We start from the raw sequence: 59701 nt of genomic DNA, 5'->3' as shown, positions 1-59701 counted from the left end.
CACGGCACTTGCCAGGCCCTGGTGACCCCTTCCTGCCCCTGATGCACCAGCTGGGAGCTGCACAGCTTTGCCTGTGGACAGCAGGACGCACGGCCGGGGCTGGCCTGGCCTCTGACGCCGCTCACGACCCTGTGCCCACACGTTGTTTCCATCACATGGGTTTTATTACACAGTTTCTCCTAACACAGAGCCCCACTCCCCACCCTGAGTCCCCCCCTGCGCCTCAGAGCCCAGCAGAGCGGCTGGAGGTGGGGTGCAGAGCAACAGTTTGGGGGGGGGGGGGGCAGATAACTAAGGGCAAGGAAGGGGAGAGCACAGATTGGGTGGGGAATAAAGTCCTTCCTGATGCTAGGGGGGTGAGTGGGGGACACACAGTCTTTTTGTCCCTGCCAGACAGCACCCAGAGCCCCAGCCCTGGCTCCTGGGAGCACCCCAGCAGCCTCCCCAGAACCCTATCGGCACTCCCTATCCCCACCACAGCCTTCTGCTGCTCTGGGGGCCCCAGTTCTGCCCTTGCTCCCTCTGAACCCTCACCTCCAGCTCCCCAAATCTGCACGGAGCCACACAGCCGTCCCCGAAACGCAGGGGAGACACCCACACACAACACTACCCACACCAGCCCTCAGTCACACTACCCACACAGCGGCACATGCACGGCGCTGCCTGGGCGCAGGGAGGATGCCGCAGCTCTGCCAGGCTCCAGCCCCAGTAAGCACCCAAGAAATGGCACCAGCTCCACCCTAGAGGGGTGTGTGTGTGTGTGCGGTGGTTTTGGGGAGGGGGGATCCCCCCCCCTCAGTCTGGCAGCAGCTGTTCCAGCTCCTCCTCATTCAGCCCGTTGGTGGTGACGATGTGATCCAGCTGCTTCATGTAGCGCTCCAGGTCCTGCATGAAGTGGGGGATGCGGGTCTTCTCCAGCACCCCAAACTTCTTCAGCCGATTCACGTCTTCATAGGAGACCTGATGGGAAGCAGGGGGATGGGCTCAGCACCCTCCTCCCACCCACAGCCCACCCACCCCCTGCCCAAACACAGCGTCTCCCACGGTGGAGGATGGATGGTCCTGGCCCACCTTGCCCCGTGCCACTGGCACCTTCCTGAGCATGAGGAAACACAAAGGGGTGGGAGCCAAGGGCTTGTTTTTGGGAAGCTGTGAGCCTGAGGGAGCCTATGGGAGTGTTGGGATGGGAAGGGGGTCTCTGGGATCAGCTGTGCCCCCCCTTGCCCCCAGCCTTTACCTTTCCGAGCGCAGCCAGCAGCGGGAAGTCGATGGTCTGCCGATGGCGCAGGATGCGGAGAATCCCGTCCAGGTAGACCTGGTCCTTACTGAAACAGCCTGGAAGAGCAGGAGAGGTTGGGGAGCAGGAGTCTGGCTCCTGGCTGCCCTCTGCTCACCTGGATGCCTGCCCACTGTACTGGGCTGGTGCCAGGCCTCAGGCATTGCTGATGCCACGGCCAGGACACCACATCCCAAAGGATGCCAGGGACTGTGGAGGCAGCTGGTGTGGTGAGAGCCCAGGGAGGTTTTCACCCTCTTTCCCAATGGATGTTTTTAAAGGATGATTTTTTTCCTTCTGCTAGAAGCTTAATGCAGCCCCAGGAATGCTCAGTCTTCCCTCTGCTTTGGCTGCTGCCTCCCTCCCTCCCTCCACGCTTGGCCAAACTCCTTCCTTCGCACCACAAGCACCTCATGGTGCCCCCCCCAGGGTGCCCCATCCATCCCCACCTGACCCCGAGCAGCCAAGGAGCTGCTGTGCCCAGACTGCAGGCAAACAGAGCCCTAAGGACAAACCCCCAGGATAGCAGGGAAGGAACAGGACGTGGTGGTGAGACAGAGCCACCGGTTCCAAGGCTGCTGTGGCCACAGGACGAGTGATGCTCAACCCACCCAGTGGCAAAACAGACTTTCCTGGTTTATTTTCTTGAAAAAAAACAACCCTAAATCCTGCCTAAACCCCAAAGGCTTCCTAAATGTAGCCCCCTCAAAGAGGTACCTGGCTGTGAGGTGTCAGTCTGGCCCCGCTTTGCCCGCACACAGTATTCCCACCGGACACCAGCATCCTGGACGTACTGCTCCAGGTCCTGGAAGAGGGCGGAGAAGGAGAGGCGGCTGGCGCGCTCGATGGTGTAGTAGAGCAGGGCTGCCCGCCACAGGAAGGGCTGCTTGCGGAAGAGGACGCTGTGCAGGCTGGCCAAGCCTTCCTCCGTGGGGTTGGCTGGCTTCAGGCTGTACTGCTTGCGGCCCTCGGAGCTGTGCCAGGGCTGGCGGGTGTTGTTCACCCCCCGGATGTAGTGGGTGCCTGGGGAAGGGAGAAGGAAGCAGGCGCCGTCAGTCCTAGGCTCCAAAAAAAACCTGATATCTGCCCCCCACCTCCAGCCTCCCCAAGTTGCTGGGGTTTGAGCTCAGACCCAGCACCCATGGATGCCTGCTCCAGCCGTGGCTGAAGATGCTGCCATGGGACAGTGCCCAGGGTGGGCCGTGTGGGTACATGGTGGGGGTGTCCAACACCTCCCCACACCTGGAGAGGGACCCATGTGGCCTCAGCCCCCTCCAACACCAGCCCAGGACCACCCTCCAGTACCCTCCTCCTCGTGGGTATCACTGTGCCCCACAGCCCCCAGACAGTCATGCTGATAACAGCCAGAGGATGCTCACAGCACCCCTCCTGCTCTGCCCATCACCCACAGCCACCCCCCTGACCCCGACCTATCTCATGGCGCAGCATCCCCTCCAGCCAGTGCTGCCGGGCTCCGGCCAGGTTGATGGCCAGCGTCGGCCGGCTGTCCTCCACCATCATCACCGCCTGCGACAGGAGGTCATCGGTCAGCTGCACCACCACCTGTGGGGAAAGGGGGGGGGGGTCAACGGCATCAGCACCACCCCAGGGGGAGATGCTCAGCTCATCGGGTTCCTGGCTCTGAGCAGAGGCCCAGATGGTGACATCACTCAGAAAAAGCCACCAGCACCGTCCCCAGCTTGTGTGGCAGCTCCCCAAGGGAACGGCGGAGGATGGGAGCAGGCAGGGAGGGCACTGCTGGTGCTGAGGGGTGCAGAAAGGGGTGATCCCACAGCAGGGTGTGGGATCCTTCGGTCTCTTTACAGCCAGCAAACCTGGGCAGGCAGCAACAGGGAGTGGGAAGCTCCTGGCAGCCTGGCACCAGCACTCCCCTGGCTCCAGCACCCCTTCCCCAGCCCGTTCCCTTGGGATCCCTGTGATTTAGGGGCCGGTGGAGATGGGCATCCTCCAGAGGCTGCCCCTGCTCCCCAAGCAGTAAATTCAGTCATCAGATACCCCCCTCCCCAAAAAAATCAACCAGCCCCACTTTGTTATGGGTCCAACCTTTACACCCCCCTCCAGTGAACAGCCCCTTGTGGGAACCATGGCTCCAGCTCCGTTCCCAGGGACCCTCCTCTGGCTTCTGCTTTTGGAGGCTCCAAGACGGAAGCAGCGAGGAACAGCCCCATGCCATCCACCTGCCCTCAGCACAGGAACCTGCCACGATTTGCAGCAGGGCTGGGCAGCGTGTGGGGCTGGAGAGCATCTTTATAGAGGGGAAAACCCCATCTATTTTGGGAAATGTGGCTGTTGCAAGCACTGGAGCCAGGACATGTCAACACTAATGGGAGTGAATGTGATGGCCAAGGGGCATTCACTGACTGTCCAACTTTGAAGACCGCAGCATCGCCCGAGGACAGGCACCCAGGTGGCCTCAGCCCCCTCCAACACCTGCCCAGGACCACTCACCAGCACCCTCCTTAATGTAGCACCCTGTGGGGTATCACCTTGCCCCACAACACCTAGACAGTCACTCTGGTGACAGACAGAAGATGCTCGCAGCATCCCCCTGCTCTGCCCATCACCCACAGCCACTCCCTGAACCACAACCTATCCCATGGCAGAACCCTGACCCATCTCCTGGCAGACAGCAGCACCAGCAGCTCTCACACCCAGGTTCAGCTCAGGACCTTCAGGCACACACCAAGGTCATCCCAAAACCCTTCCCCTGAGTACGTATCAACCCCAAACTCCGTCTATTACTGCATGGTGGACGCTTCTCAGGCTGGACACACACACACACACACACACACACACACACACATCACCCTGCAATATTTTTCCCCCTCTTATTTACAAAACCAGGAGCGGAGGCCGAGTGGGTTTGCTTCAGCCCAGATTTATTGTTATGGCACAAAGCTGCCTGTTAAAGGCGTCAGCACAACAGGACAGAGCAAAGTCTGCCCCAGGCACACACACGGCGCAGCCACTTACCTGCATTAAATCCACCTGCAGGAAAGAGAGCGGCTCTGAGCACAGGGAGAGGGGGACGGTCTGTGTCTGCCCCGTGTCCGGCTCCGGCACGCGAGGCAAAACCAGGAAGGGTCGTTCAGCTGCTGCATCCAGCCACAGGCCTGGGACTAACTGTGATGGGGAGCTGAGCTGCACTAACGCTGGGTTTATGCTCTGGTTTCCAGTGAGATCGTCACTGCTGACCACAGGAGCTCATGGGGGTGGGGGTCTCGGTGGGGAGAAGACTTTCGGCAGCTTCCACAAGCAGCCTTGTCTGGGGCTGCGACAGGCAGGGAAGGTGACAGCTTTGCCACAAGCAGGGAGAAGGAGGCACGAACGAGCTGGGGTTTAAACCATTTCCATCTGTTGGGTCAGCTCCATGTGATGGGAATACAGCCCTGGCCGGGATGCAGCCCAGGGATGTGGGAGGGGCAGAGAGCCAGGGCACTGAGCTGAAACCAGAAGCAAAGGTGAGGAATCCTTTTCATCCTTGAGGCACTTCTCCTGCTCCCTCGAAGACACCCCAGCACGGAAGTGGGACCTGGGCACTGCAACAGTCCCTGGGTCTTTGCTGCCCAGCCCGTCTCTCTGGAGACGGTGCACTGGGCTGGATGGACCCCTTCTCCTGGGATGCAGGATGCTTGGCTGGCTGGGAGAGGTCCACAAGGCCAGGACTTGTCAGACCTCATTGCCCCTGTACGCAGGAAGATAAACCCCAAAGAGGGCTGGGATTTCGGAAACCAGGCGCAGGAAAGCCGTCTCCTTCCCGAGGACAAAAGCTGGAATTCTGAACCCTGCTTTCCCCCAGCCTATTAAAAATGAATCAATAAATACTCCCCTTCCCCCCCAGCATCCCATGTGAGACGGATGCGGCAGCTCCAGGTCCCCTGTACCGGCAGGACCAGCCCAGCCCGGCCGCTGGGTTTTGGGAGGCTGTCCTGCCTTGGCATGTCCCCCCCAGCCAGCTCCAAGTTTCCCTCAGGCGATTTCCAAATCCAGCTCTGAAAACAACACCCAGCGCAGCCGTTGTGTCTTGCAAACCCGGGAGCTTCACTGCAGTGGGTGTTAAATGCTCCACACACGCAGCTTGGCTTCCTCTCTCCTGGGGATCTCCAGCTCTCCCATCCCATCCACGCTGGCACCTGAATACCCAGCCCTGGGACACTTGGCACAGACAGGCAGCCTGGCAGCAAGCCCGCTTCAGGCTGTACATAACAGCACAGCCAAAATGCCAGGCATGGAAAAGAAATCCAGTCACAACAAGCTGGAAAGCCTCGCAGGGCTGGGAGGAAGGGGAGCGGAGGGCGTAGCTGTGCTCCCTCAGATCTGTGGCCTCAGGAATGAGAGAAAAGCCCAAGTGAAACCACTTCCTTTAGGGGAAAGAACCTGAGTCAGAAGAAGCACTGTTGATATTTTCCCCCTAAAGCTAAAGGCAACAGGACCAGCAGAGCTCTGCTCAGCTGTGTGCCTGGAAGCTGTTTCCCTGCACAAGAGCTTGGCAGCATCGAGCGAAGCGACCAGGGGCAGATTCAGGGTGAAGAAGCATCCAGACAGTGCAACCAGCTGTGAGAGGTTTGCGATGGGTCACGATGCCATAAGGCAAATCAGTGCCTGGAGGTCTGCAGGCAGAAGTACAACTGGACTCGGGAGGGTACCAGGCTGCGGTACCCCGGCTGGATGCTGGAGAGACCCTGGGACGGAGCAGGGCAGGAGAACAAGGAGGACGAGGGAAGGAAACAGACTGATCCAAGGGTCATGAAACGGGATCAGACACCACCAGGAGAGGCTGGGAGCGCCTGTGGCTTTGGGCACAGATGCGGGTTGCAGTGCCCCAGCGAAAGCCGATGCTACGGATGCGACCCAGGGCCACAGTGGTGAGGATGGACAAAGCCCCTCAGCGTCATTCTCAGTCGGGTCAGTCCTCAGCGTCACTCAGTGCCATTTTAGAGGCACCAGTGTGGGTGATTTCACTTTTCCCCACTTATTTGGTAACGTGGTGGGTGGGTGTCACGGCATCGGTTTGTCCTGTTAACCACAGGTGCCAGGAACCACCCTGTGCCAAGCCAGCCACGACAGGAAGGCACCTCTGGCATCAGGGCTGCACACACGCCCATCACACTGCCCGCATCCCTTCCACGGCACCAGCGGCCCATCCGCCCTCGGAGCAGCACCACTTGCCTTATTTCGGGCCCCTCCAGCTTTCCAGGTGCTGGTACCTTCCTAGTCCAACTCCAGCTCCCCCAGTCCGTGACATGTCTTGCTCTGAGCGGGATCCCCAGCACATCCTCATGGTCCCCAAAGCTCCTGCTCGGTTTGTGTGGGCGCAGCGATGGAGAAAGGGCTCGGCGAGAGGTATCAAAGGAACCCTGCTGATGGGTGCCTGCCTTTCCCTGGCACTGCCCATCTGCTCAGGACCCTGGCAGATGGGCACTGAGCAGCTCTGGAGCAGACACCCACCACCTCTTTTTTTCCCTTTTTTCTTTTCTTTTTTCCATTTTTTCCTTATTTTTCTTTTCCCCTTCCTCCCCCATTTTTCTTCCTTAATTTTTTCTCTTTTTCCATTTCTCCTTATTTTTCTTTTGCCCCCTTATCCCATTTTTTCTTTTTTCCTTATTTCCCCCCCCCCTTCTTTTATTTTTTTTTCCTTTTTGAGGAAACCCACCCTGACTGATGCAGAGCAGGGAAGCAAAACACATGGCAGAGCAGCCAGGGTGCCGCAAGCGAAAGCCAGGAATTCCATACAGGCCCAGGGATGGAAACACACATCTGGAACCTCCCAGTTCCCCATCAGGGCATTACATTCTCAGTGGTAAAGATGTTTCAGTAAGTTTTTGGCCTGGATAGGGAGGAAGATTTGCCAAGATCACCGAACCCGAGAGCAGATAAAACCCTCCCCTCTTCCTGCCCCAGGGGAACCCGGTGAAGTTTGTCATGGGTGGGGATGGACAAACCAGTGCTTTGATGGTGTTATAGGAAAGGTCTCATGTAAGTGGCTTTATGTAGGTGTCACGTCCCAGGGACACCCCAGGAGGGCTTGGGGCAAAGCTGGGGGGGCTGGAGGAGGGACCTTGGGGAAGCTTTAGTGGGTATGGAATGTGATGGGGAACAAGGAGCAAGTTGGTGCTTCGGGGAAATGGTGGTGGATAAACCTGTCTGGGGATGGGGATTGTTGGGGAGGGAGGGTGGGAAATCAGAGCAAGGGAATTGGGGAGAAGGAAAAGGAGGGGAATTGAGAGGGCGAATTGGAGGGGGGAAAGCTAGGGGAGGGAAGTTGGGGGGGGGAGTCAGGGGTGAAAAACCAGAGCAGGGAAGAATTGGGGAGGAAATTGGGGGGGGGGAATCAGAGTAGGGGAAAATCAAGGGCAGAAATCAAGGGGGAAAATCAGGGGGAGATCAGGTTAGGAAATCAGCATGGGGAAACCAGGGAGGGAAATTGGGGGGGGGGGGGAGGAAAATCAGGGGGAGGGAAATCAGTGGAGGGAAAAATAGTGGTGGTGGGAAGTCATGGGTGGAAAATTGGGAGGGGAGGAAGTAGTCCAGGCAAGAGGCAGCTGAAAGCCCACCACACCAAGTCTTCTGCCTATGGCCCAAACTGGCAAAGCTGTGCCCAGAAATCCTCCTTGGCGCTCGGCCCGGGGCGGTGGGAGCGTTTGCCCACACCTCAGGAAGGGGGAAAACAATTAAACCCACAGCTCCTTAAGGGAGGCTGTGGGACATCGCACCCTGGGGCACGGAGAAGCCGGGTGAAGAGTCTTTCAAAAGGGAGCTTTCAGCTGGAAAAATCAATCAGAGGGGAACCAGCACCCACGTCCTAACACTGGGGTACAGAGCACGCAGCCAAGGCGGAGACGAGAGGACACCGCAACTCCAGGGAGAGAAGTCGCCTCCCTGTTCCCAAACTGCTCCTTATCCCGAGCCCTGTTTTTATCAGGACGTCCCTAGGGCACTTTGTAAGCCACGGAGGGGGGGTGGTTACCTCTCCCACGCAGCCTTCCTTCTGCATGTACTTTCGGATCACGGACCAGATCTGGCACTTGCTCAGCAGCCTCCCGCCCGTAGCGACTTCGAAGCTCTCGTAGGTCCCGTACTTCTCCAGGACAGCACGAATGATCCTGAGAGCCTGGGGCAGGCAGAGACCAAACGTCAGTGCAGACACACCCCTGCCCCGCTTCAAAACACACCTTAAAATCCCACCATGTGCCATAAAACCCAGCAGGGATAATCCCCGATGAGCGCCTGGAAAGCCAGGTGCAGCTTTGCAAGACAATCAAGGAGGCTGGACAGACAGACACTACGCAATCAGGTCCTCAGGCAACCTTTGAGCTTGGCAGCGTGGGGGGAGCTGGATGTGCTGACCCCCAGGGAAGCTCCATGGGGGATGGAGCAGGGTGCAGACCCACACAGGAACCTGAGAAGCTGCGTTGTTGCTGCCCTGAGCCAGCAGTTCCCCATTTTCTGTCCAGATCCCAGCCTTTGGGTGAGCTTTACTCGTCACAGTTCCATGGTGATACCCACACACCCCTCCATCCCCAAAGCTCCCCGGCTCCAAGGTGCAACCGCCCCTCACCAAGCCTGCGCCCCGAATTCCTGTGCCCCTGTGCCTTGGGACACGAAGCACAGAGAACTGACACCGACCAAAGGTCCATGTGGGGAGCGTCACTCCGGCTCCTCCTGAGAGGTGAAACCAGCACGAAGTGGCCCGAGCCCGGCGGGACGGTAGGGAAGGCACCGCCGCAGCACGTGGGAAGATGCCATCACCAGGCACCACTGGCTTCTGGGACCAGTCGAGGGGCTGAATCCATGCTCTGTTGTCCCAGCAAACTGCCCCCTGCATTAACCCAGCAAGGAGAGTCCCTAAACGTGACCAAACCGCCCGAGCCTGCCCGTGCCAGTTGGTCAGACGCAAGCGGGCTGAGCGGAGCTTCGTGCCGTCTGCGTGTCCGCGAGCGTGACAGCTCTGTATTGACCGTGACCAGACTTCCAGGACCAGACTGGGCATCCCCACAAATCCCGGCTGCCCCAGCCCCTCGGATACCCTAGGGCAAGCAGGAACACAAGGAGGTTTATTCTCTGCCAAATTCTGTCCAACGTGACACTAATGAAGGCGGCAGCTTGATTAGCAGGAACATTGACGAGGCATCTTTCACATCCGAGTTCTCAAGATGGCATTTCCTGCCCCAGAAGTGACCCTTCCTCATAGGTACATTCAAGCAAGGCCTCCCTCCAGCCTGTTCATACATCCCCTGATGCACATGATGACTTTGAACCAGTTCTGGAGTTTTTCCAGTGGTTTTATTGTACCTGTAAACCTGGCTGAGCCCCCACCGAGCTTCCAAATCAGAGCACGTCACCCCCTCCTGCTGAGCAAACCCCCGTCTGCTCTCACACCCGTTCCCCTCCCTTGTCCCTGAGGTCACCCAGGCTCTGGGGATGGGTGCTCACCACCAGTACCAGAACCCAAACCACCCAACACCCCATAAGGAAGCAACCAGCATCCCCATCAACATCGGTTTCAGCATCCCCATCAACATCAGTTTCTCCATCCCTGAACATCCTTCACATGGTCTTCCTCAGCCACTTGTTCTCTCCTCCTGGGACACCTAAAGCACGGAGCCAAGACAAACCCAGGCCAGCTGGTGCCCAGGAGCGGGACAGCCAAAGGACACACTCACTCCCTTCTGACTCACGTCCTGCCAAGCAAAAATTCCTCAAATACCAAAGTTGAGTTTCCCAAGAAGCTGCAGAACATGCTGGGGCAGCCCGAAATCACACCCCCAGCACACGCAGAGGGGTAACGGAGCCTCAAGCCCCAGCTCCAGGCAGATGCTGCTCACGTTCCCGTGCCGCCATCGGTGTGATGAGCCCGCACGGGCTCAGAAGAATCCTTCTGGTTTATTTTAAATTTTCTATTAAAACAATGAAGTTCCCAAGGAGGAGGAGGAGGAGGTGGAGGTGCGAAGAGGCGCCCCTGGTGCACACCTCTGAGTTTACTTAAGAGAATTTGGTTGAAAAGGATTTTATCTGCCTCCTTTGGGGGGAGGGGGCTTGGTGTGGCATGAAGGATGCTCTTGTCAGAGGTGGGATGCCCAGCCCGAACCACAAACGGGTTTTGGGGCTCCACCAGACTCCTGGCTCCCACCCCGGAGCAAAGGGACTCCCACCTGCTCGTTAGGAAAGGCTCATTAGCGGGCAGAGCATCATCAAACAGGCTTCTGCCCATTTCCTCCTGCGAAACGAGCGCTGGTCGCTCACCACCATCCACACGTGGGTGTTATCGGTGGCAGAGAGCAAGGTGGGGAGATTTCAGTACCCTCCAAGTGACAGAAGCAGTGGAGCAAACACTGACCAGCTCCAGCAGGGCCCACACCAGCCCTTCCCCTCGCTCACCCGCTCCTGGGCCCTTGTGCAGGAAGGATGCTGACACCTCGTGACCTTCAGGCCTTCCAGAAGCCACACCAGGCTCAACCACCAGGACATTGGGCTGAGGACCACTGCCCACACCACCACCCCCACGCTCCAGCTCCTCCTCTGCTACTGCTGCCACGAAAACCCACCAGCCAGGGGGTCCAGGAGAAGCACCAGCTCCCGAGCCCCGCAAACAAGGACCAGCCCGAGGCTGGGAGCATCACCCAGCACCACAACAACATCACCCACAGGGCGCAGACCGGTCCCACAGGCACGCTGGGCAACCGCAGAAGGGTTTAAGCAACCCGTGGGTGAAGCACGCTGAGGATACCAGAGGTGATGGCACGGAAAGTGGGCCACGAGGTTTCACATGGAGCGTGGGCCAGCTCTTGGTCAGCCCAATCATGGAGCAGTCCCACCAGGATACACCCCACTGATGCCACGATACACCCCAGTGACACCACCCTACCCGAGGGCACCCAGCCTTCACACCCACCGGGTTACTGCCCTCAGGCGGGGAGACAGCTATGAGCCCCCGGTTCCTCCTCTTCCTCCTCCCTCTCCGCCCCCCCCCATCCTTCCCAAGCCGAGCATCCTCCCAGGAGCCGCCGCGCTGCGCATCCTCCACCTGAGCTCAGCCCGCAGCGGGACCGGCAGCGGTACCACGGCACCGGGGATGCCGGCGGCTGCCCGCGGCGATGCCGCCCCCCTGCCCAGGCGCCGGCAGCCCGTGACACCCCCCACCCCACCCCACCCCCCCACTCACCTGAGCGACGAAGCGATCGGAGGCTGCTCCGTATTTATCCAGCACGGCGGCGGGTACCGGCTCGGCGTACTCGAACTGCGGGTCGTAGGCGAAGCTGGCGCGGAAGAACCGCTCCCGTTCCGCCTCCATGTTGCGGGGCCGCAGAGCCACGAGCAGGCAGGGGCTCCGCCGCCCGCCGCCCTCCTCCCCGCCGCCGCCCCGGCCCCGGGCGATGTGCGGCAGGGAGGCGGCTGCCCGCATCCCCCCGCGCCCTCCCATCCCCCCCACGGCGCTTTCGCTCCGCCGCATCCCGGCGCCGGTTTCCGACAAACGGCGGGTTCCCCGAGGGGGGCAACAACGGGACGAGGGTCCCGGGGTTGGGGGGGACGGGTAGGAGCAGAGCGGTGGGCCATGGCGGGCGGGGAGGCGCGGGGAAGCGCCGGTCCCCAGCTCCCCCCCGTCGCCATCATCATCATCGCCGCCGCCGCCCCCCGCCGCCGCCGCTGCCCCCGCCGGGTCCAGCACCATGGCCTCCAGCGCGGCGGCGGCGGCACGTGGGCTGCGCCGCGCCGGCCTCGCGCTGCCGGTGCGGGCACGCGCCGCCACCCGCCGCCAATCGCGCCCGTGCCCGGAGTACCGGGACCAATGGGAACGGGGATTTAGAGACAAGCTCCGCCCCGCCCCCCCCCGTTCCCCGTCCCACTCCCCCCCCGCCCCCTCTCCGGGCCCGCCGGAGCGGAGGGGAGGGGAAGGGCGGGGGGCGCGGGGGCCGGGGGACCCCAGGCTGCGCTGTGCCGCCGGACCTTCCTGCACGCCCAGCATCGGTTGAACGCCCGGCCACAGCTACACGCCCAGCCCCGCGCTGGGATGCTCGGCCCTGGATGCGCACCCAGGCCCCCGGCTGCACACCCAGCACTGGTTGCATGCCCTGTGCCGGTTGTACCCCCAGCCCCAGCTGCACACCCAGCCCTGGATGCGTGCTCGGCCCCGGATGCACCCCCAGCCTCCGTTGCATGCTTGGCCCTGGCTGTACCCCCAGCCTAAAGTGCACACTCAGTCACAACTACAGCCCCAGCCCTGGCTGCATGCTGAACCCCACTTGCATCCCCAACCCCGGCTGCACCCCCAGCCTTGGTTGCACACTCAGCCCCAGTTGCACACCCAGCCCCAGTTGCACACTCAGTCACAGCTACACCCACCAGCACTGGTTGTATACTTGGCCCCAGTTGCATCCCCAGCCCTGGCTGCACACCCAGTCCTGGTTGCATCACCAGCCCCAATCACATCGCCAGCCCCGGTTGCACACCCAGCATCAGCTGCACATTTGCCCCCAGTTGCATGCCCAGCCCCAATCACATCACCAGCCCCATCTGTGACACTGGCCCTGGTTGCATCACCAGTCCCACCCAGTTGCATTACCAGTCTCAGCTGCGTTGCCAGTCCCAGTTGCATCGCCAAGCCTGGTTGCATCGCCAACCTGGGCGCTTTGCAAGTCCCAGTTGCACCACTACAGCAGCTGAGCTGCACCGGCCAAGGTGCACAAGCTGAGCTGCATCACCAGCCCTGGTCACACCTCCAACCCCGGCTGTGTCTCCAACCCCACATCCATTGTCACCCCTGTCACGTTGCCAGTCCCCATCATGCTGTCACCCTGGTCGCATCCTCAGCCCCAACCACATCCCCAGCCCCGACCACATCCCCAGCCCCAGCTGTGCCACCAGCCCCACGTGCATTGTCACCCCAGCCACGTCGCCAGCCGCATTCTTGCCAAGCTGGGTTGCATCACCAAACCCGTTTCCACGTGGCTTCTCCTGGAGCCCCAGCTGCTGGGGTGCCGCTGGGCAGCGAGGACCCCCGTCTGCGGTCACAGCCAGCCCCCCCTGACCCGCCACGCAAGGAGGAGGCCGGCTCAGTGCCCAGAAGCAAAGTGTGTTTATTTATTATCCTGTAAATCTGCTGATTTCGGGTCGGTCTTGCCCGGGGAGCCTCGCCCGCTGCCTGCACGCTGGTGGCAGACCGAGGTGCTCTGGCAGGCTGTCCCTGCCACGCAGCCCCCCCCGTGCCGCCCCCCGTGCCACCCTCCTGACCGCCCTGGTTGCTCTTTCTGCGAGCTGCTCCTTCCCAAATGAGCCAAGAGTTCGGCACCGCGGGTGCCACAGCCTCTGAAAACATGGTTTGCTAGCGAGAGGGCTGGTGCGTACGCCGTGATTCGCAAGTGGGATGTTAATGAGCTGGCAGTGCGGTTAATTATCCACCCGCTAAGTGGGAAGTGACAAGCCTCTGAAGTATAATTAATCGCCGTTCCCGAAAGAAGAGCTGATCAGTGTGGAAGTGGGTGCCAGCCCATCCACCTGAGCTGCTGGTCTCGTTCCCTTTTCCTTCCCAACTCAGCTCCAGAGTCCTTTGCTCCCCTGCGTGGCAGCTGGTGGTGGCTACCAGCACGGAGGGAAGCTGGCCCTCGGTCCCTTCAGTTCTTTCTGGGCTCTTTAAGGACCTTCCATCCAAGTAGGATCTCATCCTCCTTCTCCACCCCTGGGCTGGCTCCCACCCGCCCCGGCTCCCCCTGCTCCCTTGGGCTTCCCAGCAGGATTTCGTTGATGGAACTGAGCGTCAGGTTGCTGAAGACCATGTTGAGGTGGTCGACGCCTCGCAGCTCCTGGACGTGGACCTTCTGCTTCTGCTGGCGGCGCCATCGCTTGCACAGCTCCGAGCTGCGTGTGTTGACGGTGTCATCCCCGTCGCCGTAGAGCATGTCCACGGGGTCCTCGTAAGGGAAGTGCTCGTCGTATATGTAAGTCTCCACGGTGGGGAAGCCGGTGCCGTAGAGGCAATACGTGTCCACCCCGGGAGGAGGCAAGCCCTTCAGCAGGTCCTTCATGTCCTCCCACATGTACCAGCCGTCCTCCAAGTTGACGTCGGTGAAGAAGCGTCGGTAGTCTCGGTAGGTGTAGTTGTAAGAGGGTGTGGAGATGAAAACGTGGCTCTCGGGCCAGGCCAGGCTCGTTGGGAACATCCAGGGGCTGGTGGTGGTCATGCGCTGCTCTTCGCGCAGCTTGATGTTGGACATGAGCGGGATGCCTTGATTGTCTCCTGCAGGACACACAGGGACTCATCAGGAATGTACCCTTGGAAACATCCCTGGGGTGGCTGTGCTGGGATCAGCCCACCCATCAGTGCCTCAGAGCTCCCTCCAGCCTGTGGTTCCACCACAGACCTTCTCCCGCTCACCCCTGCCCATGACCATAGGCCCCTCCTCACCCCTCTGGCTGCAGATATCCAGAGCAACCTCCCAAACCCTTCTCTCTGGCATGACATCTCTGGCAGCTGGGAGAGCGAAGTCAAACCTGGACGTGTGATGGCCCTGGCTGACCAGCCCCAGACTCACCCTGCAACACCAACACCTCCATGCCTGCCCGCAGGGATGGGAGGGAGCTGTGGGTGCTGGTAATACGTGGCCAACCTGCTTGCATCCTTCAAGCCTTCAGCATTTTTGGTGTGCCTGCAGCCCCAAGACCGTACAATGACCTCAGGTTACCTTAAAAACATCTCTGGCCCTTGTGGCAGCAGAGAAAGACATGAGGAGATGACTTAGGGGTGATGCAAGGGGCCAGATGTTCAGCATCTTCAAGCACATGATTTTAATTTCATGCATTTTCAGAGGCTCAGCTTGTGACCTGTAGATATTCTGGGCTGTCAGCATTAGGCAAGTGATTGTGGCTTTCTGGGCTAAGAGACCAAAGAGGAACTGGATGAGGGGAGGTTAAAGCCTGAAGACAGCCAAGCTCGTGGGGGATGGGCTTTGAGACGTGAGATGGAGACGGTGAGTGTCCCCTGGGTGCCCTCCCTGTCCTCTGCTGCAGAAGGGCTGTATGGTTTGGAGTGAAGGTCCAGCCACCTGCATGGATGGAGGCGGTGGGAAGGGGGTGAGCATGCCCCCAGCTGCTGCCCCAGCCCCAGGGTTTTTGGCTGAGCCCTTTTATTGCCCAGGATGGGTGTTTTGGCTTGCAAGGAGCACCCATAGGCCAGGAGCTGACCCTGGGCATGGGGCACAGCTTGCTGCAGGATGTCTGGTGAGAGCTGGTGTGGAGGCAGGGGGGTGGCCAAGCTGCAGGTGGACCCTTCTGACGGCAGTTACCCACCACACAAACCCACCAGCCCCAGGCTCAGAAACCTGTGTGTGCTCCCTGCACCCTGGGATGAGGAACCTCCGTGATGCTCTCTGCACGCTGGGATGCGGTGGCACCAGCACCCCAGCACGAGTGCTGCCTCCACAGACCCCTCGGTCCTCCCCGCCCCACCTCTTCCACCACCACATCCTGTCCCTGCCCATCACCCCCTCCCATTCCCGCTGGAGGGAAAGAGGTGGCTGCGCACAGGGAGTCACCCACCAGATGCCAGGACACGCAGGGGCTTGACGGATCCTCCCCAGGGGGCACCCAAGGAGATGAAGCCCCCGATGTACTGATCTTTCCAGGCCTGTGTCTGCTGTAGCAAGAAGTAGAGGATGTTCAGGTTGCCCAGGCTGTGCCCGATGAGGAAGACGCGCCGCTGGTACTCGTCGTGCATCTCCTCGATCAGTGCCTTCAGCTTCTGGAAGTATTCAGGCTGCTCCTCTGTGGACAAGAGGGGCATCAGCTCTTGGCCACCTCACTCGTGGTCACAGGGCTCCAGGGATGACCCTAGGAGCCCTGGACAGGGAGAGGTGTGGGCGCAGAGGCCACAAGTGTCACCATGCATTCACATGAGAGCACCAGAAATGGCTGAGCCATCACCACCGTGGGCAGACGTTTGTCTCCAGGGGTTCCTCTGCCCCAGCTGGCTCCCCCAGCCCGTGAGAGCCACCCTGCTCCTCTCCCCACATGGGTAGCCCAGCCACAAACCCCAAACTTACGGGGCCCAACCCTCCAGTCGTAGGGGGCTGCCCGAACCGTCTGGTCCCTCACGTAGCCATTGTTCACCAGGTTCTGCACCAGCGTGTGCAGGTAACCTACAGGGAGAGAGAAGAGGTGGAAGATAGGTCTGTGGTCTTCTCCTGTCAACCTTTTCCTACCCTGGTCCTGGCCATGGCCACCACGTCCTCTGGTGACCCCTGTAGCTCCACGGCTCCAGCCAGAGATGACGGGTCCGTGTGTCTCATTGTGCTGGGCCAAAGGACGGGGTGGTCCCCCCCCAGTACCCCAAATCCCCATGTCCCTCACTCCTAGAGGACCATTTTCCCCCTGGAGACATGGAGACCTCCCTCTCCACCTTCAGGGAACTTGTGGGAGCCTCGGACACCTTGCACCTCTCCTCCTACCTGCCAGCTTGCTCTGGTCCAGGTATTCCACAGAGTAGGTCTTGCCAAATCCCGGCACGCGGATGTGCACCCCGGGGGCGTTGGACATTTTCCGGGAGGTTCGGTTGTACACCACCCTGCAGGGACAGGACAGGGAGTAGCAGAAGAACCCATCCCCAAGGATGGGATGGACACCACGTGGTGGCAGGTTGGCTGCTTCCCAGACTCGTGTGGGTAGGGAGGTGGACTGGTGCCCAGCCAGCGTCTGTGCCGCCCGCCTGGCATTTTGGGGCAGGGGGCTCTGACAGAGGGGGCTGGGGTGGCCTCTCTGCCCTACAAGGTGGTAGGATCTCCAGTGGGTGCTGAGGACGGTCCAGCTGGCATATGGCAATGACATGGAAAAGGGACAGGCGCTCAGAGCAGGACCTGGCCAGCTGTGTTCCCAAACAGTCCCGTGATTATCCCGTGGTTTTCCATGTGTGCTAGGTCATGGCCGGGGAGAGGAGGAAAGGGGAGGGAGATCCCTGGTAGGTCATTTCCCCGGGGAGCTCCCGGGACAGGGGTGAGTGGTACCTGGTGTTATCGATCCAGCAGTCGACTCCCACTGGCAGGAAGGTGTTGAGGTTGAGCCAGATGGTGAAATAGTCCTCTGTTTTGCGGTAGCACATCCAGTTCACCACATCTGGCTTGTCCAGCTTTGCTTCCAGCTGGTTCCCGAGACACCCGGGCACTGGTGGCACCGCAGAGGGAGATCAGAGCCAGCTACAGACCCTGTCCCATTGGCCCAGGGCTTCCCATAGCCCCTCAAGCTGGGGTCCCCTGGGGCTGCCCAGCCGGGGACACTTGGGGACCCTCTGGAGCAGCATCCCTGGAGAACAGCCTGCTCCACACAGGGAGGCTTGGAGTTGAGATGCAGTGATGGGGCGAGCATGGAAATGGGACTAAAAACAACCTGAGGGACACCCCCCACAGCTGCCTTTCCCACGAGGTGACCCCCAGTGCTGCTACCCTCATCCCAAACCTGCCCGATCCCCACCAGCATGGAGCATCCCAGACTATCCCCCCCAGCCCACCTGGGTTTCCATCCTCTCCTCGCTGCAGCCTGGGGGACAGAGTCAGTGCTGCTCTGGGCAGCACGGTCCTGGGAGCAGCAGGACAGCTCAGGGGGTGCACAGAGCCCCTGGGGAGGTGAAAGTCACCCTGGTGCTGGCTCCCGAGGCCCAGGCACTGTTTTCCTGAACTTTAACCCCTCTGTGCAGGCTGAACAAGGTCTCCAAAGCAGTTTGGCGCCGAGCGGAACCAAACCCTGCGGGAATTCAGCACAAACGGCGTGTGTGGCAAACACAGGGAGGTTTTAAGCAAGTTCACGGTCTGACAGCTGTGACCTGGGGTTCCTGGACCGTCATTGGGGCGTTTGGTCTGTTTCTGGAAGCTTCTGTGTGGTTCCTGGCAGGGAGGGGACACGCGTGGCGGTGCCACCCCGATATACGTGCTCGTGCTGGGGGCAGGTGCCACGGGGAGCACTCCCAGCCCGGGTGCAGGAGCCAAGAGCCGGCTCCTGGTGTCAGTGCTGACCCCGAGGGAGAGGACAGGAGGTGAAGGGACTGCAGGGGACGAGGGCACTGGGACGAGAGGTGAAGGGACTGCAGCAGGGGACAGTGGCTGTGAGCCTGGTGGGATGGTGGCTCTGGGTGATGAACCCCGTGGCTGCACGGGTCTGAGGACTGTCCCAAAACGCCTGTCCGGGGCTGGTATGGCCCTGCAGGCACGGTCTGTTCTGTGGCTTACCCCGTGTCCCACATCAGGTGCTTTCCTCAAGGACACCACGAGCTCCTTTGGGGCCTAAAGTCCCTCTAGCTGCCAGCCCTGTGCAGGTCCAGCACCCAGACCTAGGCTCTGGCATGGCTGGGGACCCCATGAGCACTGTGAGGCAGGAGCCACGCTGCCTGGCGTGGGTGCTGAAGAGTGCAGACAAGAAGCATCTCTGACCCAGGGGAAGGATGTGCCCCATTTCCCCTGGTCCCCACCAGCCTTAAGTGTCCCTAGGGTCCAGAGACGTTTGGGGGAGCCACAGCACCATCCCCATCACAGGGTGCGAGGGGGCTTTATCCCTGTCCCGCCCGCCACAGCTCCCACAGCACAGCAGGGACATGGCTGCAGCACCCCAACACCTCATTCCACGTGAGAGGAGAAGGAGCTGCAGCAGCTGCCTCCCTCAACCTCCCTCAGCTCCAAGGCATCTCTCCAGGGAGGGTCTAATCCTGCCTTCAATGAGCCTGGTTGGGGATCAGGCCATCCAGCAGACCCTGGCACAGGACAGCCCAGGCAGGGACCTCCCTGGGCAGCAAGAAGAGCTGGACCTCCATCTGCTCTGATGGCTCCTGGGGTGCCCTTTTCAAGCACTGCCTGGCCGGACCCCACGTCACAGCCAGCAGCCCCGCTCCCGAAACACAGCCCTGAGCTCTGCCTCCCCTTCCAGAGGACATTAGGTAATTATTAAGGGAGTTCCTGTGGGGGCAGAGGGGTTATCGACAGTCCCAAGGGCACTGGGGGCTTCTTGGACACCCAGCCCAGGGGGATGGGCTGTGCGCAGGGCTGCGGTGGGCAGCTGGACCCCGCCGGGGGCTGAGGCTGGTACAGGGGGCACAGGGTGTGATGCTCCAGCCATCACAGACCATCCTGAGAAGAGCCGCCTGGTGACGGCCACCTGGCCACCAGCAGAGGCTCCAGACACCATCCCCTGCTCCCTGGGCAGGGAGCTGGAGGGAGGGGGCTCAGCAGCCCTCAGCATTGCAGACGGGATGTTCTGCTTTTTCTCTTCTCTTTTCGAAGGGGAAGCTCGGCCCCATGCAAGAAAAAGGAGGGAATAAAAAAAACCCCACCCCAGCTCTGCTCAGCAGAGGTTTCACTGCAAAACCCCAGCCCCAGGGATGGCACGGGGCAAGGGCAGGCAGAGCCCTGAGGGGCAGAGGTACCTGCTGGTGGCTGCTGCTCCCCCCACCCCGTCCCAGCCTCTTCTTTCACCCCCCTGAGCACCTCTGATACGGGCTGGCTCCTCTCTTTGCCACCCCAAGCTGGGTGGGTGTTGGATGGGATGCGAGGCAGCTGCAGAGGATGGCTTAACCATCACCAGGGAGAGGAAGACAGCACGGGGCAGGGTGGGCTTTGGGGGAGCGAGGGGTGGTGGGTGCTGGTCCTGTAGAGCTGCGGTGGGAAACGGCAGCGAGGACATGCTGCAGCCCCTGTCCCTCTACCAGCAGAGCCCCCCCCCCCCCCAACCAAGGAAACCCTGAACCCCCCTCTGAGCCAGCTGCAAGATTTTGAGGCCCCATTTGCTGTCCTGCCCCCCTAGCTCCATGGCCATCCCTACATCCCCCGGTTGGTGGGAGGGGACCTGGGAGCCATGAGCCCCCTGTACCCCCGACTCCAGCCAAGAGACAGCAGGCTGTGAGCAGCACAGCACCCCAACCTCACCGCCAGCTCTAGCGGGGCTGCGTGGCACTCGGGGTGCCCCCCTGTGCCCCGCGTGGTGCCCGCGCCGGTGTGACCTTACCGAGTACCACGGGCGGTGTGCTGTTGGTCGGGGGAGCTTCTGGGGTGCTGGTGGGTGGAAAGAGGACATTGAAGAGCCAAAACTGGGCGCTGGGCTGCAGGAGCAGTGACAGTGCGAGCAGGGCGAGCCCGGCGCGGCCGCTCCCCATGGCAAGCTCCGCCGGGGTCCTCCGACCTCTCCGGGCAAACAGCCTCTTATATTCTGGACGCAGGTCCCGGCGAGAGGCGCCCGGGCTGCAGGGGAGGGGAGAGCTGCAAGGGGCCGGCCAGGGTGGGGAGGAGGGACGGGGAGGGACAAACCGCCGGCCGTCTGGACGTGCCGTGCCCTGCCGAGACAGGCCAGCGGTGCGCAGGGGCTCTCCGCACCCCAAGGGTGCCGGCACGGAGTTTCAGGAGGTCCCCAGTGCTCCAGTGCCCCTGTGTCGTGGCAGCCATGCGCTCCTCCCTGCCCTGCGTCCCGGGGCTGCCCAGCGCTCCCTGCCCACTGGGTCCATGCAGCATCTCCCTGCTTGGCAGAGATCTCTTGGCAGCATCTCTCGCCCTTGGCGAGGGGCAGGGGAGGCACTCCAGTGTGGCCAGGTGGACCCCAAACCTCTGGGAGATACCAGAGCCGGACGGGTGAGGACATGTCTGGGCAGACCCTCGTGCCCCCTGCCCCATCCCGCATCGCCCCTGTCAGGTCCTCAGACCCAGGGGGCGGTGCAGAGCCCACCCTGCGCTGCCCTGGCAGGCACTCAGCCCCAGGACCCTGCTGCGGGCTGCAGGTGCCCCCGGGCGCCCCCTTGACACCAGCCCACTCTGGGGGAACCCCCTCAGACCCCATCCTGCGCAAGCAGGGCTCCAGGTCACCCTGCACCGGGGACCACAGACCCCTGGGGAGGGCGCCCAGAGGACGGCAGGGTGACCCAGGCCTGGCAGTGCTGGGAGGGGGTGGGATGGAAGGGCCTGGGAGGTAAGTGGTGGTGAGCTGCGATGGCAGAGCAGAACCCAGCTGCTCGCTCCAGCCTTCCCAGTATGTTCCAGTGGGGCAGTGGTCCAGTGCAGCCGTGCCAAGCAGAGGATGCTCTTGGGGAAGATCAAGCTCACCTGGAATGGCCTTTGATGCTCTGGGCACAAATCTTTTCTACTCAGCACCTTCACTGGAGCTGAACTGGGCAGAAAGCTGCCAACTCTGACCTCAACGTGCTCCAAGGGGAAGGGAGAAAGGTGCACAGCTGGGCCAGGGGCCTGTGTGTGGCCAGGATGGGAGTAAAGACCTTGAGCAGGGTGCGGGGCTGCAGGAAAGTCATTGTCTCCAGCTGGAGGATGCCTTTGTCTTTTCTTCTTCCTCCTGAGGAAGACAGAGTTGGTTTGGGTCTGCGTGGGGCTGGAGGGCACTGGTGGGTGGGCTGGGACGCAGGGTGGGCTCCCCGAAAGCAGCGGGGAGGCGGCGGCCACGACGCGGCTACCGGCTGCTCTGCGGCCTCGGCTGCTGCTGCCCGAGGGGGCTGGGGGAGGGAGCGGGGTGGGGGCGGCGGGGGTGTGACCGCCGCCCCGCAGCCCCCCGCTCGCCCTCCGTGCCGGCAGCGCCGGTGCTGGGGTCGGTGTCCCGGTGCGGGGCCGGACGCTGGGTGCCAGGCGGCCTCCTCAGGGCCAGGTGCAGGGCCAGAGGCCAAAGTGAGTCCCCACGTTGTCCCTCGGGGAACCGGGGTCCCCGGTGCCCGTCTTGGGTGGCCCCCAACCCCCCAACCAGGAGCCTGGATAGCTCAGCTGGGAGAGCATCAGACTTTTAATCTGAGGGTCCAGGGTTCAAGCCCCTGTTCAGGCGAGGGAGTTATCCTTTATCCTTTAGAAACCCAGGGGCAGGAGCTGCACCGGGGACAGCTGGCATGGGGAAGAGGCAGGACAATGTCTGCCTCCTCACCCAGGGGTGGTCAGGTGTTGAAATTTGACCATCTTCAAGCAGATTCCTCAAAGGCTGTTTTCCTGGCACCTGCTTTTTTCTCTGGGGTGACCTCCACAAAGATGCTGCAGGGACTGGAGCCACCATGAAGATGCTGAAGGGACTGGAGCATCTCTCCTGGGATGGCAGCCAGGCTCTTCCCAGTGCCACCCAGTGTCAGGGCCAGAGGCAATGGGCACAAGCTGGAACACAGGACGCTCCATTTGAACATCAGGAGGCATGTGGGTGCCCAAGCCCTGGCACAGGTTGCACGGGAAGGTTGTGGAGTCTCTGTCTCTGCAGGTGTTCAGAAGCCACCTGGGCTCAGACGTGGGCAGCTGGCTCTGGGTTGCCCTGTTTGAGCAAGGGGTTGGAACAGATGAGCTTCAGGGGTCCCTTCCAACCTCAGGCACCCTGTGATTCTGTTCCCTCTCACCCCCAAACCCACTCCAACCAGAGCAGAGCCCTGCAGCAATTTTAAGGGAAGGTGGCTCAGGGGAAAGCAGAGGCTGCAGTGGCTCATGGGGTGACCCCCCTGCTATGGCCAGCCCTGAATCGCACTGTGTATTTGTCCCCACGCTTTGGGTCAGTTTTTTTGCAGAATAGAAACTATTTTAACAGAAAATTGGGTAATTTGGGGTGAAAAATCTCTCCTTTGGGATGCCGACATTCCCCAGCCTGCCCATGCAGTGGTTCCTTGGTGCTGTTGAGGTGTTTGGCTGCTCCTCTTTCTGTATTTCCTTCAGAAGGGAGGGTGTTTTGGGGAGAGAACATGAAGGGACACCTGCCTTTGGTAAGGGCAAACAATGGTGGGGGGAGTGTGAGGTGGCACCACCAGGACCCTGGCAGCTGCAAATCCCAAAGGAAAAGGCAAAGTTAATTTCTCTCTCAGTTCCTTCACGGGGATGAGGCGTGAAAGGAAAATCACTGGTTTACAGAAAGCCTCTCCCTGCCCTTCCCAAGCACAACCCTGCTGGGACCAGAGCCCACCCAGGGCTGGCAGCCCTCTGCCCCTTCCCGTTACCCCCATGGTGGGTGAGACATGCGGCTTGGGCAGTGTCTTCTTCGCCAGCTGGGCCCTGCACAACACACCTCAGACTGAGTTTCTTTTCCCAAAAGCTGCCGCCCAGAGTGAGCTCTGCTGGGCTGTCAGGAGAGGGCACCAGGACCGAGCGAACGGGGTGTCTGGCGGTGCCTCCAGAGCAAAGGCAAAGGCTCGGAAAGGCTTCCTGCGAGCTGAAGCATCTCCCGCTGCGCCCCGGAGAGCTCCACCTGGCTCTCGGTGCCCAGGAGACCTCTGGATCCCAGACCCACAAGCGTGTCATCCCCCAGCGCTGAATGGGGTTTGGCTCTGCCGTGAGAGCATCCCCGGGGGTGCTGCAGCTCAAGTGCTGCTCCCCGGGAGCCGGGGGAGCCAGCAGCGAGGTTTCATGGGATCGATCTTCCTTTGCCATCCGGTGGTCGCTGTGGAGAGGGGACCTGGGCCCCGGGGACAGCGAGGTGCTGCCTCCCACCCCTTCTCCCTCTCCAGGCTGCCCACAGCATCTTCCACCCCCCCCTTTTTGCAGGGCCAGGAGGAAAGGTGAGGGAAAGGTGGGAAGCTGTGTGATTTCCTTTAAATCCTCCAGCTTTGCCTGGAAGACGGAGCAAAACAACCTCCCCCGCAGCCCCCCCCACCCACCCCCCCCCCCCACCCCACCTCCCGCCCCTCCTCTCTCCTCCCTCCCATCCCCAGCCCGGCCTTTCCCTGCTGGCAAAAGCGCTGCTGTGACTCGGATTCGAACCGAGGTTGCTGCGGCCACAACGCAGAGTACTGACCACTATACGATCACAGCTGAAGGGGCCCTGCCACGGCCGGGACCGCGGGGAGGAGGGTGCCGGCACCCTCCCCTGCCCTGGCGCCGGGCACCCAGGGCAGCCGGGTGACTGGAACCCCATCCCCCCTCCCCGCCCCTTATCTCTCCACGCACTGCAGTAGATGCTGTGGGTAATCCCCGGTGCCCCCATGTGCCCACTGGGTCCCTCACCCCAATCCACAGTGAGTCCCGGAGCCCCCAGGGGCACCTCTGCTCAGCCTGGAGACCCCAGTGCCCTGAGTGCCCCATGGATACATACACAGCACCAAGAGCCCAGCCCAGCCCCCCCCCCAGCAGCAATGAAGAGGGAACACAGCCACCCAGAAGAGGGATGGAGACAGGGTTTAATAGAAATAGAAAGGTGATGGAGATGGGGTGGCCTCCCACCCCTGGGAGGGCTCAGAACCTCGTCTGCAGGCTTCCCCATCACAGCCATGTGTCCTCTGCTTCGCCAGGTGTCTTTCCCTTGGATCCCAGAGAGTCATCTGCCGCCCAGTGCTGCGGTGTCAGGGAAGAACAGCCTGGTTGGATTGCACAGGGAGGAGGGTGTGGAAATCACAGGGGCTTAGTTCAGGATGGATGGCATGGGATCTGCTGCCTCTGGCATCTCCGTGCTTCCTATGATGGGACGCGGGACCTGGCGTCTGAGGCAACAAGGTCCCACGTGCAGGTGGTCAACTTGGTGATAGGTCAGGCAAAGGAGGAGACTTTGGACCAACCAGGCCCTGTCCTGGAGGTCAAGGCGTCTCGGTGTCTGGTTCGAAAGCACCAGAGGGACCCACCACCCCTTGTCCACCCACAAGTTTCCAGTGCCACTTATAAATCCCACTGAAGTGCCCAACAGCTGGCCCTTGGGTGGCACGGTGCCTCATCCCAGTGCTGGCCTCCCAAGCCTGCTGTCTTCCCACGAGGGGCATCACTGGGAGACCCCCTTCCCCTGAGGAGCCCTGGTTGTGGAGGGAAGGGCACTGTGAGGGGTGGGGAGACACCACAGGTAGCTGGAGACACCAGTACAACCCATTGTCCTTGCAATTCCTCTGCCGATTCAGCTCTACCCTTCTGCTCCACTCTGCCTGGCGTGCGTGGAAGGGCTCCAAGAGCTGCAGGGTGTAGTACGCTCGCACGGAGAGCTGGCTGCAGCAGCAAGGGAAAAGTCTCTCTCACCTTCCAGCTGAGAGCCTCCTGACTGGCCCTGCCTGCAGCTCGGGGCTGCCTGCGCCAGGGTCTAAGCCCAGACATGGGAAAGCAGAGGATGCCATACCCAGCCCCAGAGCTCAGTAGTCCTTTTTGCCTTGGAGAGCTGTTGCCACTCGAGGGTCTCCAGCTTAGGTTGGTGGACACTTTGCATAGCCAGTATGGACTCTCCGGCTTCTCCAGCACATCTCTGTGCAGGGAGGGAGCAGTCCTCTCCCCTTTCCCAAGTGGTGGCAGTGGCAAATGTGGCCAAACCTCTGCCCATGTTTCCTGAGACCACCTAGGCTGCACTGGCACCAGGGGATGATTTTTAGGAGGCTGCTCTGCATGTCCAGCGGTGGGGATGCCAGCGAGGTGAAACCCTTTCGTGGTGTTCAGCAGCTCAGGGCACATCACCTAGAAACAAAGATGGCTTGGTTGGAGGAGTTGGAGGTCCTAAGGGAGCAAGCATCCCTCAGTGACCCTGTCCACCCACATCCCATCTCAGCCCCAGCCCGAGCCGATCCAGGCCCTGACCTGCAGACGGGTGTCCTGCTGCGCTGGGGGGGGTCCTCTTCTCCCTTCTGAAAACGGGAGGTGTGGTTTGAGGTCTGGCTCTGGGCTTTTGTGTGTCCTTCGCCACCAAACAGGAGCTCTCTGGAATTCTTGGCAGGAGGCTGAAAACAGCCAAGAGGATGAGCTGACACGGGTACAGCACGGGGCTGTTCTCCACCTCAGGCTCCGTGCCAGGCTCCGCAGCAGACGGCTGGAGGGGGAGATGTGTTTGGCCAAGGTGGAAGAAGGCCCCGAGTCCTCACACTGACATGAGCTGGAAGACCCGTGTGTGGTCACTGTCTTGAGGGAACAAAGGCAAGAGCAGCGACTTTTGCAACAGCCACAGTCTGGAGGGGTCATGAGCCGCCTCCTGCAATCTGCGCCGTGGCGGATGCGGTGCAGGGGAAGGGGGAAGTGTCTGAGGGAGGAGAGCAACGCTGACAGCTCTCTCTGCCACTATGGCCGAGCTCCAGGCAGCTGCTCGCTCCCTCCTCTCCCTCCTGGTGGGACTGGGAGGAAAATGAGAAGGAAAGGGCAGAACTGCAGGGTAAGGGCAGCAAAGGAAGAGGTGGAATAGCAGCGATACTGACACAGGACTATACTGGGTGGGTGATACACAGTGCAACTTCTTCACTGCCCAGACCCAATCCCCAGCCCATCCCCAGGCAGGGATCCCTGCTCCCACCCAGCACCCCCACTCCTTATATACTGCTCATGATGCCAACCCCTACAATTCTATGATTCTATGTGGTATGGAATATCCCCTTGGCCACTCTGGGGCAGCTGTCCTGGCTGTGTCCCTTCCCAGCTTCTTGGGAACATTAACTCCATCCCCACCAAAAGCCAGGGCCACATCCATCCCTTACTTTGTACCACCTGTGTCCTGCCCAGATCCTGCCCTTTCTGATTCACCACCACCGCTTTCCCTGCCTCTGAGGTACCTCTCTGTACCTGCACACATCGATCTGTGCACACAGACAGAATCCCCTCTCAGGACATCCCTCTCAAACGCCCATGGAGTTCCTTTAGCCCAACACTCAAAGGAGGAAGGCTCAAACCGTGCTGCTTTCCGTTTGCAGACACACATTTATTAAGACAGAGGCACAACTTGGTGCAGCAGCAAGGGACCCGCTGTCAGGGTCCTGGGCGGGCATCTCACCAGGGCACAACCTTCCCCTCCCAGTTCAGGAAGCTTCCAGTCTCCTTCTCAGAGAGGGAGGAGAGCACCTTCAGCATCCCTTGCACGCTGTCATCCACAGTCAGAGGGGGCTGCAGAGGCAGAAGGACAGACACAGCCATGTGTCAGAGGCCTGGCTAAGGTCTGTCCTGGAGCAGATCATTGCTCTGGGCTTGGGGAAAGAAGAGTCTCTAATCCCCTTCCCCAAGCTCAGGGTATCTGCCAAAGAGCTCCTCCAGAACCCAGCACATCTGAGGCAGATAAATCCACAGCAAGACCCAATTTCCAGAATAAAAAGGTTCTTCCAGACCTTGGCCAGATGATTTTTTACCTTTGATGATCCTGCACCCCCCATGTCGGTCTGCACCCAGCCGGGATGGAGAGCCAGGCAGAGCACGCCGTGCTCCCGGTACCCCTGGGACTGGCACCTGGTCAGCATGTTGAGAGCAGCCTGCGGGGAGACGGGGCAGGGATGGTGTGGGAGGCTGGGGGGCTGCAAGGGGACACGCGCAGACCCCGCAGCCGGGGCCAGGCACCAGACCGTGCCGTGAGAGGCACTCAGGGACTAATGGGGCTCAGTCAGAGAGGTGTGGGAACTGCGGTGGGTGTGGGAAGGGGTGGGAGATCACTGGGAGAGGGTAATGATGGGGCTCAGGCCCAGCACAGTGTGGCTGTACCTTGCTGCAGCGGTAGGAAACAACATGTCCTAATGACCATAAATAAAGTTCCTCAATGGAGCCCGCAGAGCTGGACATGTTGATGATGGCTGCCTTGCTGCAGCTCAGGGCTGAGCCCGGGCTCCTCTCGGCAGCCTTCTTCAGCAAGGGCAGGAACGCCTGTGCGGAGAGGAGAGGGGACATCAGGGCACATGGAGAAGTGGCTCGGGGGGAGGACCAGCTCCTCGCACAGCACTGGAGCATCCTCCTCTTCCCACTGCCCCACCCAGCCAGGCTCCAACCCCTGAGCTCCATGAGCCCACAGCTCCATGAGCTTCTCATCAAGTTAGAGCCCATCAGGCACCAGAGGGGCGGCAGGACCATCTCCCACCAGCCCTCTGCACCCTGGGACAGCCCGTCTGGGGGGAGGGGCTCACCTGGCCCAGCAGCAGGGGTGCGACTGTGTTGGTGGTGTAAACCTGGATCATGTCCTCCAGTGTCTCAGTAGTAATTGAGTTTGCCTTTGCAACTCCAGCGTTGTTGATGAGGAGGGTCAGCCCTGCGTCCCCCAGCTGCTCCCCGACTCTGGCTGCAGCTGCCTTGATGCTGGCGGGGTCAGTGACTTCTGCAGAGCCAACACAGGGCAGAGCAGTGTCCCCATGGTGCCTCCCACCCCACACGGTGCCAGGGAACAGGAGCCCCCCTGGTGTCATCCCAGGGATGTGCCATGGACAGGAGGGACAGCAGCGCCCAATGTCCCCACAGGTACCAGCCATGGTCTCGGCTCCCTCCCAGCACGGAGCTCCTGGGGTGTGCGAACCCCCCAGGCACGCGCCAGGGGAAGCAGGGTGAGGGACCCCCACCTCGGGCACCTACCGAGCGGGATGATGACCAGGTTGGGGTGCTTGGAGGCCAAATTCTGTAACTCCTGTGAGAGAGGGCACCGCGTGGGCACGGCGAGCTGGAGGGGCTGCGCAGGGGCTCAGCCGTTCCCAGGCAAAGCCCACATCGCTCCAGCCCCAGCCCTGCACCACCTCGTGCTCAGCACCCTGACCCCTGCCCTGCTCCCACGGGACCGGGCTCCGTGCCTCCCGCACGGGCCAGCGTCCCCTCCACACATCCCCTGCGCAGCCGGTCGCGGTGCCGCGGGTACCCGAGCGCAGCTCGAGCCCTTTGCCACCCCTCCCGCTCCATCCCGCTGCCCCGGCACCCAGCGCTCCCGGCACCCAGCACCCCCCAGCAACTCCCAGCCCAGCCCCACCTGCGCTCGCTGCCCCGTGGGGTCCCGGCAAGTGGCAAAGACCCACTCGGGTGGGTTTGGCATCCCCAGGAAATGCCGCACGAGCCCCAGGCCAATTCCCCGGTTGGCGCCGGTCACCAGAACGGAGCGGACGTGAAGCTCTCCCATATTGCTTCTCCTCCCTCTGCTCCAACTTGCATTGTTTGTTCAGCTCCCCGATACGTCTTTATAGCATGTTCCACGGCCACCCCACCCACTCGGGGCTTGCACAAACCTCTCCAGCTCTTTGAACTCTAGGACACAGATCCTGGCTGGGAGCCAGCCCCTGTTACCAAAGGGCAAAAATAACTCCAATCTTCAGGCAAACTCAGATGCCCTCGGGAAACCTGGAATCACTGTCCAGGAGCCACCGGCTGGTCTGGCCTGGAGAGGCTGTGGTGGGTGAGGAGCAGGATGCCCCACGGCTCCGGTGGGCGTTGCGGCTTCCCAAGCATCCTGTGGGCTGTAGCTGGGTTTTCCTCACCGTACCGGGCTGGGCCTCGGATGGCTGTGAGCAGAGGGTCTGTGTTGCTTCCAAGCCACTGCCCGTTTGCTGACTGTCCCCCTACAGACCTGTGTGGTGGAGCAAACCCAGCATGGTCTACCAGCTGGACATCTACCTGCACTGCTTGGGCATCATCACGGTGCTGGTCGTGCCCTCGACCCCTCTGGGTGCTGTCCCACTGCCTTGTGACTCACTGGGCCTGTCACCCCTCACCAGACCCCCACACTCTGCCTTCCCGTTCGGCAAATTAACTCCTATTATTCCCCCTCCCTTTTTTGGCTCTTCCAATGCTTGTTTGGGGAAGGATAAAGTCCAGAGGCTTGTCCCAAAGCTTGTGTGCGCTCACCCAGCCTTGGGTGGCTCTGAAGGCTGAAGTCACCGCTGAAAGGGGCAAGGCCCAAGGCTTCTCATCGGCCACGCAGGCGTCACTTCACGTGGCACACTGCCGTTCGTGACGTGCAGTATCCCCACAGCTGGGTGGGCTCTTGCTCTCTTGAACGTGACAGAGTGATTGGGGCAAGACCTGGGCCAGGGGTCTCCTCCATCTGTCCAGAGGAGCAGAAACACCCAGAGGCAGCCCGTACCCAGCACCTCCCATGCTTCACTGCTGCCCAGCCAGAGCTTCTGTGCATGCCTGGGAATCATAGAATCATAGAATCATAGAATCATAGAATCATAGGGGTTGGAAGGGACCTCGAGAGATCATCGGGGAAGGGGAAGGCTGGATGGAGCCTGGCCTTGGGGCCTCCTCCCCATCATGTCTCTAGCCACACTGCCCAAGTCACAGAAGGCAAAGGCAGGGACTGGGAGTACGAGGAACTGCCCACGGTAAGAGAAAATTGGGTTCCAGAACACCTGAGGAACCTGAAGGTGCACAGGTCCATGGGACCTGATGAGGTGCATCCGCCTGTCCTGAAGGAACTGGGGGATGAAGTGGCCACGCCAGTCTCCGCCGTATTTGAGAGGTCCTGGCAGCCTGGTGAAGTGGCCACTGGATAGAAAAGGGGAAACATACCCCCCATTTTTATAAAGGGAAAAGGGGAAGACTCAGGGAACCACAGGTCCGGCAGTCTCACCTCTGGGCCTGGCAAGGTCATGGAGCAGATCCTCCTGGAGACTGCTCAGGCACAAGGAGAATAAGGAGGTGACTGGTGAAAGCAACAAGGCTTCACTGAGGGCAAATCAGGTGTGGCAAATCTGGTGGCCTACTATGAGGGAGCAATGGAGATGGTGGACAAGGGAAGGATGGCAGACATCATCTCCCCTGGACTTGTGCAAGGCATTTGACATGGTCCTGCATTACATCCTTATCTCTAAATTAGAGCGATATGGATTTGATGGGTGGACCATTCAGTGGATAAGGAACTGGCTGGATGGTGCCAGAGTTATTGTCAACAGCTCAACGTCCACATGGAAGTCCATGACAACTGGTGTTCCTCAGGGGTCAGTACTGGTACCAGTACTGCTCAACACCTTTGTCGGTGACATGGACATTGGGATCAAGGGCACCCTCAGCAAGTTTGCCAATGACATGAAGCTGCGTGGTGAGGTTGGCACGCTGGAGGGAAGGGATGGCATGCAGAGGGACCTGGACAGGCTGGAGAGGTGGGACTGTGTGAACGGCATGAAGTTCAAGGCCAAGGGCAGGGTCCTGAATGTGGGTCGGTGCAGTCCCAAGCACAATGATGGGCTGGGCAGAGAATGGCTGGAGAGCAGCCCTGAGGAGAAGGACTTGGGGATGCTGAGTGATGACAAGCTCAGAGTGAGCTGGCAGTGAGCTCAGAAGGCCACCATGTCCTGGGCTGCATCAAGAGCAGTGTGGCCAGCAGGTTGAGGGAGGGGATTCTGCCCCTCTGCTCTGTCCCCATGAGACCCCCCTGCAGTGCTGCGTCCAGCTCTGGGGTCCCCAGGACAGGAAAGACATGGAGCTGTTGGAGCAAGGCCAGAGAAGGCCACAGAGGTGATCGGGGGCTGGAGCAGCTCTCCTACAAAGGCAGGCTGGGAGAGTTGGGCTTGTTCAGCCTGGAGAAGAGAAGGCTCTGGGGGACCTAATCGCGGTGTACCAAATAAAGGGAGCCCCCAGGAGAGCGGGAGAGGGGCTGTTCCCCAGGGAGTGCGGTGACAGGCCACGGGGTGATGGTTCCAGGCTGACAGAGAGCAGGGTCAGGTTAGATGTGAGGAAGGAATTGTTTACTCTGAGGGTGGGGAGGCCCTGGCACAGGGTGCCCAGAGAGGCTGTGGGAGCCCCTGGATCCCTGGCAGGGTTCAAGGCTGGGTTGGATGGAGCTTTGGGCACCCTGGGCTAGTGAGGGGTGGACAGGGGTTGGAACTGGATGATCTTTGAGGTCCCTTCCAACCCAAACCACTTTATGATTCCATGTCCTCCTGCCCGGGGTGCTTGTCCAGCTGCTTGTCTGGGACAGAGACCTCCAGGGCAGTGCCCAGGCTGGGGGCTTGTCACGCCTGAGCAGAGCGTGGGGGTCTTTGCCCAGGAGTTTCTGCCACTGCTGTTGAAGGCGGCGAAGGGCGCGGGCAAGGAGGGGCTGAGCTGCAGCAGGGCCGCCGTCATCAACGTCTCCACCAAGCTGGGCTCCATCGGGCTGTGCCTCGGGGTGCCGCAGGCCCCCATGTACCCGTACCGTGCCAGCAAGGTGAGGTGAGGGGGAGGCGCTGGGGACACTGCTGTGCTCTGCACAGAGCTGGTGCAGGGGAGCCCGTGGGGACACCCGCCCGCCCCCGGCCACCCACCCCCTGCCCGGCTCTCCTGAGACCAGCAGCACCCGGGACTGAGCCCTTCAGGTGGGTAGTGCCCGTGCTTTACCCAGGGCAGGGCCCCATGTCCCACCTCCAGGGCCGCTTGCTGAGGGGGGAGTGTGACCCCCTCCTGCCCACCCCTGCCCCGGGTCGGGCTGGCACGGCCGTGCCTCTTCCAGGCTGCCCAGAACATGGTGACGAGGTGCATGGCTGTAGAGCTCCAAGACCAGGGCATCTTGTGCGTGGCCATCCATCCCGGCTGGGTGAAGACCGACATGGGGACGGAGAAGGTACCAGGCTGGGCAGGGGAGGGGGAGCAGGGTGGGGGGTCCCTGCCATCCCGTGTGCCACTGTATCTTCTTGGCTCTGGGCCATCATCATGGGAGCCTGGTCACCCATGCCAGCATCATGGCCCCACACATCCATAGCCTCAATGGTCAGTGGACCCTCAGCCCAGGGCCATGCCAGGACCACTTCCCTTCCCACCTCACCAGCAGTGCCAGCCACACTGGGACAGTGACCAGCCCTTCTGCAGAGGCAGTTACCTTCTCCCTCCTTCCCGCCCTGCCTGGGGGACCAGCACCACCCCAAAACCCCCAGGGCTCCTCCAGGTCTTGACCATCACTCTCCACAGACCCAGCACCCTGGGTGAGGTTGGCCGTGGAGAGAGCTGGAGGGATCAAGAGAGGGAAGCCCAGGCTACCCGACACGATGGGCAGCCCCCAGCCAAGCCTGGAGCCCACTCCCTGTGTGCAGCATGTGTTCCTCTCACCTGCGAGTGAGCCTCCCCCGTCTGAGGGTCCCTGCGACCCCCAGCACCTCAGGTCTCCCCATCTGGATCAGTGTCCACAGAGCCCCAGGAGTACCCAACATCTGGGCTGCCCCAGAGACTTGGGGGGACCCCATGGATCCCAGCGACAGCTGTAGGGCAGGCACTGCTGCGCCCCAGCATAAGGATCAGGGCCACACAGTGCAGCCGGTGGCTCTGGCACAGGGTTTATTGAGCACATGGGGCAGGAGGCCGGGCTGGTGTCTCACCAGGGCACGACCTTCCCTTCCCAGTCCAGGAAGGTACCGGTGTCCTTCTCAGAGAGGGAGGAGAGCACCTTCAGGATCCCTCGCACGCTGGCGTCCACCGTCAAGGGGGGCTGTGGGCAGGGAGGAGACGCATCAGAGCCCGAGGGCTGCCCTGGAGCCTGGGCTGGGGTAGGGGGGGCAAGGAGCCTCCCAGGACAGGGGAAAGCTGCCAGCCCCGGGCAGAGGGGGGAGCTGAGGGGGGAGCTGAAGGGACGGGGGTACCAGGCAGGGATGGGGCAGGCAGGGGGGTCGTGCTCAGGGGCTCAGCACGGCAGCTCCCTCTCCGGAAAACCCACACGGGGTGAAACTCCTACCGTGTTTCCAACTGAGGTGCCCATGTCGGTCTGAACCCAGCCAGGATGGAGAGCCAGGCAGAGCACACCGTGCTGCCGGTACCCCAGGGACTGGCACCTGGTCAGCATGTTGAGAGCAGCCTGCGGGGAGACGGGGCACTCAGGGACGGATGGAGCTCAGTCAGAGAGGTGCGGGAACTGAGGGATGAGGTGTTGGGCAGTGGTTTACTGAGGAAGCTGGGTTGGACCATTATTGGGCACGCACGTACCTTGCTGCAGCGGTAGGAAACAGCATTTGTCATATCCCATAAATAAATTTCCTCAATGGAGCCTGCAGAGCTGGACATGTTGATGATGGCTGCCTTGCTGCAGCTCAGGGCTGAGCCCGGGCTCCTCTCGGCAGCCTTCTTCAGCAAGGGCAGGAACGCCTGTGCGGAGAGGAGAGGGGACATCAGGGCACATGAAGAAGTGGCTCGGGGGGAGGACCAGCTCCTTGCACAGCACTGGAGCTTCCTCCTCTTCCCACTGTTCCAGCCAGCCAGGCTCCAACCCCTGAGCTCCAGCACGCAGCTCCACGAGCTTCTCATCAAGCGAGAGCCTGTCGGGAACCAGAGGGGCGGCAGGATCATCTCCCACCAGCCCTCTGCACCCTGGGACAGCCCGTCTGGGGTGAGGGGCTCACCTGGCCCAGCAGCAGGGGTGCGACTGTGTTGGTGGTGTAAACCTGGATCATGTCCTCTGGCATCTCAGTAGCAATTGAGTTTGCCTTTAGAACTCCAGCGTTGCTGATGAGGAGGTTCAGCCCTGCGTCCCCCAGCTGCTCCCCAACTCTGGCTGCAGCTGCCTTGATGCTGGCGGGGTCAGTGACTTCTGCAGAGCCAACACAGGGCAGAGCAGTGTCCCCATGGTGCCTCCCACCCCACACAGTGCCAGGGAACAGGAGCCCCCCTGGTGTCATCCCAGGGATGTGCCATGGACAGGAGGGACAGCAGCGCCCAATGTCCCCACAGGTACCAGCCATGGTCTCGGCTCCCTCCCAGCACAGAGCTCCTGGGGTGTGCGAACCCCCCAGGCACACGCCAGGGGAAGCGGGGTGAGGGACCCCCACCTTGGGCACCTACCGAGCGGGATGATGACCAGGTTGGGGTGCTTGGAGGCCAAATTCTGTAGCTCCTGTGAGAGAGGGCACCGCGTGGGCACGGCGAGCTGGAGGGGCTGTGCAGGGGCTCAGCCGTTCCCAGCCAAAGCCCACATCGCTCCAGCCCTGCACCACCTCGTGCTCAGCACCCTGACCCCTGCCCTGCTCCCACGGGACCGGGCTCCGTGCCTCCCGCACGGGCCAGCGTCCCCTCCACACATCCCCTGCGCAGCCGGTCGCGGTGCCGCGGGTACCTGAGCGCAGCTCGAGCCCTTTGCCACCCCTCCCGCTCCATCCTGCTGCCCCGGCACCCAGCACCCCCAGCCCCCAGCACCCCCCAGCAACTCCCAGCCCAGCCCCACCTGCGCTCGCTGCCCCGTGGGGTCCCGGCAAGTGGCAAAGACCCACTCGGGTGGGTTTGGCATCCCCAGGAAACGCCGCACGAGCCCCAGGCCGATTCCCCGGTTGGCGCCGGTCACCAGAACGGAGCGGACGTGAAGCTCTCCCATATTGCTTCTCCTCCCTCTGCTCCAACTTGCATTGTTTGTTCAGCTCCCCGATGCGTCTTTATAGCATGTTCCACGGCCACCCCACCTACTCGGGGCTTGCACAAACCTCTCCAGCTCTTTGAACTCTCGGACACAGACACCGGCTGTGAGCCAGCCCTCTTTTCCACAGGGCAAAAATCACTTGGATTTTGAGGCAAACTCAGATGCCCTTGGAAAACCTGGAATCGCTGTCCAGGAGCCACCGGCTGGTCTGGCCTGGAGAGGCTGTGGTGGGTGAGGAGCAGGATGCCCCACAGCTCCGGTGGGTGTTGCGGCTTCCCAAGCATCCTGTGGGCTGTAGCTGGGTTTTCCTCACCGTACCGGGCTGGGCCTTGGATGGCTGTGAGCAGAGGGTCTGTGTTGCTTCCAAGCCACTGCCCGTTCGCTGAGTGTTCCACAGAAGACCTGTGAGTGGAGCAAACTGCGGCTGGGTTCTGATGGAGGAGGGGGGCTGCAGTGGTGGCTCCTGCAAGAAGCAGCCAGAAGCTCTCTGCAGACCCTCCCTGTCCTTACCTCAACTCCTCAGGCTCTAAATACCTATTTTTTCTCCCTGTGCAGTCGAAAAGGACAGTGATAGAGCGGCTTTGGTGGGTGCCTGGCCTCCAGACAGGGCCACGCCACCACATATATAAAATCATAGAATCACAGAAGGCTTTGGGTTGGAAGGGAGCTCAAAAATCATCCAGTTGCAACCCCTGGCCATGGGCAGGGACACTCTCACTAGCTCAGGGTGCCCAAAGTCCCATCCAACCCGGCCTTGAACACCTCTGGGAATGGGGCTCCCATCCCCTTTCTGGGCACCCTGTGCCAGGGCCTCCCCACCCTCAGAGTAAACAATTCCATCTTTACATTTAACCTGACCTTGCCCTCTGTCAGCTTGGAGCCATCACCCCGTGTCCTGTCACTGCACTCCCTGGGGACCAGTCTCTCTCCCACTCTCCTGGGGGACCCCTTTGAGTATTGACAGGATCATGTCTGGATCTGTGCATCGTGCCTTTTGGAAACATTCTCACCAGTTCTTTCCCAGACACGTTAAAAATTAATTTGGCATATAAAAAGCACATTCCCCAAAGTCATATTTATCCAATAGCCGTGTTTGAAGGACATTTTTTGCAAGCAGAGACATGCCACAAACCACAGGGCACCACTTCTCGGGTTGGTTTTGCTGGGTTCCTGGTGCTGCAGTATCACCCTGTATGTGTTTGAGAGAGAACTGAGGGTTGCACATTCCATCACACGAGATATGAAATCCCTTTGACACATCTGCTCCCCCAGCCAGACGTGGCACACATGTCTCTCTCCAGTTTTAAGGGGCCTTTGTAATCCCCCCCTACCCTGCAATGCACCGGTTGGCATCAGCCTTAGCCTTTCCCCTTCTCCCACAGCCAGCTCTGCCAGCCCATGTCCATGTGCCCTCACATCCTCTGAGTAAAATTTACCATTGTGTTTGCTCAGGTAAGTGGGAGATAAAGCCCAGAGCACGTGGCAGAAGTGCAAACAGGCCGTGCTCTGCGCCTCAGCAAAGGGAGAGCAGCCCTCGCTGCCCGGCCGTACCCAGCGCTTCCCCCTCTGGGCCCTGTGGAGGATGCTGCCTGCTCAGGCATCGGTTCAGCTCCTCTGGCATCGTTCAGAACACGCAGGTACCACACCGGCGCCTGAGGCAGGGGCATGTTTCATCCACGTCGTAAGGCACCCGAGAACGGAGCTTCACCCCTCTCACTCTGCGCCACGGAATCGCAGGCTGGTGGGGTTGGCAGGAGCCTCTGGAGATCCAAGCAGACTTCCATGGTTTTCTTCTCCTGGGAGGAGGATGAGGCCATCACCCACCGTCTGTCAGAACCCTCTGCGGTGCCACAGAACCAGGCAGCTTCGGAAACAGAAAATCCCCCTTTAAAATCTCCTGCTTCTGCTGCCTCCTCACGTTTCTGTAGCTTTCCACTGTTTTGGAACAGTGACCTGACAGTGTTGACTTTGCTCTGGGGTCCCATGCTGAGTCGCTGAGCACTCAGGTTTAAAGCACCACTGCTCCTCCGGGAGTCAGAGTCCAAGCTGGCGTGAAGAGGCAGAGGGAAAAGCAGCCAGCCTTGCCTGGCTCTTCACAGGCACTGCTGCTGTCCCCAGACCTCTGGAGGAGACCTCAGGCCACCTCCTAAGAACAGATTCAGCTGGTTCCCAGATGGCCAAAACCTTGAGCCGAGCATCAGGGCCCTTCCATACGCTCCTCTCCTGCAAGCCCTCAGCCAGATGTGTTCCACGCACGGACACTCTCTGTCTCAGCACCCTGGGAAGGCTCTGAGCCAGCTCTCCAGGACACGGTCACACCTCCTCCCTACCAGTAGCTGAGAGCTGGGGCAGGCTCCTGCTCAGCTCCCTGTTTGCACAAAGGGCAAAGCCGGTGCCGCTCGCAGGAGCCTTGGGAAACACACGTACCTCCGCTCGCCAGCCCAGTGGGCGTGTGGCACAATTATCTTTAGTACATTTAATCTAAGTAATAATAAACTCACAACTTTTTATCAAGCCCATTTCCCTACAAGGCCAGGTCATCACGTATCAGTCACCTCCAGAAGAATCATCGGGCAGGGATGAATGAGCGGCTTATCGAGGGGCAGGGCCAGACCTACCCAGCCTGTCATTGTTGGAAGCTGGGGAGCTGTGTCCTCATGCTCCCTCATGCTGCCTGACTCATTTTCTTTGTGGCTGAAGAGGACGAGTGACAGCCCGTTACAAAGGGATGTGTAGGGACCAAGGGTGAGAGCCTGAGCTTAAAGGCAGCTCCCAGGCAAAGCAAGGAGGTCCTGAGAAGGCTTCTCATGGCCCTTTTCCACAGCTTTGTGGTTTTCCCAGCAGACCAACGTGTGTCACACCTGCAGTGTTACACCTGCATTGTATCAGGGCTGGCCTTGAGCCCAGGAACATGAACTGCTGGCAGCAGGGAAGGGAGATGCAAAGTGCTCAAGTCCCTGGCAAATGGGGTCTTAACACGAGAAGAAACCAAGGCAAGTTCCAAGAAGCCTCTGCCCTTTTCAGAGGACAGCTGCAGGACCTGATGGGTTTCTTGAGATGGATCTGTGGGGAACCACGTGCCACTTGTGACTACCCCAAGCAGGGATTAAAGACACCCATCCTTTTCCGAGCTTAAGGTGGGTTCTCTGGTCCAGAGTCCAGAGGATCCCAGCAGAGCCCTGAGTCAGGGATTTCCTCTGAAGGATGGTTTGTGCCTGTGGAATTGAAACACAACTTCAAGAGATGCCCAAAGTGCAGAAAACACCTTCACTCCCTGCATCATGTACCAAGCCCAGGGACAAGTGGGTAGAGCTGGGGGACAGACAGATGACACTCTGCTTGTGCAAAAGAGGACAAAGGAGCCAGTTTTGCTTCAGTGCTGCTGTACTTGCACAGAGTGGAGGGGCACAGCTGCCTCCTGGAGCAGCCATCCCATCACAGCTGAGCTGGAGGCTGAAGTCCACCCAAGCCCCAGTGCAGTGCTGATCAGGTACTGGAATAGGAGGGGAAGGACACACAACCAAGGTGTCTGCTCCCTCTTCCAACCTGACAGTTTAAGAAGTGTCAATCGATACACACTTTGAGGTCCAAGTATAGACAGTGTGACTGGCTTGGATGAGGCTTTCCTAGCCCAGGGACAATGCCAATAGTTCCCTATGTCATTGCTTGGCTCTACCTGCATTCACATTGAACCACGCTAAACATCCAGCAGCAGCTCCCAAACCCAAGGAGCCAGGACTGAAAGACATACCCGGCCTGAAACCTCCCCATGGAGCCCACAAGCAGCCCCCCTGACCCTGGGCCTCAGGGCTTTCCTTGTCCAGGGAAGAGTCCTTCTGGTCCCAGAAGCCAGTGGTGGCTGGTGATGGCATCTTCCCACGTGCTGCGGCGGTGCCTTCCCTACCGTCCCGCCGGGCTCGGGCCACTTCGTGCTGGTTTCACCTCTCAGGAGGAGCCGGAGTGACGCTCCCCACACGGACCTTTGGTCGGTGTCAGTTCTCTGTGCTTCGTGTCCCAAGGCACAGGGGCACAGGAATTCGGGGCGCAGGCTTGGTGAGGGGCGGTCGCACCGTGGAGCCGGGGAGCTTTGGGGATGGAGGGGTGTGTGGGTATCACCATGGGACTGTGACGAGTACAGCTCACCCAAAGGCTGGGATCTGGACAGAAAATGGGGAACTGCTGGCTCAGGCCTGGCTCAGGGCAGCAACAACGCAGCTTCTCAGGTTCCTGTGTGGGTCTGCACCCTGCTCCATCCCCCATGGAGCTTCCCTGGGGGTCAGCACATCCAGCTCTCCCCACGCTGCCAAGCTCAAAGGTTGCCTGAGGACCTTAGCACCTCCCAGCAGGACAGATTCCTTTCCCAGGGGTGCCTGAGAATGACCTCTCATAGGTCACATTTTATGACATCTGACAGCCACAGGAACAATTCTTAAGCCTGCAACAGAACTTGTTCCTCCCTGGGGAACATCTCAGCGTTGTGTCCTGTTTCTGAGGGACCCAGCAGGACGGGACATTATTTGGGGGGGTAGGGTGGACCACGCCATGTTCTGCACGCAGAGGTGGCTCTCACATGGGCAGGGAAGGGTTTTTAGAGACAGCAAGGCTGTACCTGCAGGACACCAGTGCCAGTGAAGGCTGGGTGGGGGCTGAGGGCAGTGAACAGCTCGAACATGCTGGTGTCTATGTGCTCAAGCACTCTGGAGTTCAGTAATACCAGGATGGGGCTTTCCCAGGCAGCAGGATATTACCAGGGCTGTTGTAGAGAACACAGAGCACACTGCTGAGGTTTGTTGAGGGTTTTTATTTTTCCTTGTGTTTCTCTTTATCACCCCCTGTGAGCCACACAGCATTCAGCTAGCAAAGCTTTCCAAAAGGGGCTGTAATCCCTTCCTCAGGAGGTGGGGAGCCGAAGCACAGAAGTGGGTCAAGCAGTGGCTGCACTGGGAAGTATCCAAGGCGGCTGCCTGGAGCCTGCCTTTCCACAGCTCACATCCATATTCAGAGCAGGCTCCTGCTGAGCTCGGCTGTGGCAGTGCATTAACTGTTTCTGCACAGGGCATCCCTGTATCCCTGGGGTTTTCTGAAGTGCTGGTATCCTGCAGCAGGCAGGATCTGTGTGGAAAAGGTGGCCAAACCCCCGCTCCCAGGCATGGGTCACTGTGACTTTCTGTCCCCCTCCGTCCTCATTTGCTATGTCACTGCCAATCTGTGCAAGGGATGGAGCAGCACTTCTGGGGACAAGTCAGCTCCTTGATGGCTCGTGCATGGAATGGGGCAGGGAAAGGAGAATGGGACCTTGGGGGGGAGGGTGGAGGGGGTGGAGGTGGAAATTCTGCATCTTCGTATTTATTGGTATAATCAAAGTACCAATCAAAGTTTCTGTAGCATTGTTCAAAATGAAAAGGCTCAGGGCAGCCTGAGCATTCAGGCTTTCAAAGTATTTTTATATCCCTAGGCAAACTGGGAGCAGAGGCACAGCCAGGCAGGGCAGCAGAGCTGTGCTGGGGCAGGACACAGTTGTCACAAAGCACCTGATGTTACCCCCGGGTTGTTGGGCTGGCATTATTTATTTCCCATATCAGAGGGGTTTCATCCAGGGCTTGTTGAACAAGGATGACAACCAGCCTCAGAAGCAATGATGCCTGTATAAATCAGAGCCGTTACTTCACTGCTGAGCTCCTGGCTGTGTGCTCACCCTCAAGGAGCTCTTGTGTTCTTTATGCACCCTGTTTTCCACATAAAAATTGAAAGTAAAACATCATTCCCCACCTCTGGGCTGGCAGCAGAGCTGGTAGAGGCAGATCACCTCTAAATACAGCCCCCAGGGCTCTCTTCTGTTTTCTCTTCTCCCTTGCACCCCCTTTATTCCCTCCCCAGCCACCCCCCATCCTTGATTCAGTTCCACCCTGTTGGTCCAGCTGTTAGCCAGGTACCAGAGACTCATCAACCAAACAACCACACAGAAAAATCCACCCCCCAACATCCCCCCCCCGCCACCCTCGCCTCCCATTTACGCAGTTCATCAGGTCTGACCATGCCAGGGAGAGCCAAACCGTTTTTGGGGAGCCCTCCGAGAGCAGCTGGGAGGGATCTGGTACCTCCCCCGGCAAATCGGCTTGACGCCAGGTTTCATTTCCTCTTTTCCAAACCAGGGGAAACCTCACTTTTCTGTGCCCATGACACGACCCTAAAAATGCTGCAGAGCTTTTCCCCTGCCTCAGGAACATGGGGTGGGGGGTCCCCCCCTGCCCCCCAACCCCGAGCATCACTCCGTGAGCCGCTCTCCCCTCCGCGGGGATGCCGGGGCGGGTGCGGGAGCCGGGTGTCGGGATGCGCTTGGTGCGTTTGAACTTAATATTTAGACAGGGAAGAGCAAACACCCGCCCTCCCGGTCATTCCGGGGCCGGGGAGGCGGTGCGGGGCCGGACCCGCCCCACAGGGACGGCGGCCATGGCGGCGGTACGGGCGCGATCGGTGCTGGTGACCGGTTCCAACCGCGGCATCGGGCTGGAGCTGGTGAAGCAGCTGCTGGGGGCACCACGACCCCCCGCCTGGATCTTCGCCACGTGTCGGGACCCCGAGGGACCGCGGGCCCAGGTGGGCGGGGGGCTCGGGGCAGGCACGGAGGGGGTGTCGGCAGCACCTTTGGTGGGGGCAGAGGGGATTCGTTATGGGCTCTGTTGGCTTCACCAGCGGGAGAAGCAGCGCGGAAAGGCCCTTCAGGGGTCACTGTGGAACGGCCACTCGGGTCACCATGAAAGGCCTCTCGGGTCACCGTGGAAAGGCCACTCAGGGGTCGCTGTGGAAAGGCCTCTCGGGTCACCATGGAGAGGCCTCTCGGGTCACCATGAAAGGCCACTCGGGTCACCATGGAACGGCCTCTCGGGTCACCATGGAAAGGCCACTCAGGGGTCGCTGTGGAAAGGCCCCTCAGGGCTCACCGTGCAGCGGGAGGAGCAGCCGCGCTGGGCTGTTTGAGGCAGCATTGGCCGCGTCCCAGCCGGCGCCCCCGTGACCAGCCTTCACCCACGAGCCCCCGGCCCGGCGCCGGCCCGCGCCAGACTGGCGTTGGGCTCGGCGGCTGGGGCTGGCTGAGCTGGTGGGAATCACGGCAACGCGGCTCCAGCACGTTACCAGCCCGTGGGAAATCTGGGGGTTGGGGACTGGTGGAGCCTGGAGGCTGCTGTGGGGTGTCCTCCCCCTGCTCCCCGCTCTGCCACAGGCTCCCAGCTCCCCCCAGGTCCAGTTTTGTTTTCTCTCTGCAGTGACCACCTGAAATGCGGGGAGGTCCCGGCTCCGGCACCTTTGTTTGCTGCATCTTTCTCACAGCGGGGAAGTGTGCAGGGGCCAGGCCTTGGGAAGTCCTTGGGATACTCTTAGCACTCTTGGTGGCTCAGGTGGGGTCCCAGCGGAGTGAGTTGCTCAGGGGTAGTTGTAGGGCTGGACTGGCAGCAGTCCCCCATCTCCCCCTCCCACACACAGTGGCCCACGTGCATGGCTCTCAACTGGGAGATGCTTCTCTAAGCATCTGTGTGCAACTGTGGCAGGGTAAAGGCAGCATCTTCAGGGTATTGCTTCTGAAGTCCATGGCCACAGGAGACCAAGGACAGAGTGACCCTCTGCAGACTGGTGCCACATCGTTCCTCCTGCCCCTCTGTGCCCAGATCAGGTGCTGGGGTGGGTGAGGCCGAGGCTCAGTGCTGGGATGGTTCGAGGCTGTAGAGGCCAGCAGCTGGGCAAAACAGGGGAGGAGAAACATCTGCTGGCCATCACAAACCATTTACATGGATTTTCTGTCATTTCCTGTGCCCAGGTTAATGTGGGTCTAGTGGGGATGCTCCGAGGTGGACCCCAGCCAATGCCAGCAGCTCTCCTGCCCCATGTTGGTAGGACACATCTCACAAGAAGCCACCTGCAGCATTCTCTGTGGGCTGGTTTGTGAGAGGTTTTTAACTCCCAAAGCGACCACCCTGGACACACGGGACTTGGTGGTTGGGTTTCTGTTGGCTGAAGCCTGCTGTACTTGGAGAAGGCTCGGAGCAAAGAGCTGCTAGGAACCGCTGTTGAACATGGGCTTTTAGGAAAGAGCTTCTGAATCCTCTGTGTTTGGGGAAAACAGTCAACACAGAAGAGCCACGTGGTTCATTTCACATGAGTGGGTGGCACTGCGTGTCCCAGAGCAGAGCGAGGCCTGTGACAGGGCTGTTTGGATCCAGATGTGACTTCCCCAAACGCCAAGTCTGCTGTTGTCACTCACAGCAACTCTTCCTCCATCATGTTTCCAGCAGCCTCTGCGAGGCCCTTCAGGCTGTATCCCTGGCTGGTTTGCACTCTTTCCCAGCAGAGCTGGTCCTTAATGGTTTGCTGCCAGCCTTTGCTGTGGCTCTGGCCAGGTTGTGCAGCAGCCATTGTGAGTGACCCAATGCAGTTGGGCCCTGTCGGGCGCTGAGCCACATGCAGGTTGCTCTGTGGAGCCCAGAAGAAGCCCGAGTCCAGGCAGCTCCCCAGTCCAGCCATTCCCAAGTGGCATTCCCCTCAGGGTGGACCATCACTGGTGCCCCAGGATCACGCCTGGCATCCCCACTGCCTCGTTCTGACTGTTCCCATGTCTCTTGTTGTAGGAGCTGCGGGAGCTGGCAGCCAAGCACCCAAACGTGGTACTTGTGAAGCTGGGTAGGTGTGCGCTGCTAGCAAGTTCCTCCCTCCCTCCTTTCCTCCCTCCCTCCTTTCCTCCCTTCCTCTTTTCCTCCCTTCCTCCCTTCTTTCCTCCCTCCCTCCCTCCCTCCCTCCCTTCCCTCTCCTTCCCTCCCTTCCCTCCTTCCCTCTCTCCCCGGGGATGCAGTTCTTCAGACCTGCTGCCAAAAGACCTGCCTGAGCCCCATACCCCGTTCCCCGGATCCTCCTGGGCAGGCTGCAGCTGTGTCGGTGCTGGCCCGAGCCGCAGAGCTGCCGTGACCCGCAGCCCCAGGGGAGGCCGGGAGCGCTCCCGCATCTCCCGTGGGACCGCTGCGCAGCCGGCCCCGAGCCCGGGGGAGAGCTGTGGGACCTCGCGGAGCCATCCCGCGGCGGCTGCCCCAGCACCACCCCCGGGGACAGTCCCCCCTCCCCACACCCCGAGCTGCCCTGGGTTCCCCAGGGACGGACTTTGGCCGCTGACCGGAGCTGTGGCCGCCGGAGCCTGGCGCAGCCTGGGGGTCACAGCAGGGGCTGCCCCAGGGCGGGGTCCTTCAGCTGGGGGGGGGCAGATCTGAGTTTGCGGGTGCCGGGTTCCTTGAGATGGTCGCACAGCACCATCTGGTGCCCGTGGGTGGAAAGTCATAGAATCACAGAATCATAGAATTGCAGGGGTTGGAAGGGACCTCAAGAGATCATCGGGTCCAACCCCCCTGCCAAAGCAGCTCCCTAGGACACATCACTCAGATAGGCGTCCAGACGGGTCTTGAATATCTCCAAAGAAGGAGACTCCACACCCCCTGGGCAGCCTGTCCTAGGGCTCCCTCACCCTCACTGGGAAAAAGTTCCTCCGCATGTTGGTGTGGAATTCCCTGTGCTCCAACTTGCAGCCAGTGCCCCTTGTCCTGTCTCCACAGACCACTGAAAAGGGGCTGGCTGATTCCCCCTGCATCCCCTGCTTCAGATAATTATAAACTTTAATTAGGTCCCCCCTTAGTCTTCTCAAGGCTGAACAGCCCCAGCTCACTCAGCCTTTCCTCATAGGGGAGATGTTCCAGGCCCCTCATCATCTTCGTGGCCCTTCTTTGGACTCTCTCCAGGAGATCCCTGTCCTTTTTAAACCAAGGAGCCCAGAACTGGACACAACACTCCAGGTGGGGCCTGACCAGGGCAGAGCAGAGGGGGAGGATCCCCTCCTGTGACCTGCTGGCCACACTCCTCCTGATGCCCCCAGGATCCCATTGTCTCTCTCAGCCCCAGGGCACACTGCTGGGTCATGGCCAACCTGTCATCTACCAGGACCCCCAGGTCCTTCTCCACTGAGCTCCTCTCCAGCAGGTCACCCCCAGCCTGTACTGATACAAATGGTTGTTCCTTCCCAGGTGCCAGACTTTACACTTGCTTTTGCTGAACTTCATCTGGTTTCTAACTGCCCAGCTCTCCAGCCTGTCCAGGTCAAAGTCACCCAGGTCCCCGTGCCAGGCTGGTCCGGCAGCATCTTCACCTCCCTCCCTTCTCCCCAGCGGCCCGGGGTGGTCCCCAGGACTTCCCAAGCCCCCTTCTCCTCCTCTGCAGATGTGGCGAATCCCTCGGCCGTCACCGACGCCTCCAGGATCGTGGAGGGGAAGCTGAACGGCACCGGCTTGAACCTGCTGATCAACAACGCTGCCATCTACACCCCCACGGCCTCGCTGGACACGGTGGACGCTGAGGAGATGATGAGGACGTACAAGACCAACGCGGTGGGGCCAATGCTGATGGCCCAGGTATGGGTGAAGCTCCGGGTGGGTGGAACTTAGCCCAGCTTGAGGGTATCTCAGGCTGCCACAGTGGAGATCTTGGGGGGCTTTGCCAAGCTTCCTGGGGCTGCAGGAGAGAGGGGGCAGTGCTCCCTGTTGCCCCCCACACCATGCTGGGCTAACTGGGAGCAGGCAGGACGACTCCAGCGAAATATCCAGGTTCTCCTGGCTTCCTGCTCTTCCCCTTCATCCTCCCTGCTGTAGGCAGCTGCCACCCACGGGGCTGGCCCAAGGTACAGATGTCCTACCAGGCTGCTTCTCCCCAGGCCTTCCTGCCCCTGCTGAAGAAAGCTGCCCGGGAGAGCACAGAAAAGGGGCTGAGTTGCAACAAGGCAGCCATCATCAACATCTCCACCGTCCTGGGGTCCATCGAGAAGACTCCCGAGTCCTTCTTCAAGCCTGTCATCTCCTACCGCTGCAGCAAGGTACAGAGCACAGGGAGCTGCTCCTGAGCTCAGCGCGGGGCAGAGCTGTCCCCTGGAGAGATGGAAGGGCTTCTTGGGGCCCATCACCACCCCAGCTCCCTGCACATCTCCATGCCCAGCTGCTGCCTACCTCAGGCAGGCACACGCTGTCTCTTGAGGACCTGGCATGGCTTTTCCTCTCCTTGCCATGAGGCAGAGATGGGAGGGAAGCCACAGGAGCATGTGAAGCATTCAGCTGCCCGTGGCTGATGACTTCCTCCTCCCACAGGCTGCACTCAACATGCTCACCAAGTGCCAGGCCCTGACCTACGGGGAAGCTGGGATCCTCTGCGTGGCACTTCACCCTGGCTGGGTGAAAACCGACATGGGCACCCAGGAGGTGGGTTCCAGCTGAAGGGTTCAAGGGGCAGGGAGGTCCTGCAGAGCCATCAGTGAGCATCTTCATTAGAGGGCTGGAGCAGCTCCCCTGCGAAGAGAGGCTGAGGGAGCTGGGCTTGTTCAGCCTGGAGAAGAGAAGAGAAGGCTGTGGGGGTCCCTGAAGGGAGCAGAGGAACGGGGGGGAATCAGCTTGTTAAAGGGCAGAGACTGGCAGGACAAGGGGGATGGAGTGAAGCTGGAGGAGGGGAGGGTGAGAGGAGATATTGGGGGAAGTTCTTTATAGAGAGAGTGGTGAGGGGCTGGAACAGGCTGCCCAGAGAGGGGGTGGGTGCCCCATCCCTGGGGGTGTTCAAGGCCAGGTTGGATGGGGCTCTGGGCAACCTGGTGTAGCTCCAGGCCTGGAGGTTGGTGTCCCTGCCTGTGGCAGGGGGTTGGAGCTCTGTGACCCTTGGGGTCCCTCCCAACCCAGACCAGTCTATGATTCCCACACACTGCACCCCACACCCCCCTCCCACGGGTCTCTGCTGGGTCTGGGTGTAAGGACCCTCTCCAGGCTGAGCGGGTGCCGGGGCTGCCGGTGAGGGGTCACTTGTGCCGGCTGCAGGCGGACCTGACAGTGGACACGAGCGTGCGGGGGCTGCTCTCGGTACTGGTGATCCTCTCGGAGAAACACAGCGGGACCCTGCTCAACTGGGAAGGGAAACCCATCCCTTGGTGACCACACCGTGTCCCCATGAGGGACCCCGCAGTGCCAGAGGACTCTCCGGGTTCGCGGGACCCAACCGGGATGGCTCAGCCCTCCGTGCCCTGCAAGGGACCTACCTGGGACTCTGCTGGGCTTCTGATTCCTGCCTTCACCTTGTTAACCAATAAAGACAATTAGTGCCTGTGCCCTCACCCAGCTGGGGTGTCTGGGAGAAGCCAGAGCCCCAGCTGGGCAGGACTGGGTGGGGAAAGCCCGGGACAGCTCAGGGATGGCCCTTGTGTGGGAGGGGGAGGTGGAGAGCCTCTGGGCCTCTGCGTGGGGCGCCTGGAGGAGGTAACACCCCCAGAGAGAAGCCCTTTGGGGTGATGCTGGGTTCCCCCAGGAGGGTTCTGCCATTTCTGGGAAGAGCTTTTTCCTCTGGCAGGGGGCAGAATATGGGGAAGAGGAGCTGGGGATCCCCCAAGCCATTCGGGTGGGCAGAGCAGCCTGGTGTGCCCCCTGTGGCTTCCCTCGGAGCCACATCTGGAGGCACAGCTGGGGCACCTCTGTCCCCGGCCTTGTCTGGAGTTGTACCCAGGTCATACCTCTTCCCCAGGGGGTGGGGGTATTGTCCAGCAGCACCAGCTGAGCCGGGGAGCTGGGGGCTGCACACTGTTCTGCATGAGAGCCGGGGCTCTGTCTCTGCCCTGCTGAGCTGAGCTGTGCCTCAGCGGGCTCCAGCAAGCCCCAGCACCCAGTGAGTCACAGGCACCCCTGAGGTCCTTGCCAGGACCCCCCAAGGCAGTAGCAGTTCGGTAGCTGAGACCTTGGAGAGGCTGGGAAAGGGGACAGTGGGGAACACCTGCTCCCTGGGCACCAGCCTGGGAATGGGGTGCCTGTGGCTCCACTGCCAGAGCTTGTGACCCTTTCTTGGGGGTCCCAAGCAGCTCAGGTGCCAAGGCAGGGGAAGGAGGAGAGGTAAGATGTCCCTGTGGAGTTTAGGATCGCTGGGAGCATCCCCAGCTGGGGGAGGGGGACGGAATCCCTTCCTCAGTGTGCATTTTCCTTTCTGGACCAGTTGCAGGAGCTGGGTCACCCAGGTCCCGTTTCCATCCTGGGTGTGTTGGGGATGGTGAGCAATGCTGCTGCCTCAGCTGTGGGCTGCTTCATCCCCTGGGAAGCTGGGAGTCACCTGGGCTCTTCCTCATCCCCTGATTTCCCATGCAAATGCGTGGTCACTCTGATCTCTGCCAGCTCAGAGCTGTGGCAGGGGAGTCAGTGCCCACCCAGGCACCGCCCTGGCATTTGCCAGCCCTGTGATGAGAGGAGAGAAATCCCTCCTGAGGGGTGGCTGAGGGATGGGAGCACAGGAGAAGGAAGGGCCTGATCCTGCAGCTGTACAGGAGTCAGCCTGGAGCTGGCTCAGCCCATGGCCCAGCCTTCACTGAGCATCACTTGTGCCCTTGGCAAAGGTTCTCCTGTCCTGGTCCCTCCACACCACCCAGCTGGAGCCCAGACAGACACCACAGGCCGGCTCCATGCCCACCAGGCTTCATGTTCCTCCTTTCTGCCCTGTGCCAGGCGCTGGGCCCTGGGAGATGAGCTCTGCCAGGGATCCCACCATCGCTCCCAGGCAGCCTGTAGCCTCCCCCATCGCCAGCCCTGTGGGATGATGCGGCTGCTCCCCTGGGAACACGGGGAGAAACGGGATCACTGAAAGCTGGGATGGGGTCTGTCAGCGTGGCTGGCAGTCAGCAGTGCTGGTGACACAGGATGGTTGCCCACCTGCTGTGGCAGCAGGTTTTGGCTGGTAAAGCTGTGAGCATCCCTTTCTGGACCCCTGGGGCACCGCAGCATGGGCAGGTCACGGGGATGTGGGTAGCCCCGCGTGCCAAAGGTGGTGGCAGGAGGACCAGGAAGCTCTGGAGGTGAAGCCCACTCTCCTGCATGGGGGTGTGAGGGATGTGAACAAACCTCAGGGGGCTGCCAAACGTTGGAGCACTGTGAGCATCAGCCCTTGGGAAGCCTGGTGTTCCCTACGGATGCTGAAGCTCGTTTCCCCGCAGCACCGAGCAGCAGCGGGTCAACTGATCCCATTTAGCCCAGCCTGGACCTCTGCAACTGGGAATCACCCTTGGCAAGGGCTTTGCCACCACAGGTGAGGTCAGCTGCTCCTCAGGAAACCATCCTTCACCTCCCCACCTCCCAAACACCCCCAGGGGTCATCCCAGGGAGCGCAGAGGTGTGGAGCTGAGCTGCCAGGCACCGTGCCAGCCAGTATCACCAGTAGTTTGGTGGCTGGTGATACCTGGGCACTGTAAGGTGCTGCAGGACACATGTTCCTGCAGAAGCCCGGCTGAGGGGCCAGGCAGCAGGTCTCCCTGCTCACATGCTTGCCAAGTGCTGGTGGCTTTTCCTTTGCACAAGTTCCGGGTGTTTGTGCACACGCAGCTGATTATCTCCCCGCTTCCTCTCCTGCCTGATGTTTCCTGCCTCCATCACTTCCCTACGTGCCCTTTGTGTCAGGCTTTATCTCCCGGCCCTGGGCAGGGTGGGACCTCAGCACCCCCCTGCCTGCCGTGGGGAACACACAGCCCTGAGCACTGCTGTGTCCTCCTGCACCGGGACCCAGGAGACACCTGAAGTGCCATCTCCTCCTGGCCATATGGGAGCAACTTGAGCAAGCTGGGATGGTGCCGGGGTGGATTTAGGATCCAGCTGCTTTTAGCAGCTGATCCGTCTCTCTCCTGAAGCTCTGGGACAGGTCCCAGCTGGAAGTGACCCATGGGCCATCCCGGGTCACTGCTGCAGGGGGAAAACCCAGGGGAGCCGTTGGGGACCCTTCCCACAGGGGCTGCATGAGGGAACCTGGCTGGGGACTCCCAGCGACCAGGGCAGGTTGTAGCCCAGAGCCAGCCCCATGGGGAGCCGTGGCAACATCTGGGGGCAAACATCTGTCTGCTCTGGGAAGAGCCCAGCAGCTCTCCAGGGGCTGACAGCAGGGTCTGGAAAGGCTCATGTTTTCCACAGTCTCCCATCAGTTGCCTTCTTCCAGACCAGTAGCCACTGGGAAAGACCTGTTGCACCAGGAGCTGGGGTCAGGGAGGCCCGTAGGTCAGGACGGGAGCGGGGAGGAACGTGGGGGATTCCTGGCAGGACTTGCCAGACCAGGACAAGACCCATTTGGAGAGGCAACCTGCTGTGCCCGGTGGGACACACAGCAGCAGGCAGAGCCCCCCGTGGGAGGCAGCACTGGCTCCAGGATGCGAGGGTCAGAAGGGGAGACTGGGAGCGGAAAAGGGCTGTTCCTGCGGCACAGATGTGGCTGTGGAGGTGGGGCAGGAGGCAGGTCACCAGCAGCCGGCACACGAGGAAGCGGCGGGACACCAGCCCGTGTGGCCAGCGTGGCTGCAGCACCCCCGGCGCGGCAGCACCCCCGGTACACCGGAGCTTCGCTGGTCAGGGAAGCACTGGGACCTCAGAGAGCACCCAGCACTCTGGGGACTTCAGACACCACCGGGGCAGGAGGCTCCTTCCAGCTCTTTGTTCTGCCAAGGTGGGGGCACCGGCCGTGGAGTGGGTGGGGACAGGGCAGCGGGATGGGCACAGTGGGGGCATCTCTGCACTGGGTGGCACCGTGGTCCGGTGGCTGAGTCCCCAGTATGGGGGGGCTGTTCCCAGAGCCCTCGGCGGTGGATGCTGGGGGGACCAGGTGATCTGGGGTCCCACAGCTCCCTGGGCAATGCAGAGCCAGGAGGGTGCTGGGGCCCAGGGCCACTGCTGAAGGTCCGGGACTGGGCTGGGGCACGTGAGGAACGTGGCCCAGGAGGAAGCACGTCCTGGTCCCTTGGCTGCCAAGGAAGCTGAGTGGGGCCAGCAGATAATGCGCTGGGGCTTCCTCTGCAGCCATCGCTATCTGGCCCCGCAGAGCCCTTCGCATCCCCCCTTCCTGCGCTGCTGTGAGCCGGGAGGAAGCGGCTGGCCGGGTCCCACCTCGTGCTCTTAACGCGTTGCTGCCCAGCCCGTGGCTCTGTGGGGATGCTCCATGGCCACCCTGGGAGGACCCAGCGGTACTGGGAGCTTGCTGCAGGCTTTACCTCCCTGGGGAACCACAGCAGCACCCCCTGGCATGTCTCCCCTGAGACAGGCCGTGTCCCACGGGTGTCCCACGGTCACCCTTGGGAAGGGTGGGTGCTGACGTTGTCATCTCTCAGGGTGGAGAGAAGGTCCTGGAGGCTTTCAGTGCCCATGATCCCCTCCTTGCTCTCTCTTGCCCCTTTTAGCTGGTTGGATCCTGCCCTCTGCTCCCTCTTGCAGCGTCCCCCATCTGCTGGGGGGGATACCATGGAGGTGGCCACTTTGCACAGATGTATCCCAAATACCTAATGAACGCTTCGGAGGAAGACCCTCTTGGGAAAGAAAACTGCAGCATGTCAACGGCTTCGTTTGCTGGGCAGGGGTTTAACTGAACCCCAGGGTCTCCAGAGGACCTGCCAGCCACCCCTTGGGGGAGTGGGAATCCGACAGACCCCTCGGCAGCCTTCTCCAGATCCTCATCTTCTCCCACAACTGAACTCCAGCTAGCTGTCCCCTGCTTCTTCTCTGGCAAGAAAGGGACCTTGGTGTCCTCCCTGGAGCTGACCACCGTGGGACACCTTGCCCATGCAGGAGCAGAGGTAGGTTGTCCAGCTGCTGAGCCCACCGGGCAACGCCGAGATGCGCCGTGTCTCCTGCAAACCCACCGTGCCCATTGCTGACCTGCCCACCACACCCCCAGTATAAACCAGTGGTTCTCCTGGGCTAGCCCACCCCGTGCCCTGGGTCCTGGCACAGCCACATGTGCTGATCTCCCAAAGGCAACACGTGCTGGGGGGCTGCATTGGGGGGTTCACCCCTCCTTCCACGGCTGCTGCCCGTGCCGTTGCTCCTGGCAGTGCCAGTTGAAGGGGTTGGCATTGGCAGCGCGAGGCCTCGGCTGTAGGATGCCATCTGGCTTAGGAGGGTCCTGCTGGGGCTCTGGAGTGGGTCAGCTCCCCCCAGCCCCATGCCTGTCCCCTGGCACTGGCTGGGCCTGAATTTCCAGCTCTTGCCGAGCAAGTTCCCGGGAGGCTTCATCCAGAGCTGGCACCGTGCTGAGCCGCCGGCGCACCCGTCCGGCACCGGGATGGAGGACAGGGCTTAAAGCTGCCCCGGGGTGCACGGCACAGGCTGGGGCAGCCCAGGACAGGGCTCCACAGAGGGGTCATCATCCCCTTGGTCCCCAGCACCCCAGTGTGTCTGTGGAAGCCTGGTGAACGGCACAGGGCCTCGGGGATGTCCCTGGAGAGCAGCAGGTACCCATGCCATCCTCTCTGGCTGCATGGTTTGTGGCCCAGCCTTTGCTGGGATACAGAGTGACCTGGCCAGGATGCCTGGCCCCGCTTCCCGCTGAGCATCCTTCCCCCCTCGCTGGCTCCGGAGGAGCGCACCGAGCCCCAGCCATAGCGCAAACAAGGATCCAAGCTCATGTCAACCAGCTCTCTCCCCTGTGTCCCTCTCCTCGGAGCCAGGGAAGTGACGCTGGGGAGGAACTTGGCTCCTCTGGTTTGTTATTACAGGATAAAGTTACCCTTTAAAGCAGAGCCAGTGCTGTCGGGGCTGCATACCAGCCGGGAACATCACTCCTTCCCATCGGCTCCAGCACACTGCTTGTTGTTGTGCTCGTGCTGAGCCAGCCTGCTCCCAGCCCTGGGCAAAGGGGGATGCAGATAGGGATGGGAAGGGAGCTGGGGGGGGGGGTGTGCCTGAAAAGGAGCCTTGAGGCTCTTTTCACACCCCAGAAAAGTTGGAACCGAAGGGAAAAGGCTGTTGGGAGAGCAAGAGCTCTGCTGGCTCTGGTGCCTAGGGAAGGAGGTGCAGAAAGCAAGGGCTTGCAGCAGTGGGGGGGGAGGGGGGCTGGATGTGGCCAGGCTGTCTGCTGTGCCCCCACCCCCCTCCCTGAAAAGGGCTGGGGGTGCTGCTCTCAGTGTGGCTCTGTTGGGGACACCCTTGGTGGGACATGTAGCTGGTTCCCACTGCTGCACATTGATGGGGGGGTGTGTGGCTGGCACCAGCTTGCCCCCGCAGCACCACCTCAGAATCTCTGGGCTATCGAGAGGGCTGGCTTCTCCTCTGAGCCCCTGTCATCCAGGGGACCCCCCCTCTCCTGCCAGCTGGCACCCCAAGAGACAACCCAGCACCCCAAGGCTCTGCAGACATGGCAGAGGGGGGTTCCTTGGCAGCACCCTGACCATCCCGCCCACACCAGACCCTCTGGAGAGGGCTGGGGGCTTGCTGAGGGCTTGACCCCTCTCCCCGTTGCGCTGAGCCGTGCCGTGCCTGCGGGGTGGAGGGGAAGGAAGCTGGCCCGGTGGAGCTGAGCCAAGGAGAGCTTCTTGGCAGCGAGCTCCAGCCTCCAGCGCCTTCCGTGCTGCTGCAGATGGCTGGGAGCGGGGTGGGAAGCAGAGCTGCGCCCTTCCAGCCACCCCCCCAACCCCCCCCCCACCCCAGCCTGTGCTGGTTGGGAGGCCGGTGATGCTGGCTGGGGCCCTGATGCTGCCACCCCAGCAAGGTGCTGGGGGAAGCCTGACTCATCCCAGTAGGAGAAGAGGAGGTCTGCACGTGTCAGCAGAGCTGCCCAGGGCATGTGACAGCTACAGGGGAGACCAGCCGGAGCCATGGCCAGGGCTGGTGGCACCCACACGTGTGCTACAGGCATGTGGGAGAGGGCTTGGTCTGGGTGGGTCGCTCCCAGCCTGTCCCAAGGCTCAGGGCAGCACTGCTCGGGATCTGCACTATTGGGTTACCCCTGCCCCACCTGAGGCTCTTAACAACTGGTTTTCCTCCTGGTGAGGTTGTTCAGCCAGGACAGTTTTCCTCCAGGGACACCCTTCCTTTCCCTTCCCAGTGGGTACCAGTTTGGACCAGCAGCACAGGACAGGCTGAAGAGGCACGGGATGAAGGCAGAGCTCCTGAGATGCCACCTCAGGTGCCGGCTTCAGGAGCAGAGGGCAGCCTGTGGTGTCGGGAGGTCTCCCTGCATCTTCCACAGGGATGGAGTGAGCACGGAGATGCCAGGCTTGGAGTGTGCAAAGGGTACCCAGGTTCTCTTCCTGGAACCAGGGATCACTTGGAACCCCCCTGGCTGCCTGACACACCCTCTGGCATGTGATTTCCCCCAGGGTTGATACGTGCCGTGCTGTGGGATGCGGGCTGGGCGAGCTGCAGGCGATGGGGACGGGTGGTGATTACGGCTGCTTCCTACCCTGGCTCACCCCACACCACCGGTTTCATTTCCTCAGTCCTCATCCCAGCATTTCCTTTGTTGTTTCCTTTGGAGGGGAGGGATCGGGTGCTGCAGGAGCCCTGCACAGACCTGCTCTGTGCTTTTGGTCCCAGGACCAGCGTGGAGCAGATCAGGACCCGCATGGGCCCCCCTCCCCATGATGCTGAGGGAGGACCGTGTCCACACGTGCTTGCAAACAGCCCTGCCAAATTCAGCCCTGCCAAAGCAACTCAGCCTCTGAATTTTCCTCTCTCATCCCCTATGGCACCAGAGTGCCTGGTCTGGGCCGGCTTCAGGGCAAGGTATTCCTGCAGCAGCCAGCTACATGGGCTGAGCTTTACCCAGCACGGTGCCGGATCCCTGGGATGCTGATGCTGCGCCGTGGCCCAGCCATGCCAGCATCCCTGCCGCTGTGGTCCAGCCATGCCAGCATCCCTGCCACCATGCCAGCATCCCTGCCACCATGGTCCAGCCATGCCAGCATCACTGCCCCTGTGGTCCAGCCATGCCAGCATCCTTGCCACCATGCCAGCATCCCTGCCACCATAGTCCAGCCATGCCAGCATCCCTGCCACTGTGGTCCAGCCATGCCAGCATCCCTGCCACCATGCCAGCATCCCTGCCACCATGGTCCAGCCATGCCAGCATCACTGCCGCTGTGGTCCAGCCATGCCAGCATCCTTGCCACCATGCCAGCATCCCTGCCACCATGGTCCAGCCATGCCAGCATCCCTGCTGCTGTGGTCCAGCCATGCCAGCATCCCTGCTGCCGTGGCCTGGCTGGTTTCTGGGCTTGTCCATGACCTCAGCTTTCCTGCGCAGCGTCAGACAGTCCCTGAGGGGCTGCAGGAATCTTGTGAATCATGAATACTTGTGGAGTGATTCCTCCAGGGTGTGCGTGAGATGGCTCCTACCCTGCCGAGGAGGGATGGGTGCCTGGCTGCCCGAGGCCACGTGGTCCCAAGGGGATGTTCCGGCACTGGGTTGGAGATGCTGCCTGCCACCTTCCCAGGATGGAGAGGGCAGTTAGGAGAGAGGAGAGCTGGCTGGTGGCTGGAAAGTCTGGACTAACCCATGGTGTCTCTCTGGAGCTCCTCGCCCTCCTTGGACCGTGCTGGGGCTGAAGCTGATGCAGTCATGACCTGGCTTTGCTGCAAAGCCCTGGCTTGGTGCCTGCTCACCAGCCCAAGACCCTGGGCAAGCTGACAGCCCACCCCATGCTGGCCATCGCCGAGCAGCTTTGTGTCCATCCAGGGATGTCCTTCCCTCCTTTCACCCAGCCCCACAGCCAGGCCAAGTGCTGGGACAAGCAGCTCTGCCTCACAGAGAGGGACGAGCTGCACCCCAGACTGCTGCTGCTGCGAGCTGGCCCCCGGCACGCCGGGAAGGGTTTCCAGCAGGACTCAGAGGACCTGCTGGCACAGCCTCTCCTCGCTGCCGGCCAGAGCCGAGCGCAGCCCAGGCTCCGGTGACTCAGCTGGAGAGGCAGCTCACAGATTGCTCACGCTGCACCAGCACCGCCCTGGCTCGCTCAGCTTTATCCCAGCTCGTGTTCCCCAAAAACACGATCCCGGAGCCATGAGGAGCCCAGCGCCAGGATGCTGGGATGCTCAGCTCCAAGCCTGCGGCACCGCGGCTGCTCCCTGAGCTCTGAGCAGCGGGCTCAGCATACGTGGCCGTCCCCAGTGCGAGGTTTTGGGGGCTCACAGCTCCGGGCTGTGCTCCCTGCCTTGCTCCAATGCTGAGCAGGAATGCTGAGCACGCAGGAGCTCCGGGGCAGCGGTGGAGGGAGGCAGGCGTGGAGCCAAGAGCTGGCCTCCTGCCCTCTGGAGAGAGAGGGGAGAGAGGACGATGTGGCTCCGGGCCCAGCCTGCAGTGAGAGGAGCGATTTGGGCTGAGAGCCGTGGTGCAGGGGTGCACCGATGACCCTGCCCTTCCTCTGCACCGCAGCGGGAGGATGCGGCCAGCCAGTGCAGCTGGATGCTGAAGCTGCCAGGGAGAGGGGAACCTGCTTAGGGGGCTCCTGGCTCCGGCAAGGTGTGATCCTGTGCCGGGAGGTGCTGGGTGGTGCTGGCTGGCGCTCAGGCAGGGTACCCCTGCCCACATCAGCACTCAGTTTCCCAGTTCTGAAAGCCAGAAAACCTCCTCCAGGCTCCAGCTGCACCTGTACCCATGGGGGAAGGTTAACCCCTGCCTGCTGGGGCTGCAGGGGCTGGGGTGCTGAGCCTGGCCTTGGTGGTTTGTTTTGCACCACTGGTCTGTGCCGAGCAAACTCCCGGTGACCTGGAATAGCCCGTGCAGTGCGCCAGCCAGAGCCTTGGCAGGGGAAGCGCTCAGCTCACTGTACCCAGGCTGGCGGGGCGGCTGGCGCGGGGAGCAGCACCGCAGGCAGCCCTCCTGGCCCCAGCCCCTGTGCTGTCCCGCCTCTGGATGTCTGTGGAGTGAGGTGGCTGCTCCCCATCCCGCAGGCAGCGGTTGGGAATGGGCTCTTACCTTGCGGCGGCAGTGTGCAAGCCAGCCAAAAGTGGTGGAGTGGGTCTGTCCAGCCCCAGGCACCCCAAATCTGAACTGAGAGGGGGGTCAGACCCTGGGACAGGCTGAGTGCCCCGAGCCTGGACAATGGCCTTAACAACAGGCTTGAACCTGTGTCAGCCCCAAAGGGTCAGGCAGTTCATCCTAGGTCCCCTCCAACTGAAAACTGCTCCCCTTCCCTTCCCTTCCCTTCCCTTCCCTTCCCTTCCCTTCCCTTCCCTTCCCTTCCCTTCCCTTCCCTTCCCTTCCCTTCCCTTCCCTTCCCTTCCCTTCCCTTCCCTTCCCTTCCCTTCCCTTCCCTTCCCTTCCCTTCCCTTCCCTTCCCTTCCCTTCTCTTCCCCTGTGGTGGCAGGGCTGTCCAGCTGCAGAGATGGCCAAAGTGCTGTCCCAGAGTCAGTACCTCTGGAAGGACTTGGTGATGGGGACCCAAGTGACTCTCTGTACCACAAGTGAGCTTTTGGTGCAGTGTGGGATTAGGGGGGCCCTGGCAGGGATGCTGGAAGAGAGCCTGCACATGGCAGGTCCTGAGAGCTCACCAGAGCTCCTCTGCTTGCACTCTGAAGGTCCAGATGACCTGCTGAGCTGTGCTAGCAGAGGTTCCCTACCTCCCCCCCCAAATTAACCTCAACCCCCATGATGATGCAGCAAGACCTGGCTGCCCTTGGGAAGATTTGGGGCTGGGTGGGATCCAGACCTCCACATGGGATGCTGGACCGAGTAATGACAGCATGGTATGGTGGTGCTGACCACAGCTGGCCAGTGGTGGGCCATCCTGGTGGGCCAGGGGCTGTGTGTGGTGCTGGGACCTGGGCTGACTGCTCAACCAGCAGCCTGGCTGGATCCATCCATCCTCTCTGCCTGTCTGTGTTGGCCCTTTGGTTTGGCGTTTCCTCAGCAGCCGTGGGACCTGCTGTCCTCTCTCCCCTCTTCGCACCCCGTCTCCTTCCATGTAACCAGGCCAAGGAAGGGCTGGGAGCTGGGACACCCCGGGGCTGGGAGCTGGGACGCCCTGGTTCTCCACTCCTCAGTGCAGCCCCAGGAGAGCAGCGCGTTCCTTGGCTCTGATATTGCCCTGCTCCCCTGAGCTCTGAGCCCTGGTGATGGGCTAATTAGCGCCTTTGCATCACAGGGCTGGCTCGTCCTTGCGGCGAGGATGTCTCACCGGGGCTGCAAAGGCACCGGTCCCGTTTAAAACTGGGTCGACTCAATATGATCTAGGACAGGGAGGAGAGAGATGGGCTGGGGAGAAAGGAGTGGGGCATGTGTGTCCCCAACCCCAGCAGGCACCGGAGCTCCCGCCCAGGAGCTCTGGTGATGCTCAGAGGTGTCAGGGTTTGGGACCTGCAGCGGCAGGGTCCGATCCAGGGCAGCTGTGATGCTCCCTGTGATGCTCCATGGGGAAGGAAGCATCGGATAACCACAACATCCGTTGGGGCAGCAGTACTGGCGGTGGTTCCACAGCTGGGGGGGCTGGGAGGGGGCTGAGATGAGGTCTGTGGGTCGGTGCCAACGCTTTTGTAACCCCGGGGAAGAAGTCTGAGCGGGGGTCCAGAGGTGGCGGTGAGGGGGGGGAGGCAGCGTGGGGCTCTGGGTACCGCAGGGCTGGGAGTGAGGATGCTCGGTGCTGGTCCTGTCTCTGCTGCTGACCAGCTGTATGACCCTGGTCACATCCCTTCCCTGCCCAGACCCCCTGTCCCCCCTGTCCCCGGGCTGTGCAACATGTTCGGCGGCTTCCAGAGCGGCTGTGGTGGCCCGGGGTGGGGGGGTGGGGGGGTGGGGCGCCGGGGGGGACCCTCCAGCCACTGCCCTCCGAGCAGGACCGGGCTGCGGGAGCAGCATCCCGGCGCTGAGCTCCCCTCCCCAGGCAGGACGTGGAAGGGCGGTGAGGGGTCGGGGGGGGGAGGATGTACCGGGGATGCTGCCACCGGGTCCCGGTGTGGACGGGAGCCCCGCGGCGGTGTCCCGGGGTGCGGGGCGGTGGGAGGGGGATGGGGGGGGGGGAAGCAGGGCGGGAGGAACTGCGAGCCGTGCAGCCGCCATTGGCGCTGGCTCTGCCGCGGTTTCCTGCCGGAATCACATGGCTCCGCGTTTCCATGGAGAGAGCCGGGGTGGGCGCTGCCCGGAGCCCGCACGGACGCCCCGCTTGCTCCCCGTCCATGGGAGTGGAGGAACAAAGGGGATGCGCCGAGCCAGGCCCGCTCTCGCCGGCCCCCACCTCTCCCGGGACATGTGAGTGTCACCGGCACCGCCGGGCCCCGGGGGAGGGCGGCGGGTCCCGGGGGGGCGGCGGGTCCCGGGGGAGCACCGGGGGGAAGGGGAAGCGAGGGGAAGGGGAAGCGGGGCTTTGCCGGGGAGACACCCAGGGGGAAGGGGATGGGGGGGTGGGGGGGTGGGGGGCACGTCGCCGCCGGCCAGCTCAGCTCTGCCGGGACCAGGGTGGGCACCCGAAACCGTGGCTCGGGGGCTGGGTGAGGGGGACGGCGAGGGGGGCTCCGCTCCTCCGCCCCCCGCGGCTCCGGGCGCTGCTCCGCAGCCTGCGGCAGGGCCGGGGCCGCAACCGCCCGGCCGCGGGTAGCGGGGCGGGGAAACACCCCGCAACCCTCATCCCCGGTGTCACCCGGCGTGTGCGTCCCCGTGTGTGTCCCCAGCCCCTGCCCGGGGTCCCTGGGCTCCTCCGGCCGCCGGGTTTGGGATGGAGCCGGCGGT

General features: G+C 61.4%; 6 protein-coding genes across 6 annotated transcripts in view; 2 read left to right on the top strand and 4 right to left on the bottom strand.

Moving 5' to 3' along the window:
* Positions 1 to 795: 795 nt before the first annotated feature.
* Positions 796 to 11966, bottom strand: MATCAP1 (microtubule associated tyrosine carboxypeptidase 1; the record flags this gene model as incomplete). Its single annotated transcript, XM_084270314.1, has 6 exons — positions 796 to 960; positions 1238 to 1335; positions 1994 to 2299; positions 2707 to 2839; positions 8265 to 8408; positions 11460 to 11966. 6 exons carry the CDS (start codon positions 11964 to 11966, stop codon positions 796 to 798), a joined length of 1353 nt encoding a protein of 450 aa, XP_084126440.1.
* Positions 11967 to 13354: 1388 nt separating this feature from the next.
* Positions 13355 to 20414, bottom strand: LCAT (lecithin-cholesterol acyltransferase; the record flags this gene model as incomplete). Its single annotated transcript, XM_084270341.1, has 6 exons — positions 13355 to 14528; positions 15827 to 16051; positions 16330 to 16425; positions 16735 to 16850; positions 17287 to 17443; positions 20267 to 20414. 6 exons carry the CDS (start codon positions 20412 to 20414, stop codon positions 13906 to 13908), a joined length of 1365 nt encoding a protein of 454 aa, XP_084126467.1. The 3' UTR covers positions 13355 to 13905.
* Positions 20415 to 26836: 6422 nt separating this feature from the next.
* Positions 26837 to 29053, bottom strand: LOC311196430 (C-signal-like). Its single transcript, XM_084269994.1, has 6 exons — positions 28865 to 29053; positions 28480 to 28531; positions 28041 to 28228; positions 27625 to 27783; positions 27279 to 27398; positions 26837 to 27039 (listed from the first exon to the last, which is right to left on the bottom strand). Exons 1-6 carry the CDS (start codon positions 29009 to 29011, stop codon positions 26926 to 26928), a joined length of 780 nt encoding a protein of 259 aa, XP_084126120.1. The 5' UTR covers positions 29012 to 29053; the 3' UTR covers positions 26837 to 26925.
* A 4063-nt stretch (positions 29054 to 33116) lies between these two features.
* Positions 33117 to 35179, bottom strand: LOC311196429 (C-signal-like). The gene is made up of 6 exons (XM_084269993.1): positions 35012 to 35179; positions 34633 to 34684; positions 34194 to 34381; positions 33781 to 33939; positions 33533 to 33652; positions 33117 to 33289 (listed from the first exon to the last, which is right to left on the bottom strand). Exons 1-6 carry the CDS (start codon positions 35156 to 35158, stop codon positions 33176 to 33178), a joined length of 780 nt encoding a protein of 259 aa, XP_084126119.1. The 5' UTR covers positions 35159 to 35179; the 3' UTR covers positions 33117 to 33175.
* Positions 35180 to 41644: 6465 nt separating this feature from the next.
* LOC311196432 (C-signal-like) lies at positions 41645 to 47372 on the top strand. Its single transcript, XM_084269996.1, has 6 exons — positions 41645 to 41797; positions 43822 to 43873; positions 45449 to 45639; positions 45939 to 46097; positions 46366 to 46476; positions 47080 to 47372. The coding sequence occupies exons 1-6, from the start codon at positions 41651 to 41653 to the stop codon at positions 47191 to 47193; spliced, it is 774 nt and encodes a 257-aa protein (XP_084126122.1). The 5' UTR covers positions 41645 to 41650; the 3' UTR covers positions 47194 to 47372.
* An 11716-nt stretch (positions 47373 to 59088) lies between these two features.
* The window catches only part of RIPOR1 (RHO family interacting cell polarization regulator 1), a gene marked incomplete at its 5' end in the record, with an annotated part of 21820 nt that continues 21207 nt past the window's right edge, over positions 59089 to 59701 (top strand). The window contains one exon of the mRNA XM_084269974.1: positions 59089 to 59224. Coding sequence (XP_084126100.1) covers positions 59089 to 59224 — 136 coding nt within the window. The remainder of the gene's footprint in view (positions 59225 to 59701) is intronic.

This window comes from Gallinula chloropus (genome assembly GCF_964237585.1).
Source record: "Gallinula chloropus genome assembly, chromosome: 13".
NCBI classification, from domain to species: domain Eukaryota; kingdom Metazoa; phylum Chordata; class Aves; order Gruiformes; family Rallidae; genus Gallinula; species Gallinula chloropus.
Note: the sequence above shows the minus strand (reverse complement) of the source record. Positions and strands in the feature narration are given on the sequence as shown.

What these genes read in the sequence shown, in the direction of transcription:
- LOC311196432 (XM_084269996.1), top strand. Translation starts at nt 41,651, where the DNA reads ATGGCGGCGGTACGGGCGCGATCGGTGCTGGTGACCGGTTCCAACCGC. An exon ending in GGCCAATGCTGATGGCCCAG is followed by an intron (nt 45,640 to 45,938) that starts GTATGGGTGAAG and finishes GCTTCTCCCCAG; the next exon opens with GCCTTCCTGCCCCTGCTGAA. An exon ending in CCGACATGGGCACCCAGGAG is followed by an intron (nt 46,477 to 47,079) that starts GTGGGTTCCAGC and finishes TGCCGGCTGCAG; the next exon opens with GCGGACCTGACAGTGGACAC.
- LOC311196430 (XM_084269994.1), bottom strand. Translation starts at nt 29,011, where the DNA reads ATGGGAGAGCTTCACGTCCGCTCCGTTCTGGTGACCGGCGCCAACCGG. An exon ending in CCTGGTCATCATCCCGCTCG is followed by an intron (nt 28,229 to 28,479) that starts GTAGGTGCCCGA and finishes TTGGCTCTGCAG; the next exon opens with AAGTCACTGACCCCGCCAGC. An exon ending in TTTCCTACCGCTGCAGCAAG is followed by an intron (nt 27,399 to 27,624) that starts GTACAGCCACAC and finishes GTCTCCCCGCAG; the next exon opens with GCTGCTCTCAACATGCTGAC.
- LOC311196429 (XM_084269993.1), bottom strand. Translation starts at nt 35,158, where the DNA reads ATGGGAGAGCTTCACGTCCGCTCCGTTCTGGTGACCGGCGCCAACCGG. An exon ending in CACCCCTGCTGCTGGGCCAG is followed by an intron (nt 33,940 to 34,193) that starts GTGAGCCCCTCA and finishes CTCTCCGCACAG; the next exon opens with GCGTTCCTGCCCTTGCTGAA. An exon ending in GCACCTCAGTTGGAAACACG is followed by an intron (nt 33,290 to 33,532) that starts GTAGGAGTTTCA and finishes CCCTGCCCACAG; the next exon opens with CCCCCCTTGACGGTGGACGC.